Genomic DNA, 70,701 nt, shown 5'->3' with positions numbered 1-70,701 from the left:
TTCAGGCTGACTCATTTTCACCTGTCGGGAATCTTCCGCTGCAGGCTGCAGCTTTCTTTGTTCCCCTCAGCCATCAGGACCTAAAACATCTGAAAGCACAGTTTAAAACTCGCCCTGCTCACGATATTTACTCAGTCCTCAGCGACTCTTTGAACCGCCCGGACGGAAAAATGTTCCACAGCGATTATCCAGCAGTCAACTGGAAGAAATCACTGAGAACATTTCTGCTTCTTACATGTGACAGTTTATAAAATCTCAGAGTTTTGGACGGTGGACAAATCAAACCACCTGAGGACGTTTGTCTGGAAAATGGAAAGTTACTCATTAGAGGAGCGAAGCTTCCAGCAGACCGACTACGTTTTCATCCACATGGTTCAAAGAGTCCTTAAAGGATCATTCTGCCTTATTTCAGCCTACTGTGTTTCCCATTACTGTGTGTCTGTGGGTCTGCTAACCTCTGCTGTAGAGACTCGAGCAGCTTTCCCCGCACCCCCCAAAATGGAGTTTTACTTTAATTTTCTTTTCCTCATTTACCAGAACGCCTGCAGTGGAACTGAATGTTTGCCAGTACCTGCCTCCACTAACGAGGCTGATTTCCACTGCAGGAAACAGGTTATTTCAAGTCAGAGTGCACCTTTGTGACTGTTCCAACCACAGGAACTGCCCCCATAGGACCTCTTCCAGGGATGTTTTTACGGAGAAAAGAAAAATAGGGCCCGCTCTATTATCTCTTTTCCATCGACGTGGTGCCAGTGCACAGCCAGATCTGCCTTTTAAGAACCAGCCCACATTTCAGCAGGTTGGAGAACTGAACTTTACAAAGGAAAACCTGGGCCAGTTTCCACAAGGAAAACAGAAATTCCCAGAGCCCACAGAATCTGTGAGGGTCCTTCTACCAGCCTCTGGTGAACTTTTATTCTGGTAACTCCTCCAGAGCAGTGGGTCCAAATCTGGACCACCTTTTCTTTGGTGGAATTAATGAAACTGGTTCTAGACTGGGCACTGAGAAGAGGAACAAGGTGAATTTGAAAAGTAATTTACATCAAATATTTATTCATTCCTGATGGGCTCAGTGTCTATTGGGAAAAGCTCTACGTCCTAAAAACCGGAACCTTATAGAAGCAAGTCGGAGAAGATAAAATCCTCATACGAGTCCAAAGCAACAAGCTGTGCCCACACTCAGAGAACGATGGTTATGTAACATTAAAGTCAGGCGAAGGCTCCCAAACACTTCAAGTGTTCATCATCCAGCTCCAGGAGGATGACAGAAGAAGAGGAAAATGTAGAAACCTGATTAAAGTCCTCTTTCTGAAGTTTGAAGTCTGTGAACGTCGGCTGGAATAACACACACACACACACACACACATGTTTGTATGGAGAGAAAACTGACTCAAAATATCTGTCTGTAATGCTGGATTTGTCATTTTTTGTAATTTGTAAATAACATTTTGTGCGTAAGTTCAGGTGCTTGTAAATGTGTGCTTAAATACAAATATTAAGAAATTAAGAATACAAAATAAAAGTACACAAACAAATCTGCTAATTATGAATTCAAAAAGGTTCCTACGCATACAAACCGTTAAATACAAGTACACGAATCACCTGATACACGACAGTCACGCACAAATCAGGTTAGAGGGCACAAAGTTTTTTGAGACACATTTCAGCTTCCGGAGAGCTCCCAGATTCCTGCTACATGGTGTGTTTAAATGCTGGTGGAAAGCTGGGACATCTGAGTTTTGTTCAGAGTAGTGTTTTATTCCCACTGAACTTATTTCACTCAATACTGGTGCCGAAGTGGCAAAGACAATTTTCTGTGGACAATGGGATACCTCAGCACCCCTTAGTTATAACACGCATGGAGCCAATATCGGGGGTGGGGCTGAAAGATGCAATAAAATAAAGCTGAATAAATACGATTATTGGGAGAAATATGAGTGTGATTTCGCTAATGATTTTTATTTTCTGCTTATTATTACTGAAGATGTGAGGTGAAGGTCTGAAGATGTGAGGTGAAGGTCTTTTGGACTTTTTAGCTTCAGAAACAGGTATGTCAGAAAGAACCACGGCATCAGTGTGTCACACTCAGAAACACTCAGTGAAGGTGGTATGACGGTGCGTCCTGCTGGTCTGGACACTTTCCCACAACTGTCCTCTGAACAAATCTGCTGCAACACGGAGAGATTTGAATCTGCTTCTCCAGTTATGATGATTCACATCACCCTTGTTTGTGCTGAGAAACAGAGCCACAACTTTGGCAGCAGATAACACCATCTTATTTTGTAAGAAATATCTTCCTCAGGGTTCTGCTGTCGGTCCTCTGCCAGTCTGGTTTAACCCCCGCACAGTGCCGTAAACCACCAAAACAAAAACTCATAGGAGTCTGGCTAAATAACAGAGCTGTGTGAACATGTTGAAACAAACACTTCTCCGTTCGTTTTAACCTCCATCAGCCTGATAAGAGGTCCTCTGCTTCCATCAGCTCTCAGGTTTACTGTTTATCTGTAACATTTTATGCAGATGACATCATCTGTTCTATAAGAATGGGATTTTCTGGACACCATGTTTAAAAACTTTTTAGCTACACTTCGTGCTGTTGTTGTGCTCTCTGCTGCTAACATACACATTTAATAACTGTAAAGAGATTGGTTAATGGTGGGAAATAAAGTCTTTGCTTGTTTCAAAGTTTTCCTGCAGACTCCTCAGAGCTTCTTAGATCTGAAATATTCTCCTTCAGCTTTTAAACTTCACGTCTTCATTCAAACATGAAAAGCCTTCACAGATATGAAGAAACATCAGCTGAGCCTGCTGTTTTCCTTTCTCTGAGCGCGCCTCCACACACTGTGGAGCAGTACACGGATCTTATTCTGATGCAGGTCCTGCACAGAGCCACGAGGGCTGCTTTAGGTTTGAAGGTGGCTCACAAACACACAACAGTGATGCACTGACTCACATATGGAGTATTGTAGCTCCAGCTGGTGAAATATGAAACAAACTTCAGTGTAACAGATCTTCCATGTGAAGGTCCAGGTGAGCTTTTTGTGAATAAGCGGGTCACATGTTCTTTAAATTGAGACAGGTGTCCTCATTTCTCCTTTACCTGCTCACCTGAAGCCACAGAGCGTTTTACACTGGAAACAAAGTTTCCACTTTACTTTGTGACTTTAAAGGCAAACTGCTCGGTTTGTGCATCACCTGCAGGTTTTCTCTCCCTTTCACAACAAACTTCATGCCTCCCTTTGTGAGCAGACCTCAGTCATTCAGAGATTTCAGGGGGTTCTGCTCTGAAATAAGAAGAGGTCAAACTCAACATGTGGCTGCTGTTTTATTTTGAAAATCCTCTCTCACAGGTCTCTGAAAGCAGTGTTTGTGAGTGTGAGGGCTAAACCTCCAAAGGGCCAATCAACAGATTAACAAACCGGCACTTAACATGTAAATCCTCAGTCAGAAATTAAATCCAGCGCCTTTAAAGGGATTTATGGACGGAAGAAAGGCGCCGAGACAGCGAGGTGGAGGCAGGAGAAAGAGGTGGAGAGGGGGAGGTTTGGTGTGTGTGCACGGTTAAAATAAGAACAACAGAACAAAGACAAGAGGAGTGAAAAGACAGGCAGCAGATGGAGGACAATATGGAGACACACCCACAGTGAAAAGCTTCTGCTGCACCACAGGAAGCATCTCGGATTTAACCACTGCGGCTAATTTCTGTGTTTCTGTGAGACAAACTGGTGACTTCAACTTTCATCTGAACTTCTACAACCTGAGGCTGAGAGGCTGAAGCCAAGCTGGGTGATCCTTTAAAGGGTTAAACAGAGCAAAGTCCCCACAGGCTTCAAACAGCCTTCAGAGTCTCTCTCACACACACACACACACACACACACACACACACACACACACACACACACACACACACACACACACACACACACACAGCTATTGTTTTCTAACTGGTAATTTTCTGGTTTGGCAGGAAACAATGATCCTGCTCACAGCACACACACACAGACACACACAGACACACACAGCTGCTGATTAACCCGTCGTTAAAGAGTGACTGTGTGTATGAATCTGTTATTTATTTGTCCTAAACTCTTCCTGAGACTCTGTTTGTATAAACTTCAGGCGACTGCACACAGTTTTAAACTCATGAGGCTGCTGCAGGTCTAAGAACTGCACACAAACCCTGCAGTTCCTCTGACGTCCAGCAGGGGTACCAGCAGTGAGTCGAACCTCTACAGCAGAGCAAACAGGATCACAGCCTGAGACTCAAACTGTCAGTTTTATAGAAATCTTAATGTGGTATATAATTAATTTTGGTAAAGCATCTGAATACATTTAATACGTTTTAGGGTCCAAACCAAACTACTGCAGCATCTGTGTGCAGCAGAAACACAGACAGCGATTAAAGCAAGACGATTATCTGTGATATGAACTGATACAAAGCAGCAAGTTCAGCCTTAGAGCCCAACCTAATTCACAGCCGTGAAAACCGCTTCGCTTTTCTCCTGTAATACACATGTAATATGGTAGAAAACTGGATGTTGAGATGGCAGAGTCACGCCCTTCTGCCGCTTTCGTCACGCGTTCTTGGTTCGAGACCAGCTAGCTTGCGGGGCCGGAATTGAACCCATTTTTCTGCCGAGCACCGAGTGCTTCCGCGGTGGAAAACCCGCCTAACGGTTCAAATTACAGCATGGGCTCCGGAACCCTGTTGGTGGGAAAGAGGTCAGAGTGTGTGCTTACAGGCCGTGGAGTTCCTCAGGGCTCTGTTATCGATCCTCTACTTTTTATTCAGGTTTAAATTCTGTTCTTGTTTGTTAAAACCGTATGCGGGTGAATATTTTATAACTCACCTGATTAAATTGTATTAAGGCTTAAAGTTTGCATTATTAGGGGCGTGGCCTCTTTGACAGGTGGATGCTGACACAGGTGCCTTTAGCTGCTAGCTGTCTGCTAGGCTTCACTCAGCTAACTGGGCCTGTGGACGAGCCTTTGGGGGGTTAGTGAGGTGTAATGAGCAGGTATCTGTCTGTGTGATGCTGCAGGCTGATAACCCTGCTGTTTAACTGTTATCAGTTGTTTCAGCGCTCTCGGCTCCTGCATCTTTCCTTCCTGCCTTCGTCCTGTTGGAAGTCCCGTGACTCTTAGCTGCTCTTTGTGTTGACAGAGTGATAGATGAGGTATTGATTATCAGTCACATGCTGATCTGAAGCAGCTGCAGCATCTACTGGTTTCCTGCCTGCTGGTTATAAACTGGTTTCACTCAGCAGCCAGCTGAGCAAACGCCACAGATGACCAGCAAACAGCTGAACAGCATCCTCTCTGAGACGATCACATGACCGATTTAGCAAGAAGAACTGACCCTGTGTCACCTGTAGCCTGTTCCTAATAAACTGGCCACGCGGTTTAGCTTCTGCAGCGTGAGGTTTTACAGAAAGCAGATTTTTAATCTGAATATGCGCTGCAGACGACATGAAGCTTAAAACAAGTTTAAACATGGTGGAGACGCAGGGTTCCCCTGCACAGCAGCTAATCAATGACACATACATGCAGAGTTATTGATCACATATTGGAAGGTTTGGTTTTAGATCAGATCAGAGATGATTGTTTTTACTGCTGCACATACAGCACTGGGAACATGCCAGAGGATTCCCAATCAATAACCAATAAATCAATAAATCACCTGCAGGAAAAATATCCAAAGCAGAGAAGAAGAGATGAGCAGCTTTGACCTCTCATCCAGACTCTGCAGTCTGATGACCAGTCAGAGCTCCCAGTCTGTCTGCCTGCCTATCTCACACACACACACACACACACACACACACACACACACACACACACACACACACACACACACACACACACACACACACAGACATACACACACACAAAACACACACAAAACACAAACTAATGACAACATTTCAGAGCGTGCTCAGTCAGGGAAGCTAGTGTTACAAAGGACCTGCACGGGTTTCATCAACAAGAAGGTTCTGCAGGAAGCAAACAAACTCAAGTTAGCATTAACCCACGCAGAGACTTAGTCAGTGTTCACCCACGCAGAGACTCAGTCAGTGTTCACCCACGCACAGACTTAGTCAGTGTTCACCCACGCAGAGACTTAGTCAGTGTTCACCCACGCAGTGAGTCAGTCAGCGTTAACCCACGCACAGACTTAGTCAGCATTCACCCACGCAGATACTTAGTCAGTGTTCACCCACGCAGATACTTAGTCAGTGTTCACCCATGCAGAGACTCAGTCAGTGTTCACCCACGCACAGACTCAGTCAGTGTTCACCCACACAGAGACTTAGTCAGTGTTCACCCACGCAGAGACTTAGTCAGTGTTCACCCATGCAGAGACTCAGTCAGTGTTCACCCACGCAGTGAGTCAGTCAGCGTTAACCCACGCACAGACTTAGTCAGCATTCACCCACGCAGATACTTAGTCAGTGTTCACCCACGCAGATACTTAGTCAGTGTTCACCCACGCAGTGACTCAGTCAGCCTTCACCCACGCAGTGACTCAGTCAGCATTCACCCACGCAGATACTTAGTCAGTGTTCGCCCACGTAGTGACTCAGTCAGTGTTCACCCACGCAGTGACTCAGTCAGCATTCACCCACGCAGTGACTCAGTCAGCATTCACCCACGCAGAGACTTAGTCAGTGTTCTCCCACGTAGTGACTCAGTCAGTGTTCACCCACGTAGTGACTCAGTCAGCATTCACCCACGCAGTGATTCAGTCAGCATTCACTCACGCAGAGACTCAGTCAGCATTCACCCACGCAGAGACTCAGTCAGCATTCACCCACACAGAGACTTAGTCAGCATTCACCCACGCAGAGACTCAGTCAGCATTCACCCACACAGAGACTTAGTCAGCATTCACTCACGCAGAGACTTAGTCAGCATTCACCCACGCAGTGACTCAGTCAGCATTCACCCACGCAGAGACTTAGTCAGTGTTCGCCCACGTAGTGACTCAGTCAGCGTTCACCCACGTAGTGACTCAGTCAGTGTTCACCCACGTAGTGACTCAGTCAGTGTTCACCCACGTAGTGACTTAGTCAGTGTTCACTCACACAGAGACTCAGTCAGCATTCACCCACGCAGTGACTCAGTCAGTGTTCACCTGCACAGGTGCTGATGCTGATTAAACCAAACAGAAAACAATCAGACGAGGACTTGAAGTGACCTGAAACCATCATGAAGACTTTTCCACTTTTGTCAAAATTACTTTCTGTATTCTGTTGTTAATTTATTTTATTGTTATTTATCTTGGGATGGAAAATTTATTTATTTCATTTCGTTTTAATTAATTTATGTAAGTTACTTTTGTCCCTGGCTGTTTGGAAGGCTGTCTTTTCAGCAAAAAAAAATTTTTCATCTTTTAATAAAGCTGAGATGCTGTCAGTTATATTTATCTTTCACTCTAATGTAAAAAGTATCGAAGTGTTAAAAAGGTGGGTTTTTACTGTTTAATAAGCAAACAAACATGCTGCAGCTTCAAACGGCGACTTTAACCAAGGGCTAACTTTGGGTCCAACATTGGGGGGGGGGGGGGGTATTCCTAATGTGTCTGATACACAGCAGCATAGTTATTAAATCATCAGCTAACAATACATATACATTTACCTCATTTTGATTTTTACGCTTTTTACAAGGGGGGTGTTGTCAACCAACAATGAAAAATTGCTGGTTGTCCGCTTTTTGGCGCTCTTTTCATTTTTTCTAACTACCCCCCCCACCCCACCCCCCCACCCCCAGCAGGTGCTTTGATAATGATAATGAATAAAGAAAATTAACATGTTATTCATGTAAGATTTTTTTGTAAATCGAAATAATGTGATTTTATTGGGGGGGGGGGGGGGGGGGTTATAGAGATTGGATCAGATAATTGGGGGGTCATAACCCCCCACACACAAACACACACACAAATTATGCACTTGACTTTAACGTCATCTTTTACATTAAAAAACAACATAAAAAGTTTTTGTAGTTTCAGATTAAAACCTGAAACTTTTTTTCTGTAATGTTACAAAAAAAAGCAGAGACGGAATCAGGCAATTTTCAATGTTTCCCTGATCTTTGACCTGCCGTCAGCCTCACATACGTCTGATTTATGCAGGCACACACTCACAGTCCCACCTCATTAGTGTGGAAGCTCGTCAGGTGAGTAAAGCCCTCAGAGGCCCACAGAGATGGAAGCTTCACCCAGTATCAGCGCTCTGAAGAAGCAGACAGCTAAAGCAGCCTCGGTATGAGCAACGCACCAAAGCAGGCGGGGCTAAACTGACAGAGTGGATATCTGAGCGACCTGCTGGAAACCTGGTGGCGCAGAGGTAACCTGTGGCAGGTACAGGTGGGGGTGGTTCACACCTGTGGCTCAGCCCACAGGTGTGAACCTTCACACTGCAGTTTGGGCCAAACTGTAAAGCTTCACCAGAGTTTATCACGGACATCATATTTTAGAGGGCAGAGGTCAGGCAGACCGGAAGCAGGGGTGCCGCTCAGAGCCTCCGTCACAGCCCGGGCTGCTCATTCATGATTTTAATAAACAGGAAGCTGAAACAGCTCAGAGAAGAAAAAGATCCTCACACCAATACACTGACTTCAGCTAATATTACATCATCACTTATGGGTTGATCCAGACTTATTGATCAGAAGCTGAGACAACACACACACACACACACACACACACACACACACACACACACACACACACACACACACGGAGCTGTAAGTCCTTCAGGGGGAAGAGGGCTGATCAATAACTGAGGGATAATGGCGGGTAATGAGCGCTCTGATCGGCCTGTCTGATCGATCATGTGTATTGATCAGTACTCACCTTCGTCCGCCCTGCAGGAGCCCCACAGCAGCAGCGGGAGGAGGAGCAGCGGCAGCCCGCAGAAGGAGGAGGCCCGGATTGGGGCCCCGGGGCCCCGCTGACCCCACATAACTCCCCTGCCCGATCACACCTATCGATCACTGGTCACTGACGTCAGCTGGGCTCGATCTCCGCCGGCCGCGCGCGCCTCATTGGAGACCAAAAAGAAAGAAAAAAAAAAACAAAACTCCAGAAAGTTTCCAAGATGGAGGCAGAAAAGTGCTTTAAAGCAGGCTGGACTCCTTCAGCTGCTCCTGCTCCGGCCTCTGCTGCTCCTCCGTCCTCCCTCCGCCGCGGGACTCCACCTCATCCCTCCATCTCCTCCGCTCCCTCTCCCTCTGTCCTCCAGCACGGAGCGGCGGGGCGCGGCTGCTGCGAGGCCGTCAGAGGAGCTGCGAGAGGCGGCCTGGCGAGCGCAGAAGGGTCGGCGGTCACAGCTGGAAGGTGGAGGTCCCGAATGCATACACAATCACACACAGACAAACACACACAGAGCTGACGGCCACCACCGCTCCCAGTGCTCCCAGTTCTCCCAGCGATCCCAGCGAGCAGCTGCTTCCACGCAAACGTGCAGAAAAAGTTGGGAACAAAAGCTGCTGCAACTTTCTGCCTCCACCTCTGCGCGAGGACACGCCTACAAGTCTCGAGGGGCGGGGCTAATGGGTGAAAGGCTGTGAAGGAATGCGGGGGAAACATGTCTGCGCATGTCTGTTTCTGAAACCTGAAGAAAAACGTGATTTTTAAATAAACTCTGATACAAAAAGATTGATTAAAAGTCTTTAAAAACATATTTATTTATTTGGATTATTGTGTCCTGATCTTCATTGTTCCCTTCACTAACTGAGCCTGCATCATCATCATCATCATCATTAGGAACATCTGGGGAAACATCACCGTACTCCGGCTTCTCGCCTTATTCAATATTTAATGGTCCTTCTGGTCACACTGCCGATCAATGCTCCTGAACGATTTTAAGGGCTATTGATCAGAAAAAGGTGAGGAAAAGTCGTATTGTTTGGAATGATGAGGAGTTGTGAGCTCAGCCAGGTGGGTTCTGCAGGTGTGCAGGTGTTGTTGCTGCTGCTGACTGTCTTTATGTTAATGATGAAGAAGCAGAGACTCAGAGAGAAACTCCTTCAGGGTCTCTCTCTCTCTCTGTGGCTGTTTGGTATGTAAATGTCTCTCGACCCCTCTAAGTTCCTCAATCCACATGTGAAGACCAGGGGGAGGGGGAAGAGGAGGAGGAGGAAAGGAGGAGGAGGAAGATGAGGAGGAGGAAAGGAGGAGGAGGAGGAGGAGGAGGAAGATGAGGAGGAGGAAAGGAGGAGGAGGAGGAGGAGGAGGAAGATGAGGAGGAAGATGAGGAGGAGGAAAGGAGGAGGAGGAGGAAGATGAGGAGGAGGAAAGGAGGAGGAGGAGGAGGAGGAGGAGATGAGGAAGATGGGGAGGATGAGCATTCAATTCAATTTTATTTTATTTATATAGCGCCAAATCACAACAAACAGTCACCTCAAGGCGCTTTGTATTGTGGGTAAAGACCCTACAATAATACAGAGAAAACCCAACAGTCAAAACACTGTGGAAGAGAGCCAGAGATTAATAACAATTAATGATTAAACGCAGAGTGGAGTATAAACAAAGTAAATAAAGTGAATGAAAAGAAACAGCTGAGTATCATCTGCATAACAATGAAAATTGATGCAGTGCTTTCTAATAATACTGCCTAAGGGAAGCATGTATAATGTAAATAAAATTGGTCCTAGCACAGAACCCTGTGGAACTCCATAATTAACCTTAGTGTGTGAAGAAGACTCCCCATTTACATGAACAAATTGGAGTCTATGAGATAAATATGATTCAAACCACTGCAGTGCAGTACCTTTAATACCTATAGTATGCTCTAATCTCTGTAATAAAATGTTATGGTCAACAGTATCAAAGCTGCACTGAGGTCCAACAGGACAAGAACAGAGATGAGTCCACTGTCAGAGGCTCTAAGAAGATCATTTGTAACCTTCACTAATGCTGTTTCTGTACTGTGATGAATTCTGAAACCTGACTGAAACTCTTCAAATAAACCGTTCCTCTGCAGATGATCAGTTAGCTGTTTTACAACTACTCTTTCAAGAATCTTTGAGAGAAAAGGAAGGTTGGAGATTGGCCTATAATTAGCTAAGACAGCTGGGTCAGTGATGGCTTTTTAAGCAGAGGTTTAATTACAGCCACCTTGAAGGTCTGTGGTACATAGCCAACTAATAAAGACTGATTGATCATTTTTAAGATAGACTCATCAATAATTGGAAAGACTTCTTTGAACAGTCTAGTAGGAATGGGATCTAACAAACATGTTGCTGGTTTGGAGGAAGTAACTATTGAAGTTAACTCTGAAAGATCAACTGGAGCAAAAGAGTCTAAACAAATACCAGCAGTGCTGAAAGCAGCCGAACATGAAGAATAATCTTTGAGATGGTTATGAATAATTTTTTCTCTAATGTCTAAAATTTTATTTGTAAAGAAATTCATGAAGTCACTACTAGTTAACGTGAAAGGAATACTCGGCTCTACAGAGCTCTGACTCTTTGTCAGCCTGGCTACAGTGCTGAAAAGAAACCTGGGGTTGTTCTTATTTTCTTCAATTAATGATGAATAGTAAGAGGATGAAGATGAGGATGAGGTGGAAGATGAGGATGAGGAGTCTTGCAGAAACTAAAATGTTACAGTTTACTCTGATGATCAGCTGATTTATCAGCGCTTTATCACTCTGCAGTCTTTCTGAAGGAAGAGGATCATAAAGAATCAATAGATTTTAGACCCTGAAATATCGCCCTCAGATCCACACTTGTATTTTGAAACAGTCAAAGGAGGAAGCCCTGCTATTATTTTGAAGGTTGGATGTTTGGAGTTGAACTGGTCAGACTGGTGAGGATCCAGTTTAAACCTTTGAACGCTGGACTGGTTTAACGGTCACCTGTTCTCCTGATGAAGGACATAGAGGCGAGGGGGCGGGGCTAAAACAAGGCTTCAATTTCTCACCTGCTGCTCCATAAAGACAGGTGAGAACGGGCGAGAGACATTCAGCCCGTGCAGAAGCAGAGAGATGAAAGAGGCCGAGAGCTCCTCTTTGTCTCTGTGAGGACAAAGCAGCAGGGTCAGGTGGCCTGCTCCTCTTCCTCCTCCTCTTTGTCAGCAGAGGTGTGAACGAGCCGAGACCGAAACAAGAGGAGGAGGAGGAGAGGGGAACTGTGGGAAACCACACCTGACCGTCAACCACACACTGAAGGGCGGAGACGTTTGACAGGCAGGTGAGAGTCCCGCCCACTAACACTGACGTCACGGAGAACGAAGATGATTTTAACAACAATAAAGCACAACTGTGACTCCTCACCCTCATTAACAGTCACAGACACACCTGTGTGCTTCTACCTGCGCTCCCCTCATCTCTGCTACACCCACCACCCCATCCTTTCTTCCTGTCTGCCGACCCGACAATATCACATTACACACGTGTTCATAATAATAGAAATGAGTAAATCCAATAGAAACATTAAGAGGAGCTCACAGAGAGTTTGATCCTGATTCTGTCTGCAAACACTACACAGCACAGGCCTACAGTACAATTAAATATAATATTAAAGCTCAATGATGGAAAATAGAAGTTTGGAAAGGACAAAAACAAACAAACTGAACTCTAATAAAGGAGAAAACATTTACAGTAAATTAAAAATGACTAAATCTGATTAAGCAGATACAGAGGTGGGCAAAATAAGAATAAAGTATAGTAAAGCCATAAAATATATAGCTTATTTGAATAAAAACAATGATTGAAAATAGAAGTTTGGAAAGGAAAAATAAAATTTAAGAAAAAGAACAAACTTAAACATTAAAAAAATAAAACAAAGAAAAAGTAAAAAGCAAAAAAAAATCAAATAAAGAGAAAAATTAAAGAATCTAAACAAATTAACTACACAATAAAGAAAAAATTAATATAGAAAATATACTAAAAAAGGAAGCAAAACCTGAACTGGTAACAAATAAATCAAAGGTACATAAAACAAAGAAAAAATAATTAAAATTAATTTAAAAATAAGAAAGAATAAAGTAAAAAGTAAAAGCAAAAAAATCTACTACAATAAAAAAAGTAAAAAAATTATGAAGAGAAATAAAAACTTCTACTAGTCGATGAAAGTCGAGCTGAATACAAAGTGTAATGATGTCATCACCACGGGAGTCCATCAGGGTCATCGAGGGTCAGGGGTGGCTGAGGGTCTCTCTTCCTGTGACAGTGTGTAAACATCCTCCATCACTCAGCTCTTTATTGATCTGCTGAAACCTCAGACTGAGCTCAGCCTCATCAATCAGAAAGCCCGACAGCTTCAGCAGCAGCTGGAACCTTCAGCTTCTTTTTAGTTATTAAATACAGTTTGGAGTGTAAAAGTTCAGAGACCTGTAAGTGTAAGTTCCTGCTTCTGTGGTGCTACAGGACAGACAGGCAGAAGGATGGACGCCCATCTGTGGTCAGCAGAAAACCTTTACCAGGTAAAACCGTTGAGAACCGTTCTCATTTACAAACATGACCTGGCCAAGAGGCCCCGACAGAATGAGGAGCAGGACACGTAGAGACTCACCTCACCTCCATAAACGTGTGGCTGTAGCTCAGTAGGTAGAGCAGGTCACCTACTGATCGGAAGGTCAGGGGTTCGAATCCTGGCTACTCCAGGCTATGTGCCAATGTATCCTTGGGCAAGATACTTAACCCCAAGTTGCTCTCCGACCGTTCCGTCGAAGTGTGAATGTGTGTGGATGGTGTATAATTAAAAAGCACTTAGCTTAGTAAACATGGAAGTGCTTGTATGAATGGGTGTGCATGGGTAAATGTAAAAAACGTGTTGTATAAGCGCTTTGAGTGCTCTGACTGAGTAGAAAAGCGCTATATAAGAACTAGTCCATTTACCATTTGAGGGCCTGAACATTAAACCTGAGACCTCAGATCAGTGAGAATGACCCCAGGTCCACCACCACCGGAGTGCAGCCTCTGGCTCCATCTGCTGGACCGTGGGGGGACTGCACATTCACAAAGGGAGCTGACCATGCTGCTGTGATTGATCAGTGACTGATCCTGATTATCACATGTATTGATTATACCAAAATAACACGACAGGTGAAGAGACAAATTCAAAACTTTATTAATATAACAGACACGTGAGCAGAACAACTGAGCGTGCTCAGTGTGTGGAGAACTTGGGCAGCTGGTTTCCCAGGATGACGCGTCGCTCCACCCCCTCCTCTGAGATGCTGGCCAGTCTGACCACGCCCCCGCTGGAGCCGTCCCGCTCCATCGCCAGAGTCAGAGCTGGGGAGAGACAGGTGAGTCAGACAGGTGTAATGCGGCTCCCAGCATGCCTTGCAGCAGCAGCAGTGTGTTACCTGTGGCGGTGAGCTCCATGCACTGGTCTTTGTTCAGTCCTGGTTTGTAGTTGGAGTCCATGAAGCCGTAGATGTAGGTGCTGCCGCTGCCGCCCACCGACACCGGCTGCCTCACCAACATTCCACCAATAGGAACGCTGTACACCTGAGACAGGTAACACACAGTGTTTTAATCACGCAGGTGTGGAAATTGCATCACCTGGTGGCCAAACAAAGAACTGTGTGCATTCACAGGCTGAGTATGATCATGAGTGTGTACTGGTAGTATACCATTACACACACACACACACACACACACACACACACGTGCGCGCTTTTACCTGTCCGCCCTTCCTCCTGTCCCAGCCTGCCACCAGGATCCCAGCAGTCAGCTCCTCTCTGTAACGGTAGCAGCTCGCCCGGAACAGGTTGGCGGCCGTCTCCACCAATGGGGGCTCGTCCAGCTCGATGCTGAGGACGGGACCAAACACACAGGTGAGTATTAGCCTCACCTGGTTGGACAGGAAGGCTGTGTGTGTGTGTGTGTTACCTGTGGAAGCCCAGCTGGTAGGCGACGACCTCAGCGATGGCCTGAGTGTCAGCGGCTGATCCAGACCTGCAGCGAGAACACAAAATAACACATGAAAACGACTTCTGCTGAGGAACCGCTCCTAAGAAAGTTCCTGAGGTCCTGAGAAATATTTGGAAGTTCCTAAAGAAAGATCCAGCATTCCTCAGAAAAAAAAATACTTCAAGTTTAATAAGCTTGAGTTCCTTGAACAGGTTCAAGCTCCTAAATGAGTTCCTGGATTCCTTTAAATCAAGAGTTTCTTCAATAAGTTCCTAAAACACGCGCCTAAGTTTCGGGTTTCTTAGAAAATGTTGGAGCTCCATGAGAATGTTTGAGGCTCTTAAAAAGCCTCATGTTCAACTTAGAGGCCCTCAGCAAGAGTTCATTAAAGTTCCTTTAAAAGGTTTTTAAATGGCTCAAGAACATTTGGAGACACAAACAGTCTGAACTTCCTAAAAAGGCCTCGAGTTCCTAAAATAGGATATTCCCAGCTTCCTTTGGTTTCAAGACATGACAAAGCTCCAAGAGTTCTCAGAAAAGGTTCCCTGGTTTAGTTTCTCTAAAAAGCCTTCAGTGCGAGTTCCTGATTCAAAATAAAGGTTCCCCTTGGGTTTCCTGTTCTAAAGAAGTTCAAAGCTAAAGTCCTTGAGAAGGTGACGGGGGCCTTGAACGTTTTGAGCTTTCCTGTCAACACTGACTCACACAGTTTATTTTGAAAGGTTTAAAAGCTCAGCTCTGGAACACCTAGTCCAGGGGTCGGCAACCTGTAATCCGGAAAGAGCCATTTGAACCCGGTTTCCACGGAAAACAAACAGTGAGAGCTGCAAATACTAGCGGCTACCGCGAGTGACGCAGATATTGAGAAACTAAAATAAATAAATAAAATGATTTTATTTTAATATTTCAAGATCACAATAATGTTCCAATTTAAAACTACAACAAAAACTGAACTGACAAAAATAAAATGCACTTCAATTGGATACTTATAATTTACTTCTGCGAGCCGCAGATTAAGCCTGAATGAGCTGCGGGTTGCCGACCCCTGACCTAGTGGTTTGTTTTTGTCCCTGATACAAAGGTTCCCGCGGGTCTCAATAAGAACAGTCTACAAGGTTCTCAGGTTCCTGACTGAGTCTTTAATATTTATAGGATGCTGTGGTTCCTGTGTTCCCAAAGTTTTAATTACATACGTTTTCTCAGGCGTTCGCTACAAAAGGTTCTTCAGATGTTCAGCGTTAGAGGCGCTCGTGTTCCTACAGGGCTCCTGAAAAAGTCCTGAATGCAAACTGTGGTTTTCTGTGACGGCTCCTGATCCTCAACAAAGTTTATTTAAGGCTAAGCTTTGATAACAGAGAGAACCCGGTTCTCCTGAAACCGTTCCCGTGTTCTGGTTGAAGCTCCTGTGCTGGAAAGGTGGAGCTCATCGGTGAGGAGGACGACTGACCTGCAGCAGTAGATCCGGTCATGGATCCGAGTCAGTTTGTCTGTGACTCTGTTGGCGATGTAGGCTCTGAAAAACACACACACAGGTGTGATTACCTGAGAGTCTCCAGCATTCAGCTCCATCATGTGTTCAGTGTTTGATTTCTCACCCTGTGGTGGTGCGAGAGTCGGCGCCGATCACCACCCCGCCGTCATACTCCACCGCCATGATGGTCGTCTGACACACAACAACACACGATCAATGGAAAACAAAGAGCTTTCTACAACAGCCTCATTCACACACACAGACACACAGACACACACACACACCGAGGGCCTCTCAGGGCTGAGCATCTTGCTCAACAACACTTTGACATGCAGACTGGAGGAGCTGGGGATTGAACCACCAACCTGCTCATATGTAGTTGACCCGCTGTACCTCCTGAGCTACAGATAAACACCATCCATTCAAACTTCAGAGTTCTCCTGGAATTCAGGAAATGACCGACTGCCCACACACCTGTGCTCATCACACACACACACACACACACACACACGTGCTCATAACAGCTGCACAGCTGCTCGAACACACAGAAATTCCTGAAATCTGTGGCAGCATATTTGATGGTACGCTGTGTTAGCACAGGTAACACTACAGAGATCCAGGGACAAATGTAACACATCTGTAGGTATTTTCTACCATAAACAGTGAAATATGTGATTCTCTGTATTTTATAGCACTCTTTATTATTCGTCATTATAAGAAAAATAATGGGTGTTCCACCTGTAGTGCAGGGTTAGGGCTGCTTCCTTCAAAGCTGTATGCTGACTCAAACATGACCCACCACACAGTAACACCACCCACACGCTCAGTGACAGAACTCCTCACATCAGCTTCATGAAGCAGCTGCTCTGTGTGTCAGTTCATGAATATTTAGAGGTTTCATTTTTTATACACACGCCTTTTTGAAAAACTTGCATCTATAAAATATGTTTGTTTTTTTAAAGCCTGTCATGTCTGGCAGTTTTTGCAATCAGGACGATGATCTGAATGCACTGATGTACCAAACATATTTGCTTTTACCAGAACAGCTCTCTAAGTTTTCTACAGGCTGTTCTTGTTAATGTTTGTATTTTTATTTAGTTATTTATGCCAGGCCTGACAGCCAATAAGGAAAGGGATAGAAAAGAAGGATTAAAAAAAAAGGTTGGGGGGGGGGGGGGGGGGGGGGGGCAAAGGAAAGAAAAATATTTGAAGAAAATATACATACACAGATACATACATTCACATATACACACTATTTTGCTGTTTACAGTAACGTGTTTGTATGCGCCTCTGTCATGGAATGTACTCAATGAGGGTAAGAACTACAACCATGCCCCCCCCGTGATCCAGAGGCGAATAGGAAAGGACCCAGGGGACCCAGGCCATCCACAGCCCACTAGGAGCTCAGAAGACCTGAGGCCACACATCCCGATGGGAACCGTGTGCACACCCCAGAGGAAGAAGGAGGGAGACCCTAGACAGAGCCTAAAATGAAACATTGGGTTATAGGTTATAATCTTGGGCCCGAGGCCCCAAGCGCCCGAGAACAGCCCGCCACCCGGCAGAGCCCCCCCAACGCCAAGGAGCCCAAGCCACCCCCAGGTCACAGCCGCTAAGGGAGCGAGTCAGAAACCACGCCAAGACATCCGGCCACATACCCCGGGACACACCGGTGTTACGTCGAGCCGCGTTTCCCCATCAGATACGGTTTCCCCAGCGTCTCTGCGCCGCCCACCAGCGTCTCTGCGACGCCCACGCGGCAAAAAACGCGCGTGCTTGTTCAGCGCTCGTAACCAGCGCACCGTGCTTGCGCCGCAAGAAAACTACGGGCACCGTGAAAGCTCCGTAATTCTCTTGTGGCTCAAGCACGGCGGTGTGGTTACGAGCGCTGAACAAGCATGCGCGATTTTTGCCGCGTGGGCGGCGCAGAGACGCTGGGGAAACCGTATCTGATGGGGAAACGCGGCTCGACGTAACACCGGCACCCACACCCCAGGGGTGGCAGTGACGATCAGTAGGGAGCAGCGTGGAGCGGTAACTCCCGCCCCTCCACAACCGTGCCCCACAGGTGCCAAGGCTCAGCAAGCCACAGACCCAGTCCCAGCTGTCCACACATGCACGCACACGCACGCACACCATACATGGACCCCTAGTGTGAGAGCGGGTACCAGCACAGAGCCAGCGGCAACGCAGGGAAGCAACCAACCCAGCCCCGAACAACTAGCCAGTCCCCAGCCAGGGTGCATGAAACGGGTGTGAGAAGACCCCCTCCTCCCACCCATCTATAAAATATGTTTAACGACATTTAAACAATCTAAGCTTCATCCTCCTCCTCATCTGAGGCCCGTAAATGTCTCTTTTGCAAGTTGAGCCCATAATCGGACAGCCCTTACTCCACATTACAGACAAACAAACCCGTCCGATAATGGGCTCATGAGCATTAGCCTGCCTTCCCCGCTTCCCTGCAGTTATTTAACAGTCTCTCATTAACCGTCTAACCTCTGTGCCTGTCCCCGGACCCTATCCCGCCCACCTGGGCCCGGTTCGGGTCCCGGTGGCCCGAACCTGCTCTCATCCAGAGCTAACGTTAGCCGCAGTTAGCCGCCGCAGATCTGCTGTCTCATTCAGCCGCTGCCTGTGGTTTAAAACGTCCCCCGGGATCGAACGGAGCCCGTCTCGATCCGGACCCGGGTACCCCAGCCCCAGTACTCACCCCGGTGCTGACTTCCTGGCGGGTCCAGTCCGGGACCATGTCGCTTTTGGAAGAAACTTGCTGGCTGAAATACGGCATCATTACAGACGGCGCCGCCATCTTCTCTCTGTGAATAACTGACTGAGGAGGGTTGTCCGCGCATACCGCCCGGACTCGTTTCATTTACGCCGTTAGTGTATGGACGTGATTCAAACCAACGCACAGATACACATATACCATTAAATTACACGTTAGATTTTATAATAAAAATGTTTTTCTGTTGCAGAGATTCAACCTGAGCTGTATAAATTTCCACAAAACAATTTTGTTCGGGCACATGAGGGGACAGCTCTTCAGTTGGGGTCCTGCGGGAAGGAAGAGGAAGGTAAACACTGAAGCGGATTTAAAAATGTTAGATAAACCTGATCATAGCGATTCATTTTCACACATTTAATGTGTTTATCCGTCTTAAATGCAGACATTTATCACGCGAAAGAAAGCTGATTTATTTAAATTAAGTGTTTATTAGTTAAAAGTTAATTTAGTGACTGTTTTGTTACGCCTGGGCATCCCGGAGGACCAGACTCCATTTAAACAAATGTCCTGGTTTATCGCTTATATTTAAGCTTTAGAGCAAAAAAGAGTAGACACGGGATTGAAAACCGACTCAGCACGTTTCAGATTGTAGAAGAGTTCCGCTTTGATTCGGCATACCCTGAACCAGGGACAGGTTAGATATCGATTAATTGCTTTTCCATTGGCTCTTTCAGATGACGGTTCATAACTTGTACATTTTTGACCGCAATGGAAACTGTTTGTATTACAACGAGTGGAACCGCAAGAAGCAGGCGGGGATCTCCAAGGAGGAGGTGAGCCTCCACCCCAATCAATGATCAATACCTCAGACACAGACGGAGTGTGTGTGACGCCAGTGTGTGTTTCTCTCTCTGTGTGTGTGTGCAGGAGTTTAAGCTGATGTACGGGATGCTTTTCTCCATCCGCTCCTTTGTCAGCAAGATGTCTCCTCTGGACATGTATCCTTCACAGCACCTGTCTGTCTGTCCTCCAGTCTGTTTGTCTGTCTGTCTCTCTGTCTGTCCTCCTGTCTCTCTGTCTGTGGTCCTTATCGGTCCTCAGGAAGGAGGGTTTCCTGTCCTTTCAGACCAGTAAGTATCGCCTTCATTACTACGAGACTCCGAGCGGCCTGAAGTTCGTCATGAACACCGACCTGTCAGTGACCAACGCCAGAGACACACTGCAGCACATCTACAGCAACGTGAGTCACACACTCAAACACACACACACTCTTTGATGGCCTGTGTTAGAGACTATTATGACCTTTGAACCTGCAAAGCTTCTGCAGAGCTCATCCAGGTGTTTATGAGAGCTTTGATGACTGTGTGACCTGAGCTGCTCTGATATCGACCCTGAAACACCGACGAGTGTTCTGTCTAAAAACCTGCACCTTCATCCCTTACAGGAGCTTTTAGAGTATTTAAACTGTATTTTATCACCTTGAAACTGTATTGAAATGTTTCTTTGAACCTGTGTCATGTAAACTGTGTTCTCAGTTTTGGTGGAGGAAACTCTGAGCTCACAGATTCTTACGGGATCTTTATGATGTCACTTTGCGTCTTCAGTGCTGCTTTCTTCAGTCTGTGCTAAACAGGAAGTGCTGCGGGCTTTTATTGTGAAAGAGACTAAGTGTGTCTGTGCGTGTGTCTCAGCTGTACGTGGAGTTCATCGTGAAGAACCCGGTTTGTGCGTCCACGCAGACTTTGGAGAGCGAGCTGTTCAGCAGCCGACTGGACGCCTTCATCAGAGCGCTGCCGTACTACAGCCCACGAGCCGCCTGAACACACACACACACACACACACACACACACACACACACACACACACACACACACACACACACACACAGTGAGAGTTTTATTGTATTTATTTTGTTTTGTATCACCAGCAGGAAGCCTTTTTGTCTGAATCAAACTTATATGAAGTCACTCTGACCTTTGACCTCTAATAAAGTAGCTCTGTGGAAGCTCCTGAAGTCTGTTGTTATTGGTTGATTAATGACACATTAATGATGCAGCCAGAGTTTCTCATGATTGTCCAGAGCTCGGATCGCAGACGGCTCTAAACACTCAGGTCAGAAAGCCGTCTTAAAGGGGGAGGAGCTAACAGCTTGTTTGGGGTTGTTGGGACACTGTAGGACTGTCTCAGAGCACTGAAACACTTTAAGGTTAACACGTGTTTATTATATCTCGGATACAAACCTCTGAATTTCCCATCGTGAGACTAATAAAGACATTTCTTACCTTTCTTAAAAAGTAAACGAGCTTTCTGAGCAAAAAGCAAAAATAAGATCCAAAAGCAGCAGAACTGAAGAATGTCGGCTGCTCTGTGGTTACACGTGAGTCCGAGCGGCTCTCGGGCTGAGTTTCATTCACAGAGCTGAAGCTCAGACTCAGTCTAAACTGTGATGACAGGGTTCTGCCACAGGGGGGCGCTGCTGAGAGCCTTTAACTCAGAGGAGAGTCCTGCTGTGAGTCCACGTGCCCCCTGAGGGAATTACCCACAGTTCACAGCGCAGTTAAACAGGAGAAGATTTCAGGGAACCCTGAGAGGAACGTTCCTGTGTGGACAATCCTGAAGTGGTCTGCAGGGGCTCTGGAGGCCACGCCCAGCATTTCCATGGTGATCAGCACACTGCAGCAGCTTCTCTAAGGTCCAGCTCTTACTGATAGCTGTGAACAAAATGCCACCATCATCATCATCATCAGGTGATGATGTGTGCAGCAGGTTTTCGTGGAATGGCCCACAGAGGCCTGCTGAAGCACAGATGGAGACGTGGAGCTGATGGATGCTTCCCCAATGACACTGAAACAATGGAAGCAGCTGAAGTAACACTGTGGGTTTAACATCTGACAGGTAGAACAGCTGGTTTAACCTCACAGGTATATTTGTACCTGAGGGAGCCAGGAGCACCTGCTGTTTGGATCCTCCACTCTGCAGAGCTGCAGCCCCACCTCACCGAGTGCAGCTCACAGTCAGTGCTACATGCACACACACACACACACACACACATCTATGCCAACTGTGTAGCTGTCTGATGTCATGGCCTCGTGTGGTAATCTCCAGCTGATCTGGGATCAGTAATCATTTCGTCCATTTTCTGTACATCGGTGTGTTCATGACCCCGCCCCCTCCTGCCTTACAGGTGGCAGGGTCAGCGTTCCCTGAGAGCAGGACAGGTGTCCGTGCGGCTCGCTCGGCCTTCTGCGCACAGAGCACAGGAAGCAGCACATGCTCAGTGCGCCCCCAGCTTCACCTGTGGGTCCAAAGGAGCGACGCGCTGACTAAAGACAGGGTGGACCTTCAGCCTGTGCATCAGTCGTATCACAGCTGAACTCAGTCAGTGAAAGCAGCCTGGCACACAGCACCAGTGGTGGTGACACCGATGCTACAGGCAAACATGCTCATCCACACACAGCTCCACCCCTCTGTTCCTCTGTTCTGATCATTGGAGGTCAAAGCCGCTGACCTACAGGCTCTGTGCCAGGCTGAAGGTGAAGCTCCAGAGGAAGGCAGACGTGCCCTCGGCTCCGTTAGTGTGCTTATTCTTAAAGAGCTCAGCAATCATCATCTATGCTGCACCGCTCTGAATCCTCCAGAGTGCATCCAAACAGTTCTTTGCTCTGCAGCTACGGCTTCATCTCAGAGCTCATCTTCATCAGCTTCCTTTTAATATCTCTGCAGCTCTCAGCTGCTGATGAAGGTGCCTTTGTGCTATGGCAGGCCGTTTTAACATAAAATCCGATTCACCACACTTACATTCCAGATATCTGAAATTGATTTATGACTAGACGTATTAGTAAATTGAGATATCTCTAATTATGTTTTGACTCGTCAAAATGTAATTGAAGATATCTTGAATTATTATTCTTACTAGTCAGAATGTAATTGCGGATATCTTAAATTACCATTCTGGATAGTCAAAATGTAGTTTTAGATATCTGAAATGTAATTACGGATAGTCAGACAAATGGATTTTATCTTTAAACGGCCTGCCATATTTGTGCTGCCTTCAGACGTCTCCTCTTGGTGCACTCTGACAACAGCTGCTCTCCATGGAAACCATCAGCACTGATCAGAGAGGAAGCAGCAGCTGCTCTGACACACACACCACCTCACAGGGCTGGGATGAAATGGTGGAGTAGGCCTGTGTGCACGTTCATCTGTGAAATTCCTGCTGGGGTCTGATCATAAAAGCCCGAAGTTTGGTACCCTATCAGCTGATCACAGGAAATGGAGCACTCCCTCTCTGCTGCTCTCTCACCGCTCAGACCCTCTGACCTCCTCACTTTCACCGCTCAGACCCTCTGACCTCCTCACCTTCACCGCTCAGACCCTCTGACCTCCTCACCTTCATGCTGATGTATGGTTTGAATAATGGCTGCTGCGTTATACTCCTCAGTCCGCTACAGCCTACAGAGATTCAGATTAAACCACCTTCCTTTTAAACACTGATTGGCTGCTCCTCACAAACTGAGGTTGAACACTGAGTGGGTGGAGCTTATAAAACAAAAATATACAAAATGAACACAGTAGTTTGACCCTCTGAGCAGGAATCAGAGCTCTAGAAGGACGACTGCAGCACCATCTGAGCTCTTATTTATACACACTGTGTGATGTAACAGACCTGAGGTCAGCTGACTGATTAACAGCTGGATTTACCCTAAACACCCCCCCCCCCCCCCCCCAACATGCTGTCTTTCATCTGCTGGAAACAGCTGTGATAGCCATGAATGCTCAGGCTGAACTGATGAAGATCTCAGAGGAAAGAATAAAACACATGCAATCCAATATCAATCAATCAATTAATCAATCAATCAAAAACAGTACCTGACAAAGCTCTTCATCAGCTGCCTCTGGGATCAGATCAGAAGATCAGAATCTTTATTGTCATTGTACACAGAAGTTGCACAACGAAATTTAAAATGCATTCCTTTCTAGGTGCCTCAGACAATAAATAATAAAATAATAAAAATATGAGTGATAAAAATGATTACTAAAATACAGTGCACAATAGTAAATTAAGACGAATCTAGCCCCAATACACACATCTGGATCTTTCAGGTGCATTGTGGGTAACGGAGGCAGAGTTAATTGGAGCAGCAGACTGGAGAGAGTCCAGAACATGAATCAGTCTGATGAAGTCATCATGATCAGACATGTGTGCACGTTCTGTGTGTGTGTGTGTGTGTGTGTGTGTGTGTGTGTGTGTGTGTGTGTGTGTGTGTGTGTGTGTGTGTAATCACTGCAGCAACATAATCTGTAATCCCACTGAAAAGCATACTGCCAACCAACAGCTGGAAACACACACATATATGTTTGTCTTTGCAGACATGTGGGGACCATCTCACCCACAATCCTCAGCACAGAGGGAAACACAGCCAGCTGCAGACAGATGTGTGCACTGGAAAACATGACCAGCAACAACAACAGCTGCTTTATTTGTCTACATTTGGATGGAAGTGAAATAAATAAATAAATCAACTGTGAGGCAGAAATAATGAGGATGAGGGTGAGGACACGTCCTCACAGGGAAGGACGGTAAACTGACTCCTGTTCTTGTAGAGCTTTCATACCCACCAGAATGTTCTCACAAGGCAGAACTGAAGCTTCAAAAAGAAACAGTCCCCAGTTCATGGGAATGTCTCCACAATGTCCCCAGTTTGTTCAGATGTTTCAAAGATCAGCGTTTAACTGCTGTCATTACAGCTGGATCTGTGCCTGTGGTTGCAGAGCTGAGACAGATGTTAAAGTGTTCAGCTGCACGGTGCAAAGGCTGGTCAGGATGCATTAATGAGCCACCTCCATTCAGTCACAGTCATCTGGAATACCTCTGTGTCAGCTGATGGAGGAATCCAAAAAGCAGCAGCAATGAGTAAGACACATTCCTCTGAAGTGACATGTCTGGGTCTTACTTTTCATAACTAAAGACAACATCCTCTGAAAAGTCCTGAGACCTCTGAGGACCTTCACCATGACTGTAACACAACGAAAATCCACTGATGGACCTGCAAAACAAAAAGCAACAAAAACAGCAACTTCACAGACACACATGCTTTTTAAAATTGTGTGTGCGTGTGTTTCCTCCACACCTATCGGATGTACCTGAGTATTTGCGCCGGCTGCCCAGTGCTCCGGTCCCCAACAAACGCCAGAGGAGACGCGGAAAGCGTGGAGGTATCGCGGTGCGGGTCAAAACTTACGTGAGACTCCTAGGTTTGTCTGTTCATTACCCCCTGGATGGTGGTCTTTGCCGCCTCAAGGCTGTTGGGCTGCCTGTGGATTTCGGGCGTCGCTGGATCAGGCCGATTGTCCCACCTGTCATCCTGGAGACTCGGCGTCCCTCGTCCTGGCGCAGGATGCGGGATCGTGGAGGCGGCGTAAACCATGCTAACCTTCGCCTGTTGAAGCGGGCCCCGGCCTCAGCTAACAAGGATCTGGACATCCGAATGGCCCTACTAAATGCTAGATTGTCTCAATGACTTTTTCATCGCACAGCAGTTGGATTTTATGTTTGTGACTGAGACGTGGCTTCATGCTGGTGAGTCTGCACCTTTTTCCGAACTTTTACCTCCCGGCTGTTCTTTCTTCAGCTCCCCGCGGATCTCTGGAAAAGGTGGAGGACTTGCTTCAATATTTAAATGCAGTTTTCGCTGTCGTCAGGTCTCGGCAGACCTGTACGCCAGCTTTGAACTGCAGCTGTTGGAGATAAACTCTTCCCCCTCGGTGCTCTGCGCGGTGATTTACCGACCACCGAAGTGCACGAAGGACTTCATCGGTGACTTTGCTGACTTGCTGACGGGTCTCATACTAAAATATGACCGTATTTTAATTGTTGGCGACTTTAATATTCATGTGTGTTGTGAGAGTGGTCCGCTGGTTAAAGAATTTGCCTCGCTTATTGACTCTTTTAACTTAACACAACTCGTGTGTGGTCCCACTCATGAAAAAGGTCACACACTGGATCTGGTGTTGTCTTATGGACTTAGAGTCTGCATCACAGGGATACGTGACTGTGGTATATCGGACCATTTTCCTGTTTTATTTACAGCAGCGCTCCCCAGCTCTGGGATAAATAGAGTATCCTCTACACGTCGTGTGCGCTTGGTTAACTCTTCATGCGCTGCTGATTTTGCAGCTGCTTTTAAAAACTCTGACTTAAGCAATTTGGATTTTTGCTTGAGCCTGAATACCGAGGACTTCACTAACTCTTTTATATCTGCTTGCACTGCTGTACTGGACTGTATTGCCCCTTTTACAACCAAACGCACCAAACCTTCCTCCCAGCCCTGGCTGGATGAGACAACCCGCGCTCTCAGACGTGAGTGCAGACGCGCTGAGAGAAGGTGGAAGAAGGATAAGCTCCATGTCTCCTTAGAGATCCTGCGTAACTGTTTATTGAAATACCAGAAAGCAGTAAAATATGCAAAGTCTGCTTATTTCTCTAACATTGTTTCAAGTAACAGTCACAGGCCTCCTTTTCTTTTTAGTGTTTTTAATTCACTCACTGATTCTCGCTGTAATGTGAACCAAGCGAAGGTCTGTCCTGCACTGTGCGAAAACTTTAAGAAATTTTTTGTGGAAAAAATTTCTGGCCTCAGGCCTTCATCACCTCAGGCTGAAACAGACTCATCTGCACCTCCTCCTAGCAGAGCTGTCTTTGAGCAGTTTGAGCCTGTCACACTCTCCACACTAAAGGAGGTGATTCAAAATATGAGACCTGTAAACTCTCCCACAGACTGTGTTCCGTCTCGCCTTTTTAAAGAGGCTTTTGATTCAGTGGGACCAACTATCCTCGCTCTGATTAACAGTGCGCTTGCATCTGGTTGTGTTCCAGCTGCCTTTAAACATGCAGTTGTACAGCCTCTAATCAAGAAGAAGAACCTTGACCCTGATGTTCTTTCAAATTACAGACCAATTTCTAAATTACCATTTTTATCCAAGGTTCTTGAAAAAGTTGTTTTTAAGCAACTTCAAGCATTTTTAAGTAAACATGGAATGTGGGAAAAGTTTCAGTCAGGTTTTAGAATGCGTCACAGCACAGAGACGGCTCTTTTAAGAGTTTTTAACGATCTGCTTTTAACTGTGGACTCTGGTAGTCCTGCAGTTTTAGTACTTCTAGACCTGTCAGCTGCCTTTGACACTGTGGACCACGAGATCCTTCTATCCCGCCTAGAACATGAAATTGGCATTAAAGGCACGGTTCTGACTTGGTTCAGATCTTATCTTACTGATAGAAGTTTCTCTGTCCATCTAGGAAACTGTTTTTCTACCACAGCAAAGCTTTCTTGTGGAGTGCCTCAGGGGTCCATTCTGGGCCCAATTCTTTTCTCATTGTATATGTTGCCTCTAGGGTCGATTTTTAGGAAACATAATATTTGTTTCCACTGTTTTGCTGACGACATCCAGGTGTATATGCCCATCAAACTGAACAGCAGAGATCCATGGGAACCCCTGCTGAACTGTCTAAGTGACATCAAGTCCTGGATGAGAAACAATTTCCTAAATCTTAATGAAAGCAAAACCGAGGTCATATGCTTTGGTAAATTTGACCCCTCAAGCTACTCCTCTGGCACTCCGAGTCATTTGGCTCCTCACTGTCGTGATGCTGTGAAAAATCTGGGTGTCATTTTAGATAGTAGTTTTAAAATGGAGAAGCAAGTAAGTGCTGTTACCAAAATCAGTTTTTACCAACTCAGAGTCATTGCCAAGGTAAAACCTTATCTCCCGCAGCAGGACCTGGAAAAAGTTATTCATGCTTTTATTACTTCCCGCCTGGACTACTGTAATTCTCTGTACTTTGGCATAGATCAATCATCTGTGCGCCGCCTGCAGGTAGTCCAGAATGCGGCAGCTCGTCTTTTAACCGGTTTAAAAAAGCATGAACACATTACCCCAGTCCTGTCATCCCTTCACTGGCTCCCTGTCCGTTTTAGAATCGACTTTAAGATTTTATTGCTTACTTTTAAAGCCTTAAACGGACTGGCACCTTTGTATCTGTCTGAGCTGCTTCACTGTCACACCCCTGTAAGAGCTCTGAGGTCATCGAACCAGCTGCTCTTACAGAGGCCTAAAACTAGACTAAAACAGAGAGGTGATCGAGCTTTTGCAGCAGCAGCACCAAAGCTATGGAACGATCTACCTCTCCATATCCGCACAGCTCAGACGATACACACATTTAAATCTCTATTAAAAACACATTTCTTTTCCTTGGCATTTGGCTGCAGTGCTACCTCCTTTTAGATGATTGTTTTATGGTATTTTATGGTACTTGTTTTAAAAGTTTTAATTTTTAATTTTCTTATGTTATTTATTGTTCTTAATGTTTTTATTTATTTATTTTTATTTTATTATTTTATTTATTTATTTATATATTTTTATTTTTATTTAGTATAGTCCTTGGGGTTACAGATCTTGTACAGCACTTTGGTCAACGTCGTTGTTTTAAATGTGCTTTATAAATAAACTTGACTTGACTTGACTTGTGTGTGTGTGTGTGTGTGTGTGTGTGTGTGTGTGTGTGTGTGTGTGTGTGTGTGTGTGTGTGTGTGTGTGTGTGTGTGTGTGTGTGTGTGTGCTGGTTGGACAGATGATGTGATGATTACACACAGATGAAGATAAAAGCACAACAGATGCACATCACAGATGTTTCCTCCATTGTGTTTACTGTCATATCAAACACTCTTTATTTTACTCTGAGCGGCTGTAGCTGCTCCTGTGCAGAGGTGGGAAGTAACGGGGTGGCTGTAGCTCAGTAGGTAGAGCAGGTCACCTACTGATCGGAAGGTCAGCGGTTCGAATCCTGGCTACTCCGGGCTACATGCCAATGTATCCTTGGGCAAGATACTTAACCCCAAGTTGCTCTCCGACCGTTCTGTCGGAGTATGAATGTGTGTGAATGTTAGTTAATTAAAAAAAAAAAGCACTTAGCTTAGTAGAAACATAGAAGTGCTTGTATGAATGGGAGTGCATGGGTGAATTTAAACAGGTTGTATAAGTGCTTTGAGTGCTCTGACTGAGTAGAAAAGCGCTATATAAGAACTAGTCCATTTAACGAAGTACAAATACTTTTCAGGTATCTGTATTTTACTTGAGTATATATTTTTCAGATTCCTCTGTACTTTTAACTCCCTACATTTTACACACATATCTGTACTTTCTACTCGTTACATTTTCAAACAGACTCGTTACCTTAGGTTTAACATCTGAGAAAAGAGTTTATCTCTGGTCCAAGTGTCGGTTCTTGGTCTGTAAGTAGTGGTCGCGGTACTTTGGTACCTTAGCTAGTTCTCGTGTAATAATATTATTTTATTTCTACAGTAATATGGCACCAGGTTCAGTTAGCTTTACACAGTATAGCTGGTACAAAGAGCTACTTTTACTTTTCTTACTCTGAGTAGTCTCTGGAGCTTGAAAAAGGCGACTGGACTTCTTTTTGTTTCTTGAAGACGTTTCACCTCTCATCCGAAAGGCTTCTTCAGTTCTCAACCAAATGGTGGAGAGACCCAGGTATTTAAACCCCTGTGGGCGTAGTCCCCTGGAGGTGGTTATGACCCTCTATTGATCATGTGCGTGAACACATGTGCCCAGGTGTGATGGGGGCGTGGGTCATATTTAATCAGTGGTTTCAGTTGAAACCAACTTAGGACTCCGCTCCATTGTTTCCTGTGGCCTATTGAGGTCACTGGAACAAAGGTGTGAATGGGGGTTGAGACGTCTGGGAAGGGAGCTCAGGACAGCACTGTAAGCGGGGGAAAGTTGGTGACGTAATCCACCTCCTCTGTTCAATGATGGTTGTTCACAGTGGACATAGATGGCTTCTTTCACTCCTCTTTCAAACCATCTGTTTTCCCTGTCCAAAATGTGAACATTGGCATCCTCAAAAGAGTGCCCTTTTTCCTTCAGATGCAGATGTACTGCTGAATCTTGTCCTGTCGAGGTGGCTCTTCTATGTTGTGCCATTCGTTTGTGAAGAGGCTGTTTGGTTTCACCAATGTAGAGGTCCGAGCACTCTTCACTGCACTGAACAGCATACACTACATCGCTGATCTTGTGTTTGGCGGGTTTGTCCTTGGGATGAACCAGTTTTTGTCTTAGGGTGTGACTTGGTTTGAAGTATACTGAGATGTCATGCTTGGAGAAAATTCTTCTGAGTTTCTCTGACAAGCCTGACACATATGGGATGACAATGTTGTTCCTCTTGTCCTTCCTATTCTCTGTAGTTTGTGTTTGGCCGGCCTTCATTCTTGTGCATCTTAGCTGATTTGATGAAGGCCCAGTCGGGGTAACCACATGTTTTGAGGGCTTTCTCAATGTGTGTGTGTTCCTTATGCTTCCCTTCTGCCTTAGAGGGAACACTTTCCGCACGGTGTTGTAGGGTCCTGATCACCCCAAGTTTGTGTTCCAGAGGGTGGTGGGAGTCAAAGAGGAGATACTGGTCTGTGTGTGTGGGCTTCCGGTAAACTTCAATGTTGAGGCTTCCATCTTCCTCGATAAGCACCGCACAGTCCAGGAATGGTAACTTGTTATCTCTGGTGTCCTCCCTGGTAAAACGTATGTATTTATCCACTGAGTTAATGTGACGAGTGAAGGCTTCTACTTCTTGGGTTTTGATTTTGACCCAGGTGTCATCTACATATCTGTACCAGTGGCTAGGTGCCTTCCCTTTGAAAGAACCAAGAGCTTTACTTTCCACTTCCTCCATGTAAAGGTTGGCTACAATGGGAGACACTGGGGAGCCCATGGCACATCCATGCTTCTGTCTGTAGAATCCATCATTGTATTTAAAATATGTTGTGGTAAGGCAGAGATCTAAAAGTGCACAAATCTGATCTGGGGTGAAGCTGGTTCTGTTCAGTAAGGAATCGTCTTCCTGTAGTCGTCTTCTGACGGTCTCCACTGCCTCAGTTGTGGGTATGCAAGTGAAAAGTGAAACCACATCAAAGGACACCATGGTTTCATCTGGATCCAGTACAAGATTCTGGACCTTGTTAGTAAAATCTGTAGAGTTTTCAATGTGGTGGGGTGTGATGCCAACAAGCGGTGATAAGATGGTGGCGAGGTGTTTGGAAATGTTGTAGGTGACCGAGTTTATACTGCTGATAATGGGTCGAAGTGGGACTCCTTCTTTGTGGATCTTTGGGAGTCCATAAATGCATGGAGTGGCTTCTCCAGGGTACAGGCGGTAGTAAGTGGGGCGGTCAATGGCTTTTTCCTTTTCAAGTTGTTGCAGGTGTAACACCTTAGTCGTTACAGGGTTTGGACCAGATGACAGGTTCGGCTATGGAGAGTAGAGTTAGTGTCACCACAATTAAGGACCACAGACCAAGAGAATAAATTTAAATTAGTCGGCAAGATTTATTTACACACAACAAAAACCATAAAAGACTTTGACAACAGAAAACACAACAGCATACACCTTCCTGGTGTATAATCCCTCTTTTTGTTATCTTAACCAAAAGAAATAACTTCAACTTAGGGTTATTTGTTCAGTTCCCTTTGGTTTGTCTGTTTGAGTTAACTCAGTAGTCACTAAACCTAGTTTAGTTCTCTAGCTTCAAAATCTATTTATCTATTTTATTTTTTTTTTTTTTTAAAGTTAATACAAAAATTAGGCTCTGTATTCAGATTCGGCAGACTCAATGTTATGTTAGGTTTAACCAACAAAATAGTTTGCAATCTCAATAATATCACAGCAGTACCACACAGGGTCATTCAATATTAAAATAAAAATATTGAACCAAAAGACACAACTCAAAATAATCCAGCAAAAGGCTGAACAAGGTGCGATGCACATGAGAGTCTCTTTTCTTTTGTCCTGCTGTTGATCCCTCTATTGTCTGTGTTCTGCGCTTGTCTTGAATCCACTGCTGTTAGCAGTCAAGGATAAATCCTACCAGTTCGGATGAAAACGGTCAACACTCCGCAGACAGCATGTTGCTCCACATGCACAGATCAGCAATTTCACGGCTCATCAGGTCCGGTGGCTCGCCATCTCGTTTCACCGCGTATGAAGTCCCACTTCAGTACTAGCTCAACTTTTCTCCACTCCAACTTAAATGGCCTAATGTAAGCAACATAAAATATCAATAAATAAACAAAATAAAGCGTTGGCTGCTTAAGACATTAGCCAAGAGTCAGCGTTTTGCTTAATAGATGCTGATTAAGCTGCACACCTGCCAAAATGGCGGAGCGGAGATAAGTGAAAACACAACACTTGCACTTCAATTTCACACATGGGCATCATAATATCAAGTTTTAAAACACAAACAACATAAATCTGACATCTTAGCTTATACTGTTTCCCAAATAATACATTCAACGTAACAAAATTCTCAAAAGAAATAAAATACATTTTTACAAACTCACCAAGTCCCATTCAGCAATGTACACACGTCTGAAGGGCAGGATAAAGTGGAAAAACAAAACAATTTCTCAAAAAATTAAAGATATTCTTTTAGATAAGTTTCCTTTGTTTAATAACGGCAGCTCGACGTCTGTGTGTCTGCAGCGATCTTGGTCAGAACCGAAAAGAATCCGGTTGGCTACTACCAGTCACATGGGCCACGCTGGGACACTTTCAAAATAAAAGCTTGCCTATTTAAAATTTCAACCATACATATTTTTAACCAACCAATAATCATCCATGGATGGAATGCTTGGTTTTAATATTTTTAAACCAGTTTTTTCCCAGATGAAATAATAAACAAAAATAAATTTTAATCAGGTTTTTACCTCATGCACACTGTCACCTGGGTTACACCCTCCCCTCTAAAATCTATGCAAGTCCCTTTGCATAGTGCATATGTTCAGACTATTTAAGGTGCTTCAATGGAATTAGTTATCGCTTCACTTAAGCTTTGAAATAAAGACTCAACTATGCTAATAAGAGGGTTTCCCAACTCAGGGTAAGTTAAGAGTTTTGGCTTTGTTCTTTCTCGAGAAGACCTTCTGACAGTTGGTTGTGTATCAGGGTCATGCTCTTCTGTGTTATTATCCACGGGTTCGTTCTCCTTCATTTGGTTCTGAGTTGCTTCCTCTGCTTCAGGTGCAGTTTCCACTTCACCAGTGTCTGTTTCCATTTCTTTTTCCATTCCAGGTACAGGTAAGTTTTTGAGATTCAGTGGCATATCCGGTTCGGAATCAGATCCAATAATCTGCTCATTACATCCATCTGGAGCAATTTCAGGAACTGTCACAGGTTCTGAGACTGTTGCATTATCAAAGGTTGGTTGCTCAACAGTAGAATCTGAATGATTACTGGGAGAAAGGACTACTTCGTATTCCTTTATGGACTTTGAAACTTCCAGAGGAGCAACTGGAGGATAATACAATAGATAGTTATCCTCGTCGTCCAGGTTGTAATCCAGGTCTTGTTCGTCAGGATCAGTTATAGGGTGCTGACGTGTACTTGGCCGGCTTGGCTTTTCTTGCTCTGAGGAGACATTCACAGGAACGGTGGGTAAAAACCCACATGGCAACAAAAGGTCTCTGTGAAGAGTTCTTGTGGGACCAGCCTGATGCTCAGGCTTGACAGTGTATACAGGTAAGTTGCCCTTTTGACTCAAGACAACATGTACCACAGGTTCCCACTTATCAGCCAACTTGTGTTTGCCTCTAAGCCGGACATTCCTCACAAGTACACGATCACCAATATCAAGGACAGATTCAGTGACATATTTGTCATAACGGGCCTTGTTCCTTTCAGCAACTTTCGCAGCATTTTTGGTAGCTATTTGGTAGCTCTCCTGAAGATGGGATCTGAGTGCTTTGACATACTGCGAGTGGGATTGTTGCTGACGACGATTTAAAGGAACATTGAAGACAAGGTCAATTGGCAGCCTAGGTTGTCTTCCAAACATTAACTCATAGGGTGTAAACCCAGTGCTTTCATGTTTGGTGCAGTTATAGGCGTGCACAAGTGGCTTAACAAAGTCACGCCAGTGTCTCTTGTCTTCGTCTTTGAGTGTTCCAAGCATGTTGAGTAATGTTCTATTAAACCGTTCAACCGGGTTTCCTCTAGGATGATAAGGTGTCGTTCTGACCTTTTGGATACCAGCAAGGTCACAGAGGTCTTGAATAAGCTTTGACTGAAAGTCTGCTCCTTGATCACTGTGCAACTTTTCGGGAAATCCATAGTGAACAATGAAGTTTTCCCACAAAGCTTTGGCTACAGTTTTAGCCTTCTGGTTGGGAGTAGGAGTTGCTACAGCGTATTTAGTGAAGAAATCAGTAATGACGAGAACATCTTTGGTGTTGCTCCGGTCTGGTTCAATAGTCAGAAAGTCAATACAGACTAGTTCAAGAGGTCTGGTGACTTGGATGTTTACCAGAGGCGCTGCCTTCTCTGGCAGTGCCTTTCTGAAAACACATCGACTACAGGTTTTGATCTTTTGCTCAACATCTGCGGCCATTCTTGGCCAGAAAAATCTGGATCGCACTAGGTCGAGAGTGCGGTCTATACCAAGATGACCCATGTCATCATGGAGACTTTTTAAAACCATGAGTCTGAGGCTCTCAGGTAAGACCAGTTGACACTGAGACTCTTCACCAACTTGCCTCTTTCTGTAGAGAATCCCATTCTGCAACTTAAGCTTTTTTAGCTCTCGCAGAAGGATGGAAAGTTGTGGGATCTCCTTTCGCACAGCAGGGGGTGATGTTTCACCTGTTTCAAGCTGGCGAATGATTTCATTGATCGCAGGGTCATCCATTTGATGTTTTTTTAACTCTTCTACTGAAATGCATGGAATGACTGGATTACTGTCACACTGATCAAAACCATCAGGAATGGCATTAGCTGACATGGACAGGGAAGTTACAAGTGGACACGTAAATGCATGGTCATTTGTGTCCAAGGAATGGAGAATTAGGTGTTTTTCACAAATTGCATTGACAGCATTTTGAGAAACATGAGTGAACAGATCAGTACCAGGTAAGTGGTGCTGAAGGAACTGACTGATTCGCTCTTGTTCTTTCTGGGAAACAATGTCATTTACTGGTTCTGGGTGGGGACGGCGGGATAGCCCGTCCGCATCTATGTTTTGTTTCCCTGCTCTGTACTTGAGCTGGAAATCAAAAGAGGACAGAGCAGACAACCAACGATAACTGGTTGCATCCAGCTTAGCTGTGGTCAAGATATAAGTTAAAGGGTTGCTGTCAGTAACCACAGTGAAAGCATTTCCATACAGGTAGTCACAAAACTTTTCAGTTACAGCCCACTTTAGGGCTAAAAACTCGAGCTTGTGAGCTGGATAATGGCTTTTACTCTTTGACAGTCCCCGGCTTGCATATGCGATTACACGCACCTCTCCTCCCTGCTCTTGATAAAGAGCAGCCCCTAACCCTGTTGTGCTTGCATCTGTGTGTAGCAGATAAGGCAACTTGGGGTTGGCAAACCCTAACACAGGAGCTGTAGTGAGTTTGTCAATTATGGTCTCAAATGCCTGTTGGCAACTTTCTGTCCATCTTTCTCCAAAAGGGGCCTTTGGCTGAAAGTACTGGACATCTGGTGTTTTAGGACTATTACCCTTCCTCAGTGGTGGGTATCCGGCAGTGAGATTGGTCAGGGGTTTCACAATTTTGGAATAGTCTTTGATAAATCGTCTGTAATACCCAGCGAAACCTAAGAAGGAACGGAGCTCTTTGAGGTTTCTGGGACTTGGCCATGTTTTCAGGGCTGCGACTTTTTCAGGGTCTGTTTCAACACCCTGTTGGGAGACAATGTGTCCCAAGTACCGTACTGATGTCTGGAAGAACTTGCACTTTTCCAGAGACAGTTTCAGCCCATATTCTTTAAGGCGATTGAGGACATGAAGAAGGCGTGTTTCATGCTCCTCAAGGGTTTCGGAGAAAACTATAAGGTCGTCCAGAAATACTAGGACTTCCTTAAGGTTTATGTCCCCCATACATTTCTCCATCAGCCTTTGAAAAGTGCTGGGAGCGTTCGTTATGCCTTGGGGCATCCTATTGAACTCCCAAAACCCCATGGGGCATACAAAGGCTGTCTTGTGCTTGTCTGCCTCGTCCACCTCAATTTGGTAGTACCCACTTTTGAGGTCAAGGACCGAGAACCACTTCGATCCAGTGAGGGCTGAGAATGCCTCTTCCAAGTTGGGAATGGCATAGGCATCTTTGATGGTGTGCAGATTTAGCTTTCGATAATCGACGCAGAGTCTTACATCTCCATTCTTCTTCCTCACCACCACTATTGGCGAAGAAAATGGTGAATCAGACTCGCGGATTATTCCTGCCTCACTCAGTTCTTGCAAATGTTTTCGAACAGCATCAAGGTCCTGAGGCCGTACTGGACGGGGCCTGTGTTTGAAAGGCGTTTCATCACTCAGTTTTATTTGATGTTTTACCTTGTTTGTACAACCAAAGTCTGTATCATGTTGTGCAAAAACTTCAGGCATAGTACTGAGTTTTTGTACAATCCACTCTTTCCATTCAGCTGGAACTGGAGAATCAGCGAAGTTGAGATTTAGCACTGTGGATTCTTTTGATTTGGGTGGCTGCGTGGATTTTAGTATTTGGCTGGTTGTCACTATCTCCTGCATAGCATGGATTTCAGCGATGACACTCTTTGCAGGAATAATAATGTCATGTTTGCTCTCATTTCGCACAACAACTGGAAGCTTTTGTGAGGGCCTTTCAGGAAAGGTGAGTAAACAATTGGTGACTAGAATGCCACCAGGCAAAGAGGATGTGGAGGGTGGCTCAACAACAACCCACTTGTCTGGGGTTTTGGTGTTAACATGGACTGACCCCTCCAACACTCGGCTCTGGCCTGCAGGTATAACTTCTGGCTCTTTTCCAGATAGTCTAACAAGTCCGAGACTACTGTTTTCCTTCTGCTTGTGTCTCTGTTGCAACACGCTTAACACCACTCTGTAGCCGTAAGGTAGTGCATGGAGATCTGCACCGGTCAAGAAGAAACGCTCATAGAGAAGGTCAAGAGTGTTGGTACCAATCAAAAAAGAGGACTGGGCATTAGAACGTGTGTCTGGGACAACTAATGCAAAGGTGGACACGGTCATCTCAGAACCAAAACAGCTCTGTGGGAAGGTAATCTCGACCTCAATGAAACCTGAGTAAGGAACATTTTGACCGTTTGCAGCTTCAACTTCCAGCAGCTCATTTATTGGATGAATTTCCAGGTGAGAGAGATTGTTTTCATAGAATGAGTGTGACACGGTAGTCACCTGAGATCCTGTATCAAGAAGACAACTGCTAACCTGACCATCAATTTGGACTTGAGCAGTATACTTAGCTCCAACTAAGCCTTTAGGTAGTTTAACAGTGGTTGATTTGTTGTGCAGTCTCTTTTTTCTGAATGACTGTTTCAGAGAGGGACTGGTCTCATTAACAGCACCCATCTGTCCCGCAATGAGGGCTGTTTTTAGTTTAAAGAATGGGATGAGTTTTGATTGTTCTGTTTATCCCAAAGTAACTGTTTGTCTTTTAATTGTTTCCTTTTATCAGCAACCAAGGATGGGTTTGGGTCATTTGAGCATGCAGAGGCAATATGCCCATCTTCACCACAGTGGAAACAATACCACGGCTTTGGTCTGTTCCTTGTGGCTTGAAGTGTAGTGGAGATTTGCTCAGGCATTTTGGGTCTAGGCTTTGTCTTAGCATTAGCTTGTGGTGTGCTAGGCTTCTTTTTGGGAGAACCTGGTGGCTTAAGTCTAGCAAGATGGCTCTGAAGCTCAGTGATCTGTGCCTTCAAATCTGCGACCACATTGCTTGGAGGAGCTGTGGGTTGGTCCGCTTTCTGTGCTCTTAATCTTGTCAATTGAGTTTGCAGCTCAGTTATTTGTGTTCGCATTTCAGTGATTTGATGTTGCAAAATGGGCTCCGATGTATCAGTGGCTGCTGCAAGGGCGTGGGAAGACACTTTTGGTCTTGTAGCAGCAAAGTGTTTTTTCATTCGGCTTTCTTTTGCAACATGTTTATCTTCCTCCACTCTCAACTGTAGCAACAACTCTGCAAATGGAGGAGGGTTATCTTTTTGTCGCTCGAGCTGAAGGTCTGCTAACAATGCGTTATCCCAACACCCACGACAAAACTGCCGTAGTAGGTGTCGGTCTGCCTCGCTAGCTGAAACACCACCTCTGTTCAAAGCTTTGGAGAGAGCTGTATGTAATCGGTGGAGGTAATGTGATGGCTTTTCACCTGCATCCTGCAGTGTGTTAAGAAATTTAGCAAAAAGCTCATCGCCATCTTCCACTGTACCAAATGCTGAATTGAGCAGCTCAAGGTAAGCTGAAGGCAAAGCTTGAGGGCCTAAATGTTTAACTATATTTGCTGCAGGAGGTACAAGACTGTCTGAAATTTTCCGTGAGCACTGCAAGTCAGACAGATCAGGATCTTGCTGCATAAGCTCAACACTGTGGCGCCATGTGTCAAAGTCAACCTCGTGACTAGGGCAAGGTAACCTGCCTGAAAAGGGTCTCAGGCGAAAGGATGCACTCGCCTGCGAGACTGGAGATTCACTCCGAACTATGTGCTCCACAATAACCTTTTGAACCTCTGGGTGGGTTATAAGGGTTTTTGGAACATTGCATGGCAGATCAGGTTGTGTTGGCTTGCCTGAATCAGATTCAGTTACATTTAAGTTGGTTTCATTCACCTTAACTGGGTCACTTGGAAGAGCTTGTGATTGTTGGGTGACTGTGGCTGTAGGTCTACTTTGTGTTTCTTGCATAGGAAATGCAGTTTCAGCTGGTTCTGGATCACCAGCAACTGACTGACTGCATTCAGACAGATGCTCATGCAAAACATCCTCAAAAGGCTTGCCACTTAATTTGGCGATTTTCTGTAGTTCACTAATCAAGCTGTGGGTGGCGCTGGTTGTAACAGCTGACACATATTCCGTTGACAGTGCTCTGATGTAAGGGACTCCAGTAGGTCTCTCAAATTTGTAGGGCAGCAAGGGTTCAAGCGCTATCAAGGCAGTTCCACTCTCATACTCCACAATGGCATTTTTGGGGTAGGGAGAGTGGAGATCATCAACTTTAATGGTTCTCGAGATGCGCCCATACTTGTTCAGGAAGTCAGATAACTCTTCATCAAAGTCTGCATCAGTGAAGCCCCCAATGATAACTGAGTTTGGGATTTTAATGTTTTCTTTATCAACAATGTCCATTTTTGCCGGTCTTGGCCTATTTTGAGGTCTGGGTCAAAAATAAGGTTTTATGGTTCTATTTACAGTGTGGTTAAGGTTTTATTACTACTCTCCTGGCTGGCTCGCCACTTTTGTACTGTAACACCTTAGTCGTTACAGGGTTTGGACCAGATGACAGGTTCGGCTATGGAGAGTAGAGTTAGTGTCACCACAATTAAGGACCACAGACCAAGAGAATAAATTTAAATTAGCCGGCAAGATTTATTTACACACAACAAAAACCATAAAAGACTTTGACAACAGAAAACACAACAGCATACACCTTCCTGGTGTATAATCCCTCTTTTTGTTATCTTAACCAAAAGAAATAACTTCAACTTAGGGTTATTTGTTCAGTTCCCTTTGGTTTGTCTGTTTGAGTTAACTCAGTAGTCACTAAACCTAGTTTAGTTCTCTAGCTTCAAAATCTATTTATCTATTTTATTATTTTTTTTTTTTAAAGTTAATACAAAAATTAGGCTCTGTATTCAGATTCGGCAGACTCAATGTTATGTTAGGTTTAACCAACAAAATAGTTTGCAATCTCAATAATATCACAGCAGTACCACACAGGGTCATTCAATATTAAAATAAAAATATTGAACCAAAAGACACAACTCAAAATAATCCAGCAAAAGGCTGAACAAGGTGCGATGCACATGAGAGTCTCTTTTCTTTTGTCCTGCTGTTGATCCCTCTATTGTCTGTGTTCTGCGCTAGTCTTGAATCCACTGCTGTTAGCAGTCAAGGATAAATCCTACCAGTTCGGATGAAAACGGTCAACACTCCGCAGACAGCATGTTGCTCCACATGCACAGATCAGCAATTTCACAGCTCATCAGGTCCGGTGGCTCGCCATCTCGTTTCACCGCGTATGAAGTCCCACTTCAGTACTAGCTCAACTTTTCTCCACTCCAACTTAAATGGCCTAATGTAAGCAACATAAAATATCAATAAATAAACAAAATAAAGCGTTGGCTGCTTAAGACATTAGCCAAGAGTCAGCGTTTTGCTTAATAGATGCTGATTAAGCTGCACACCTGCCAAATGGCGGAGCGGAGATAAGTGAAAACACAACACTTGCACTTCAATTTCACACATGGGCATCATAATATCAACTTTTAAAACACAAACAACATAAATCTGACATCTTAGCTTATACTGTTTCCCAAATAATACATTCAACGTAACAAAATTCTCAAAAGAAATAAAATACATTTTTACAAACTCACCAAGTCCCATTCAGCAATGTACACACGTCTGAAGGGCAGGATAAAGTGGAAAAACAAAACAATTTCTCAAAAAATTAAAGATATTCTTTTAGATAAGTTTCCTTTGTTTAATAACGGCAGCTCGACGTCTGTGTGTCTGCAGTGATCTTGGTCAGAACCGAAAAGAATCCGGTTGGCTACTACCAGTCACATGGGCCACGCTGGGACACTTTCAAAATAAAAGCTTGCCTATTTAAAATTTCAACCATACATATTTTTAACCAACCAATAATCATCCATGGATGGAATGCTTGGTTTTAATATTTTTAAACCAGTTTTTTCCCAGATGAAATAATAAACAAAAATAAATTTTAATCAGGTTTTTACCTCATGCACACTGTCACCTGGGTTACACAGGCAGCAAACAACTTTTTTCTTGTAGTTGCTTGTGGGATCACGTCTCAAGACCTCATAAGTATTGTTGTCACTGAGGAGTGTAGTAATTTTGTTGTGGTAATCCGATGAATTCAGCACAACCGTGCACCTCCCCTTGTCGGCTGGCAGTATGGTGATGTTTTGATCCTTGCTTAGGGCTGTGATGGCCTTCTTCTCCTGAATGGTGAGGTTGGATGGAGGAAGTCTTGCACTGGAGAGAGTGGCTGAAACTTTCATCCTGATCTGTTCTGCTTCAGGATGAGAAAGTTTGTTATTTCTTATAGCGGTTTCTGTTGCTGTGATGAGGTCTATTATAGGAAGCTGTTGTGGGGCTATGGCAAAGTTGAATCCTTTGGCTAGCACATTTTCTTCTGGTTTGGTGAGGACCCTGTCTGATAGGTTCTTCACCCACTTTCCTTGGTTTCCATTGCTTATCGTGTCGTCCTGTTTGTTAACAGATGAATGGTATGCCTTGGTTTGCAGAGTTTGAAATTTACGTAGTTGTCTTTCCTTGCCTTTGATGTGTTTCAACTGAAACCACTGATTAAATATGACCCACGCCCCCTTCACACCTGGGCACATGTGTTCACGCACATGATCAATAGAGGGTCATAACCACCTCCAGGGGACTACGCCCACAGGGGTTTAAATACCTGGGTCTCTCCACCATTTGGTTGAGAACTGAAGAAGCCTTTCGGATGAGAGGTGAAACGTCTTCAAGAAACAAAAAGAAGTCCAGTCGCCTTTTTCAAGCTCCAGAGATTAATACTGATAATAAAGGTTTAAGTGCTGACCAGGATGAAGAGAGTCGTATTCATGAGTTTCATCCTGGTTGACTCCATGATTTGTGGTGGACGCCAAACTGTGACTCTCAGACTGGATCGACCTGAAACATGAAAGAAACACAATGAATTCAAAGTAACTGATGCAGGTTTAACCCCATCCAGACCTGGAAGGGGGCCTTTTGAGGCCTGCACCAAATTCTGTATACAACTCCTGAATTTCTTGTTTATTGTGCTTTTTTATTACATTAAACATCATGTAATTTTATGCAACATTTTTAATTAAAGTAAATAATTACAGTTACTGATTAAAATAATTTATACTAATTTGGTGATTACTGTATTTTGCGGACCATAAGGCGCACCGCATTATAAGGCGCACTATCAATGAACGGGTCTATTTTCATACATAAGAAGCACTGGGTTATAAGGCGCATGATAAAACATATGTAGAGCAAAACAAAAGCATCAGGTAAGTTGAACTTTATTCAACTCATTCACAGTAACTCAGAATATTGTTCAGTTGTAACAAATACAGAAAAATACCCTCACATGTTAAATCATTCATCTTCCACAAATCCATCAAATTCCTCATCTTCAGTGTCTGAGTTGAACAGTTGGGCGATTTCAGCATCAAGCATGCCGGGTTCCCTCTCGTCATTATCTGAGTAAGTCGCAGGAAACAATGGAGCGGAGTCCTAAGTTGGTTTCAACTGAAACCACTGATTAAATATGACCCACGCCCCCTTCACACCTGGGCACATGTGTTCACGCACATGATCAATAGAGGGTCATAACCACCTCCAGGGGACTACGCCCACAGGGGTTTAAATACCTGGGTCTCTCCACCATTTGGTTGAGAACTGAAGAAGCCTTTCGGATGAGAGGTGAAACGTCTTCAAGAAACAAAAAGAAGTCCAGTCGCCTTTTTCAAGCTCCAGAGACTACTATGACCTGGATAACTGAGAATCTACACAGACACCTTACTCTGAGTACACTTCAGAGCCTGTACTTTTACACTTTTTCTTGAGTTAATAAGTTGTGTCAGTATTTTACCAGAGTATTTTTTAACACAAGTGTTTGTACTTCTAATTAAGTACAGAATGTGCATACTTTTGTCACCTCTGCTCTTGTGAGGGAACCTCTGCTGTGAGGGAACCTCGGCTGGATGAACTGTACCTTTGGACAAACTCTCACCTGCAGTTCTGATGATGCTGGAACACAAACAGGTTTAATCTGCTGCTGTGTGGTGTGTTCAGAGTCCTCCGTGAACCAGGACAGGTTCAGGTCTACCTCGCTCTACCACTGTCCTCTCTCTCTTTAAAAAGATATGAGAGTGTGTGACATGTGTGTGTGTGTGTGAGATTAGAGCTGGCTAAATGAGGTTTGTGGGCAGGACGCCATGTTTAACATCTGTACTCAGAGTTTGGTATTTAGCTTTTTTGATTCAGACAGGCATGATATCTGCTCTCTGATTGGTCGGATCAGGCCAACGGGATTAATATGAGAGTTGCAGCAGAGACGCAGACGGACAGATGAAGGTGGACAGACACTGGGGGCAGCAGGATTCAGACAAACAGGTACGACATGCGCATACAGTAAAACTGTTTTTTATCATTAAAGGTGGAGTTTGATTGCAGAGTGTGGAGCAGGATTAAACCCTGACTCTTCCAGCCTGTTAAAGGCAGATGGCTATCAACAGAAGAGTTATAAAAAAACAGAAGATGAAGTCTAACTGTCAGGATCAGGTTGGCTGCAGTTTGAGTAAGACATCAGAATTAAAAGAAGTGGCGTTAAAATGATCTATTTTAGCTCTGTAGGGATGTTGCATGAACATATGCACTACAGTCAATGTGTAATCTATCAGAGATTAATATAATTCCAGCAGCTGAAGTGATGTGTAATCCAGAGGCAGTTTCTGCTGTATTATGTCCACAGCTCTGATCATTGATTCTGTGTTTGCTGATGAATGACAAACATGGAGAAATGAAACTGTAGAGGACCAAGAATGGAGCCCTGTGGGACTCCAGACCAGAAACTGAATACATGAAGTTAACTTCATCGTTGGGAAGTCAGTTGTTAGTTTGTGGATTATCTTTAGTAGTAACCTCTGCTTTAGAAGTTTTTGTTTCTTGAACTCTCAGGAGAAAAAAAGGGCCTGTTGCTCTTAAGTCAAAAGGTAGCAGCAAGTGGCTACATTTGAGCTCAGCTCAGTCTTTACCTTACAGTATAAAGACTCTTGAGGTGATTGTTGTTGCACTGCTTTGGTCTCGTTTTGGCTGGTCGTGCACTTTTCAGTTGTTATAACTTTGCTTTGCTGCCCTGCCGCTGCAATCAGGGTGAAGACATGAATGTACGAGCATGTCGATCATGTCAGTTTTTACCAAAATGTGCCTGCAGTCTGGGATCCTGTGAGGCTCCAAATCACAGCAAACAGTCACCTCAAGGTGTGTGATCCTGGTTCAGGGTCACCTGATCGAGCCCTAACTATAAGCTTTATCATAAAGGAAAGTTTTAAGCCTAATCTTAAAAATAGAGAGGGTGTCTGTCTCCTGAATCCAAGCTGGAAGCTGGTTCCACAGAAGAGGCGCCTGAAAGCTGAAGGCTCTGCCTCCCATTCTACTCTTAAGTCAGAGGTGGCAAAAGTACTGACATTCTGTACTTAAGTAGAAGTACAAGTACTTATGTTAAAAAATACTTTAGTAAAAGTCGAAGTACTGGTTCAACTTCTCTACTTAAGTAAAAGTAAAAAAGTACAGGCTCTGAAATGTACTCAAAGTAAGAAAGTAAAAGTAGCTCTTTGGAGGACGTTTCTACCTGCTATTTTTGTGTAAAACTAACCGAACCTCATTATATATTATTGTAATAATATAAAATAATATTACATGAGAATACAAATGTTATTCCAATCTAAATTTTAATCCTAATGAATGCACTCAGCTTGAAACTGTTATGTAGGACACAAACTGTGAAAGGGAATTTAAACACAGCTCTGTTCTCTGTGTCCTCCATAGTAGAGGGTGACTGTGCCTCCACCTAAACACCAACATGAGGATACTCAGGGGTTACAGTGGGATTCAGAAGCTGGAGGAACCCTAGGATCAGCTGTAGTGGCTCTGCATGGGGAGAAGAATCACAACTTTCTATTGTAGCTGCAGTAAATGATGTTGGTGTGCAGGCTGTGATCAGCTGACCTGCTGCTGCTGCTCTGAGGTTTACTGCTCTGTGTGGATGAACTGAACTCACAAAGATGTAACCCAGTATTTCACAGCTATCTGAGCTGATCTCCATCCCCTACACTGACAGCATACAGGCTGTAGAAATGTTGGATTCAGTGAATGAATCTCAGCATCAGCAGCTTTGATTCAAACTCATCTCTGCTGCACTGATGTAACCTGTAACTCTGACCATCAACACAAACACTGTGCTCCAGTCCAACACAGAGCTTTACTGTAAATACAGTACAACAAGCTAACCTAAACTGCAGTATTTTCATAGAATCTTTGAATTACACAACGTCGGGATACTTCGGTTTATTTTCCAGTCCTTACCTTTAATTGTAACCTCTCTTCTTCCTCTCCTGTCCTCTTTCTCCATCTCTGAGTGAACTTCTCTCTCTTTGCTCTCCCTGAAATACAGCAGCTCTTCTTTTAGCTAGCAGACACACTGTGTGACAAACTGCACACACTTTGTGTGTTTGCTGATATTTGTTGAGCATTTAGAAACGTTGCATTTACCTGCCACACGTTCCTTCATGCTCGCTCCTCTTCAGTAGCGCTAGCTAAGCTGTTTATGTGCCGCAGCGCAACTTACGGACTCGGTCCGGCCCGATTATAGCGCTATAAATGATACATTAATTATATGGGTTTGCGTATTTAATCCCTTTGTACGAGATAAGCCCCGATGATGGAGGATACGCCAGTACGATTGTCTCTAATGTGTTATTATTCCTCCGTTTAGGCTCAGATCGTTTGATGTTTGAGGCGCACTGACCGGAAATGCAAACTTCTCTCTGACGTGTTAAAAAGTAACGAGTCTGTTTGAAAATGTAAGAAGTAGAAAGTACAGATACATGTGTAAAAATGTAGGGAGTAAAAGTAAAAAGTAGTCAGAAAAATAGATACTTAAGTAAAGTACAGATACCTGAAAAATCTACTTAAGTACAGTAACGAAGTATTTGTACTTCGTTACTTCCCACCTCTGTCTTAAGTATCCGAGGAACCACAAGTAAGCCAGCAGTCTGAGAGAGAAGTGCTCTGTTGGGGTGATATGGTACTATGAGGTCTTTGAGATAAGATGGGGCCTGATTATTCAAGACCTTGTATGTGAGGAGAAGGATTTTAAATTCTATGCTAGATTTAACAGGGAGCCAATGAAGAGAAGCCAATATGGGAGAAATCTGCTCTCTCTTTCTAGTCCCTGTCAGTACTCTAGCTGCAGCATTTTGGATCAGCTGAAGGCTTTTCAGAAAGCTTTTAGGACAGCCTGATAATAATGAATTACAATAGTCCAGCCTAGAAGTAATAAATGCATGAATTAGCTTTTCAGCATCACTCTGAGAAAGGATGTTTCTAATTTTAGAAATATTGTGCAAATGCAAAAAAGCGGTCCTACATATTTGTTTAATATGTGCATTGAAGGACATATCCTGGTCAAAAATGACTCCAAGATTTCTCACAGTGTTACTGGAGGCCAAAGTAATGCCATCCAGAGTAAGTATCTGGTTAGACACCATGTTTCTAAGATTTGTGGGGCCGAGAACAAGAATTTCAGTTTGATCTGAATTTAGAAGCAGGAAATTAGAGGTCATCCAGGCCTTAATATCTTTAAGACATTCCTGCAGTTTAACTAATTGATGTGTGTCATCTGGCTTCATTGATAGGTAAAGCTGAGTATCATCTGCATAACAATGAAAATTGATGCAATGCTTTCTAATAATACTGCCTAAGGGAAGCATGTATAATGTAAATAAAATTGGTCCTAGCACAGAACCCTGTGGAACTCCATAATTAACCTTAGTGTGTGAAGAAGACTCCCCATTTACATGAACAAATTGGAGTCTATGAGATAAATATGATTCAAACCACTGCAGTGCAGTACCTTTAATACCTATAGTATGCTCTAATCTCTGTAATAAAATGTTATGGTCAACAGTATCAAAGCTGCACTGAGGTCCAACAGGACAAGAACAGAGATGAGTCCACTGTCAGAGGCTGTAAGAAGATCATTTGTAACCTTCACTAATGCTGTTTCTGTACTGTGATGAATTCTGAAACCTGACTGAAACTCTTCAAATAAATCGTTCCTCTGCAGATGATCAGTTATCTAATGTCTAAAATTTTATTTGTAAAGAAATCCATGAAGTCACTACTAGTTAAAGTGAAAGGAATACTCGGCTCTACAGAGCTCTGACTCTTTGTCAGCCTGGCTACAGTGCTGAAAACAAAACAAACCTCAGGTTGTTCATATTCTCTTTAATGATGGTAAATTGACTAGTTCTTATATAGCACTTTTCTACTCTTTCTGAGCACTCACACAACATGTTTACATTTACCCCATTCACACAAACACTTCTATGATTATCTAAGCGCGTTTTATTTCCTAACATTCACACCCCAACAGTTGTATCAGAAAGCAATTTGGGGTTAAGTATCCTGCCCAAGGATACATTGGCATACAGCCTGGAATAGCCAGGATTCGAACCACTGACCTTTCAATAAGTAGGTGACTTGGTCTACCTCCTGAGCTACAGCCACCTGATGAGTAGTAAGATGTCCTAGCTTTATGGAGGGCTTTTTTTTACAGAGCAACAAGCTCTTTTTCCAGGCTAAATGAGCATCTTCTAAGTTAGTGAGACGCCATTCCCTCTCCAGCTTACGGGTTATCTGCTTTAAGCTGCGCTTTCAGGGAATACTGTTAAGTCTTCAGTTTCTATGCCATATTTCAGGACAAGATCCAGAGTATGATTAAAATGGTGGGTGGGCTCCTTTACATTTTGAGAGAAGCCAATTGAATCTAACAATAGATTAAATGCAGTGTTGAGGCTGTCATTCTCAGCATCTACATGGATGTTAAAATCACCCACTATAATATTTTATCTGAACTGAGCACTAAATCAGATAAAAAGTCTGAGAAATCAGACAGAAACTCTGAGTAAGGACCAGGTGGACGATAGATAATAACAAATAAAACAGGTTTTTGATTTTCCCAATTAGGATGGACAAGACTAAGAGTCAGGCTTTCAAAAGAATGAAAACTTTGTCTGGGTCTTTGATTAATTAATAAGCTGGAATTGAAGATTGCAGCTACTCCTCCTCCTCGACCTGTGCTTCGAGCATTCTGACAGTTACTGTGACTCGGGGGTGTTGATTCATTTAAACTAACATATTCATCCTGCTGTAACCAGGTTTCTGTAAGGCAGAATAAATCAATACGTTGATCAATTATTAAATCATTTACTAATAGGGACTTGGAAGAGAGAGACCTAATGTTTAATAATCTGTCATAATAATCTGTTGGGATGGATGCATGCAGAGAAATGGTCCCTGTGAGCAGCAAAGCAGGGCCACTTTTGCTGAAATCCAGTCTGGAAACCATCTTTGTTTATTAGTATTTTAGAGGCTGACAGGTTCCCAGGTTACTTGCTACCTGATGTTGCTAACTCTGGGTTATCTCCACAGTGTCAGCCATGTTTGCGGGCCGGGCGTCAGCAGCAGGAGCTGCTGGACCCTCGGTGGCGGTGGCAGGAAAAGCTGGAAAGTTCTCTGTGGAGGAGCTGTATGGTTTCAGCAAGAAGCCAAAAGTGAACAGAGGGACTTCTGGAAAGCCGGAGAAGACTGAAGGGAAGAAGGACATGAAGGAGAAGGAAGAGACTGCGCTGGCCTCTCAGATCCTGGAGGCGGCCCGGAGGCTTATGGAGAGAAGACGGCTGGAGATCTACCTGAAGGAGTGTGACATCACCATGGAGCAGAAGGACATGCCATACAGGTGAAATAAAAAAAAAAAAAAAGAAAAATAGAAAGAAAAGATTGAGCAGGTGCAGTAACACAGAGTGACCACCAGAGGGCGCACTGATACTGACACATATAATTTGAGCCACTGTCTGCAGTTTGAACTGGTTTTAATGGCCCACAGTGATGAGCTGTTTTTAATGTGTGTGTTAGCTCAACTTTTTATACTGGAGAGCAGCTGTTACTGGTCAGACTGGAGTAAGGCTTCCTCCTCGGCTGATTCTGATTGGCTCCTGGAGCTGCTGATTCATGTTTTACATGTTACTAAAGACTTTCTGCTCCAGTCTGTCATCAGCTTGCTGTGTGTGTGTGTGTGTGTGTGTGTGTGTGTGTGTGTGTGTGTGTGTGTGTGTGTGTGTGTGTGTGTGTGTGTGTGTGTGTGTGTGTTGAGGATTTTTCCACAGCAGAGTGAAGGCTGCATCATCCCTGACTTCAGCTGATATAAACATATTAAAATACTTTAAACGCAGCATAAATGACCTGAAACAGTGTAAAGCAGCAGCATGTGAGGCCTGATCAACATGTCAGTGTGCTGATGGATGCAGGTGTGCCTGTAAATGAAAGACAGGTAAAATCTGAGCTTTTCTATGGAAGTTCTGGTTTTAAGCTTCATGAAGAGTAACCGTCAGCTTCATTCATGTAAAATCCACTCAACAAACAAGCAGATCCGACTCCACCGGACCGCTGAGGAAACTACGAGCCACTGAATGAAGTCAACAATGAGCACACAAACGTGTTTGCAGCACAAGGAAACAAAGACAGCTGGAATCAGACCATTCAGAGCCAAATCCAGAAAATCACTCCACAACATGGCACACATTTCTCTGACTGAAGTTCTGAATGGCTTTTTATTTTCCTACTAATTCATTTTTATTAATAAATGAAACACCTGAGCGCTGGCCCCTTACATTAGCACACATAGCTTTAAATAATTTGAGTTCCAACAGGAGCTCTAAATGGAGAAAACCAGAGTTCATATGTCAGTGGAAGTTCTGCAGTGGAGTGATGATAGCAGGAGAACCCATTAAACTGTCTATGTATCTGTCTGTCCATCCATCCATCCAAACACTGTAAACTGAGGAGCATTACGTGTGTTTCAGGGAGTCTCTGCCTGGAAGCAGACTCATGTCCTTGGGGAGCATTTATGCGCTGCTCTACAGAGAAGATGAACACCAACAAAGATGAAGGTTTGACGATGATGCTTCCCGATCGCTCGGAGCTCCGTGTTTGTGATGGAGCAGGAAGAGATGGAGGCAGCGCCTCCGTGTGCAGCTACTCTTGTAATCCACATTAATGACACCAAACCTTTGGCCTCGGGCTTCCTGCTCACATCTAATGCACTACCGCGGCCCATTTACTGAGCGAGTGCGTGGCGGGCAGAGGAAGAGGAGTGGGCGAAGGTCTTCATCATTACATCCTGAGACATCCACAGAATGTGGAGTAATATACAAACAGCAGCTTCCTGTCAGAAACGTCCGTTTCTTCTTCTCCTCTCAGTTTGACTTCAGTCCTTTCAGCTTCAGGACGAGCTTTGTCCTGCAGTTCCTCGTGTGGCCACAGGTGCTGCTGTTTTTCAGTGATAGTCTGACACGCAGCCATGTTTGTAGTCTTTTTCTGGACTTTCGTTTGATAGAAAATCTGAAGCAGTTTGTTTGTTTCAGGTTTCTTTTCTCCAGTTTTTCTTTTTGTTGTCAAATTTTTCTGCATTTGTGTTGTTTTTCCTTTCTTTGTTGTTTTGTTTTGTTTTCTCTGATGTTTTTTGTGTCTTTGTGGGGATGGCTGTAGCTCAGGAGGTAGAGCAGGTCACCCACTGGTCAGAAGGTTAGCGGTTCGATTCCTGGCTACTCCAGGCTGCATGCCAATGTATCCTTGGGCAAGATGCTTAACCCCAAGCTGCTCTCTGACACAACAGTTGGAGTGTGAATGTGTGTGAATGTTAGATAATAAAAGCACTTAGCTTACCTAGTCATGGAAGTGCTTGTATGAATGGGTGTGCACAGGTAAACGTGTTGTGTAAGTGCTTTGAGTGCTCAGACTGAGTAGAAAAGCGCTACATAAGAGCTATTCCATTTACCATTAGTTTGTCCCCATTGTGGTTGTTTGTGTTATTATTTTGCTTTTTAGCCCATTTATAGATTTATTTATTTATTTTGCCTCTTGTGATGTTTTTGTTTGGATTTGTTGTTGTTTGTCTTCTTTAAGGATGTTTTCGGTTCAGTTTTTTGGTCATGTTCTGCTTTGTTTTTCAGTTTTTGTGCTGTTTGTGTATTTATAATTCTTTGTTGTGTTTTCCTTGTGTCTTGTTTGGTCATGTTTTGGACTGTTGATCATTTTTGTTGACTTTTGCTCCTTTTGTTGTTCTTTGTCTGGTTTTTGGTGCATTTTGTTGTTTTCATGGTTGTTTGTGAGTTCTTGTTCTTGTGTGGGATTTTTGTGCCTGCTGGCTCAGTGTGTGGTATCTGCGGTGTGAGGGTAGAGTGTTCTGGGAGGTCCTCCTGCAGACCTCCTGCAGACCTCCTGCAGTGTGCGGTGCAGGTGAGGAGGCTCAGGTGTGCTGGCAGGCCGTGGGTGCGATCCCTCAGGTTTACAGCTCGCTAACATTAACAGCATGTTTCCCATAATGCTGTGTGGCAGTAACAATTATCCCAGTGCTCTCTGCACAGTGACAGCCCTCGCTCTCTCTCTCTCTGTCTCTTTGTTGAATGCTCACTCGCCCAGTGTGCAGCCAACCAGCTCTGCATAATGGCAGGCGGGGGAGGGGCTCCCTCTCTCCCCCCTCTCCTGCTCAGCAGTACAGTCCAGAGGACGGACGGACGCTCACTTCTTCTTCCTTCATTCCTGACTGCGTCGCGTTCCCTCCACCTCAGCTTCTTCTTTTCTTCATCACCTCCTCCTCCTCCTCCTCCTCAGAGCTCCAGCTGTGGGACACCGGAGTCCCACAGACGGATAGACTGACAGGAAGTTGTTTGCATCACTCTGATTGGCTGATTGACTCAAACGCAGCGGGCGGACTCAAACTTGACATCCCACTCATGAATTCTTTCCTTCGTAACCATGGCGACGGGCATCCTTGGCGGCAGCGGCGCTCTCCTCGTCGTGCTTTGAGACTTTAGGACTCTTTGTATACTTGCACATACAAGGCTCGTTACCGCGGCGGTCAGGATGCAGGTGTCCATAGCATGTAACATGGGAGGGGGCGGGGGTGGCGGTGGGGCCAGCGAGCACCAGCTGAAGGAGCGGAGGGCAGCGGCGAACACCAGCAGCGCCCCCATCTGCCAGGCAAAGGTCAGGGCCGAGCCACTGGAGCGCAGCACCCTGCTTGGCCACGCCCACATGAAGGAGGCCCTCGGGCGTTATAGCAACATGAAGTACAGGTGAGAGAGTGAGAGTGGCACAAAGAGAGGGGGTCACGTGACCCTGTGACAGGTGCAGAGCGGGACTCAGGGTCATGTTTCATCAGCGTGTGTGTTGGTGTGTGTGTTGGTACCTGGGCTCCTGAGGTGAGCACCAACAGCAACATACGAGCTACTAACCCAACTCGATTAGAGATATTGATCAGCCCCTGGGTATCGATTCCATATTGCTGATTGATGCATTTGTTAGAGCGATCAGGTGACACGGATGCAGTCTGAATATTGATGAGTGGGTTAAATATTAATGGTCTGAAGTCAGATATTGATACGAGGTGTGCGACTGTAAGCGACTGGTCTCTCAGATATTGATGACTGAGCTTCAGAGCATGGCTCAGAATTGATTGAATATTTATGAATTCATCTTGGACTCAGGTGTTCACATCAGTGACCATAAACATCAGGTACACGCAGTCAGCTGAGACCAACCTGGGCCCAGACTCGTGACTGTGTATGACTCACACTGGCACTGGTGGACTTTGGGATTAATATCAATGACTCAGACTCACATATGAAGATCTGCACTCAGGCAGGAATCTCAGAAAAGTGGACTTGGACAGAAATACTTAAGGACTTGATCATTAAGATACTAATGACCCGTCTAATGATTTGATCTGGACTTCTGGATCGGGATCCGAGTGTTTCTGACTTGAACTTGGATTCTCACATTAATGATGACCTGGACTCTACATTTCTTTCTGTCTGCTGACTTCCATCCTGACTTGATTCATACCTCAGTGACTTGATTTTGACTCAAACACAAGGATCTGTGATCCGGACTCGCACATGGATGTCTACGATGCAGACCGGAACATGAATCGTATCTATGACTCACACATGAAGATCTGGGATTGAACTCGGGCAGGAATAGCAGTCCAGCTGAACTTGGACTCAGTACGTTTACGTGGACGTGATTATTTAGGATCCAAACTTTAACTTGAAGATCAATAAATCCAAGTTTGATTTGGGCCTCATTATCCAAACTCTAACCTAAATACTTTCTCAGGTAATCTGATAGTAATTTTCTAACATCAGCACCAGTGATTTAGACGTTACCATCAAAACTGAAAAGCTCCAACTCCACTTTGAAAACCAGGACTGGGACTCTGATAGGAATATTCTCCCGAACTTAGATGCGACTTGGACTTGATCATTTATTTTAAGTCTAAGAAAAAATGATCCTGTCCAGTGACTCAGTTCTTGACTAGGATGTGAATACTGATGACTCAAACATGAACACCTACCATCCACTGACTTGTTTGAAGACTTAGAAAGAGTTTTAATTTCTTTAATTTCCCTGATGGAACTTTCCTAAAGGGATTAATAAAGTTTTATCTAATCTAATCTAATCTAATCTAATCTAATCTAATCTAATCTAATCTAATCTAATCTAATCTAATCTAATCTAATCTAATCTAATACTGTGGCCATAACTTGGACTGTCATATGTGTATCTACTGTTATCTATCAGACCCCACTTTGACTTGCACTTCATTTATCATTTATTAACATCATTTATTTGAACTTGCACAGTGTGAACGGGTCCTGTCAGACTTGGTCTTCATCATCCTTCGTTTTAAGCCGGACTTCTGTAAAACACTGAAATTCTTGAACTAAACTGTGACTTCAGCTTGGACCTGCATAGCAGTGACTTTAAGGTGGACTCAGCTCAGACTTGACCTGGACTTCATCTAGTCAGCATGACTCAAACACGCCCAGCTTGGGTCTCAGCTGATTTTAACTTGATGTTTTCAGCTTACACTCAACTCGAACTTGTTCCCAGACTTGGCTTCAATCTTTAAACTGTGACGTGGGCACTGATATATATGTTAGAATAATGTTCACACGAACACGTCCTGTACAATGACCTGGTGTAAACCAGTAACTTGTATATGAGGACTGATGTCTCAGACTAAGAGGTCAGATTTGGACTTATGTGACCCTTCCCTAACACCGGCAGGTTGGTCTCGAACATAAAGGACGTGGATCTGAATGAGCGCTGCAGACTCGGATGAGTCGAGTCAGTTTATGTGTCAGACGTTAATTGAGTCTCTTTCTCTGGGCTCACTGAAGCGCTTCGCTGTTTTCAGACTGTTTCCTTTGAAGGTCATTCCACCAGAGCACGACTCCAGGTGGAGGTGGAGGAGAAAAAGGTGGAGGTGTTTCTAAGAGCTGATGTTTGAATGTCTGACTGTGTGTGATGTGTGTAAACTGTAAACGTCAGTAAGGACACAGCTGATTGGTCAGCTGCTGCTGCTGGGGGTATTTTTAGCTGAAGCTGCTGTTTGTGGTATATCTGTATCCTGACATGAAACGTGCGCTCCCTCCCTCATGAATGTTCTCTATATACCATCTGCACAGCGTTCATCAGCCTCAACCGTGTGACCTTTGACCTCTCGCTTATCCTGATGAATGCTCAGTGTGTTTGTTTGAATTAAAGGCACTGCTGTAATCACACTACGTGATAGGTTGATTAGCTTTAAAACACCCTGACTGATGACCACAGCTCCCATCATGCACTGCTGCTGACTCCAACAGTGACTTTAAATCTTCCTGGTCTCTAACTGCAGCAGCAGCAGTCCTCCCCTCCGCAGACCTCAGTCTGGACCTCACTGTGCTTTATTGCACTCCCAGCACATTAAGAAGGCAATGACCAATGAAATCCACACGCAGTGAAGGCGTGTTTTATATTTGCAGCAAAATGACTCAAACATTCACTGTATCACAGCAGCAGCAGCAGCAGCAATAAGAATAAATCCATTAGGCATTAAACATCAGGCTAACAGAGATGTTCAGCAGTGCTGGGCCTCATGTTGAACAACCAAACAGCAACATGATGCACAAAATGCTAAAATACATCCAGGAATTCTGACAGACGGCATAGATTTATTTTATTTGATCTCATACATGCTCTTATTTTGAAAGTTCAGTCGCTGCTAACAAGCAAGCACCAGCTGTGGTTCCCTGCCAGCAGGTCCATCAGGTCGCTGCAGTGGCGATCCCCAGAGACTCTCACCCAGATGCTAGCTCCTCTGTCCTGCAGCTGGTGATGGTAGTCTCTGCTCCCACAGGAGGTGGAGCGGGTTCAGGTGTCACAGTGCTGAACTCACGGAGGCTGGAGAGCAGAACGAAGACCACTGGCACAAACTGCAGCCCAGAGTCTGGGCACAAAACATTATCATCAATCATCAATCAGGCTAAAATATTAGCAGGCTGAGACACTAACAGGCTCAGGGGAACATGGACATTGATCAGTGCAGTCAAAATAAAAAGCAAGTCTAAGGTTTTACACAGCAGAACATGATAAAAATATCCTGGTCTTCAAGCTGACTGAAATATGGTCTCAGATAATGACATATTAGACTGTTTGTTTAACACAAACTGGGCCATAATATAATATAAAGCTGACTGTATACTTAAAGCTTCCTGGAGAGCCAAGCTAAAGGAGCATAAATGTTTGAAAACATTACAGATCAGTTTATTTCGTTTATCTGCAGTAAAAACAAATAAAACAGTGTTTATTAAAGTGAATTAAAATCTGTGAAATCACATTTTTTAATTTGGCTTTTAAATGATGCATAAATAACTCAGATGATGAACCTGACCTCCTGCTGATTCATTGATCCATTATCTGATGTGCTGATTTGACTGTTTTTGCAGGAATCTGGGGAAATCTGGGCTGAGAGTGTCCTGCTTAGGACTGGGTGAGAGCTGCAGCAAACACACACTGAAGCACATTTCCATATATCCAGCACGCACAGTCAGTGTCGGGTTTTTTCTGTCTTCACAGGAACATGGGTGACATTTGGCTCACAGATCTCTGATGAGGTACTAAGTGTGTGTTTGTATACCTCTCCAAATGTGGACCTGGCTGCTGTTACTTACCAACAGAGGACCTGCGAGCTCCCTGGGGTCATTTTACAAGGCCACTGTTAAAAATCAAGCTATGATCATGCATCCATCTTTAATGAATTTATTTTAATTGAGTTGATGCACTCAAAGCGGCTCTTCTCGGTTTTACTTTGTTTCCTGTCATTTAGGCTTTACACCCTGTACTCTTCATGCATCTAATGCAAAGCCTGTTTAGAGGTGTATTAAATGTGCAACACAAATTTATTCACAGTTGAACGGGCTGTGATTATTTTGGGAACTTTTCGGTCACTGGAAAACGTTTAAATGTTAAAAATAATGTAGTTAAAGTACCTGTACTTTTATAAGCCATCAAGAACATCATTATATCTTTTCATGTCCATTTTTGGCTCCACTGAAGGCGACTGAGGTCCCCAGTGACAGGAAATCAAAGTTTGGAGAGTTTTAAAGAGAAATTCAGAAGCAGTTTGTCCTGTTTCATTTCACATTTGAAAATGTTCTCAGTTTTACTTTCCAAAGAAATGAGGTCCTCACTCAGTCAGTGCAGACAGACAGTCCACTGCTGGTAACGTAGGAGTGTGTGTGTGTGTGTGTGTGTGTGTGTGTGTGTGTGTGTGCTAAATCCATGAACACATTACATAACCACTTCTGGATGTTTGTGCTTGCATTAATGTAGGTTTCTGTCTGTCTCTCTCTCTCTCTCTGCGTGTGTGTGTGTGTGTGCGTGTGTGTGTGTGTAGATGGCGGAAAGTGTGATGACGGTGGCGTACGACAGCGGAGTGAATTTGTTCGACACAGCGGAGGTCTACGCCTCGGGGAGGTACAGTACCAGCTGTCTGTCTGCTCATCTGATCTCTCAAGAAGCTGGTTTCCATCCACCTGACTGCACCCACAGCTGCAATTAGTCCATAAGAATGGATGTATAGACCACATCCATTTTTATGGACTATAGAGGGGCAATGATCTGCAGCATACATTGACATAGAGGAGGAAAAAAGTTGCTGGGGGGCACCACAGAGTGCACGCCAAATTCAATGCTGTCTCTGAACTCATGAAATATACTTGTACTGTTTAAACATCGTCTCCACTATGTGGATACAACCATCTCTGTGTCTAGTAAGAATAAATACTCACTCTTTCTTTATTGCAGTAATCCAGCCGCACTGGTTCTTCATATTCCCATATTTTAATTTTTGGTATTTAGGTCATTTGGGGGGGATTTCTCTGATACTTTGAAGCATTTGGGGAATTTTATGAGGTTTTCTTTGAAGGAGAGGTTAACACACTGGACTTCCACACAAAACATCTCAATGAAATTTAGAGTTTAAAAATATTCAAAAATATAAAATATCCATCCATTCATTCTCTTCTGCTTATCCTGGTCAGGGTCAGGGTTGGGGGGGGGGGGGGGGGGGGGGGGTCATGGGGGGCTGGAGCCTATCCCAGCTATCATAGGGCAAGAGGCAGGGTACACCCTGTACAGGTCACCAGCTTGTCGCAGGGCTATCACAGAGAGACAGACAACCATACACACTCGCATTCACACCTATGGGCAATTTAGAGTGACCAATTAACCTAACCCCAGTACGTGCATGTCTTTGGACTGTGGGAGGAGACCAGAGTACCCGGAGGAAACCCACGCAGACACGGGGAGAACATGCAAACTCCACACAGAGAGGCCCTGACCAACACAGGCCTTCTAGATGTTATTCCAGCTGTGAGGCTGCAGTGCTAACCACTGCTCCACCGTGCTGCCCGTATATAAAATCTCATTCATATTAAATCTGGATGTAAATCTTGACTGTATGTGTTTCAGCGCGGAGATGACACTGGGAAACATCCTGAAGAAGAAAGGATGGAGGTAACCAGCTGTTTTCTGTCAGTCTGTGTGTGTCAGTGTGAGTTGGTGTGAGTCAGTCTGTGAGTCAGTGTGAGAGTCAGTGTGAGTCTATGAGTCAGTGTGAGAGTCAGTCTGTGAGTCAGTGTGAGAGTCAGTCTGTGAGTCAGTGTGAGTGAGTGTGAGAGTAAGTGTGAGAGTCAGTGTGAGAGTTAGTGTGAGTCAGTCTGTGAGTCAGTGTGAGAGTCAGTGTGAGAGTCAGTCTGTGAGTCAGTGTGAGAGTCAGTGTGAGAGTCAGTCTGTGTGAGTCAGTGTGAGAGTCAATGTGAGTCTGTGAGTCAGTGTGAGAGTCAGTGTGAATCTGTGAGTCAGTCTGTGAGTCAGTGTGAGTCAGTGTGAGAGTCAGTCTGTGAGTCAGTGTGAGAGTCAGTCTGTGAGTCAGTGTGAGAGTTAGTGTGAGTCAGTCTGTGAGTCAGTGTGAGAGTCAGTGTGAATCTGTGAGTCAGTCTGTGAGTCAGTGTGAGAATTAGTGTGAGTCAGTCTGTGAGTCAGTGTGAGAGTCAGTGTGAGAGTTAGTGTGAGAGTTAGTGTGAGTCAGTCTGTGAGTCAGTGTGAGAGTCAGTCTGTGAGTCAGTGTGAGAGTGAGTGTGAGTCAGTCTGTGAGTCAGTGTGAGAGTCAGTGTGAATCTGTGAGTCAGTCTGTGAGTCAGTGTGAGAGTTAGTGTGAGTCAGTCTGTGAGTCAGTGTGAGAGTCAGTGTGAGAGTTAGTGTGAGAGTTAGTGTGAGTCAGTCTGTGAGTCAGTGTGAGAGTCAGTCTGTGAGTCAGTGTGAGAGTCAGTGTGAGTCAGTCTGTGAGTCAGTGTGAGAGTCAGTGTGAGAGTCAGTGTGAGAGTCAGTGTGAGAGTCAGTGTGAGAGTTAGTGTGAGTCAGTCTGTGAGTCAGTGTGAGAGTCAGTGTGAGTCTGTGAGTCAGTGTGAGAGTCAGTGTGAGAGTCAGTCTGTGAGTCAGTGTGAGAGTCAGTCTGTGAGTCAGTGTGAGTCTGTGAGTCAGTGTGAGAGTCAGTGTGAGAGTCAGTCTGTGAGTCAGTGTGAGAGTCAGTGTGAGTTATACTGTGAGCGTCAGTTCCTCTTTCTCACTTAGAGAGCCTAAAATCGGGAAATGAATAGGAGTAACAGCCAATTACGCAGATGATTTCTGTCATATTTAAATCAATAAGGATTTGATTTGAGAGATTTGGGGTTTAAGTCTGGTTCTGAAATATTTTAACTAAAGAAAATCTTTTGTAGAATATGAGACTTTCCAATGTTTCCGAGATGTAGCGAGTTCTGTTTTGTTTATTTTCATTTTTAATCCCTAAGTAAAAATTTTAATTTATTCATGTTATAGTTTTATTGTGTATTCAGTTTTAGGTTTGTTTGATGTTTTTTTTTTTTTTTTTACAGATTTTTGTTGCAGTATTTTCCTGTAATTTTACATTTTTTGGGTTTGGCAAAATATAAACACCATGGGAATAATTTTAAGCGGAACTCTTTACTCATTTTTTAGTTGATTTGCTTTTTGCTAGTTCATTTTTTTTGAGTCTTTATTCAAAATAACTGAATAATTTTGGATTTTTATTGCACCACTAAAATAAATTTAATACTATTTTACCCCCCATAAAGCTGTGATATCATGTTTAATATGGCGAGCATTTATTTTAAAGATGTTTTAAACCACTCTGAGAAGGCTTGTAGGGAGTGTATAATGTAGACATGAATAATATTTTGTAGTTGTCTTATTTAAATGTTTCTTTTTGCAGCAGTAAAGCACAGCAGGTACAACAGCGTTATTATGCAGTTTGTTACAGTGAGTCCACTTCAGTGTATCAAAACACAAAATCCAGCATGACTCCCATTGAAGGCAGACTCACACTCGCTGCTGTAGTGTAAACAGGACAGCCGTGTCCTCAAAGTGAAGCGTGTGTTTGTTGTGTTGGACCAAAGTCCCAGAATAATAATGTGTGTTTTGTCTTTAAGATGTGTTGATGTGTGACTCAGCAGATTTTCCCTCCATCCGTCTCCTTCATCTCATTTTAATCTCCATCGCTTCATTCCTCCCTCCAACCGAGCTCCATCTCTCACAGTGACTGATGGCGGTGCAACAGCGATAACACTGAAATAACTCTGTGTGTGTGTGTGTGTGTGTGTGTGTGTGTGTGTCTACAGGAGGTCCAGTTATGTGGTGACCACTAAGATCTACTGGGGCGGACAGTGAGTGATGCTTTCATATCATTTTAATTATGTGGTGTAGCGTCCACCTACAGCACTGTTCCCAGATCAGCTTTTCCTGCTGTGGTAGAGCAGCTGAATGTTAGTGTTTCAGAGCCACACTCAGACTCATCAGGTCACAGATGTTTTCAATGAGATGAGCAGAGTGAGTAAAGTCTGATTATTATTGTGTGCAGTGATGACTGTGACACAAAGGCTGTTTCTGATAACAACAAAGACACAAAAACAGCAACAATGACACAAATACAGCAAAGATGCACAGAACGATCAGCTGCTTTCAGCTTGTTGGGCCCTGACCACATGACTATGGAGTTACATGTTACTATATAATGGGTTTAGTGGTTATAGTACTTAATTACCTAAAATACAGGATTTAGAGGGACAGCTCAGAGTCAGAGAGGCTGAGATGGTTTGGACATGTGCAGAGGAGGGAGGGTGGATGGAGCTGCAGGCAGGAGGAGAGGAAGACCTCAGAGGAGATTCATGGATGAAGGAGGACATGCAGAGGGTTGGTGTGACAGGAGGAGGATGCTGATAGGGTGAGGTGGAGGCAGATGATTTGCTGTGGTGCTCCCTAAAAGCTGAAAGAAGATGAAAATTAGTTCTATTAATACTATTTCCAAATACAGGTGCTGTCATAAAATTCATGAAAAAGTTGATTTCAGTAAATCCATTCAAAAAGTGAAACTTGTGTATTATATTCATTCATTACACACAGACTGATATATTTTAAATGTTTATTTCTTTAATTTTGATGATTATAACTGACAACTAATGAAAACCCCAAATTCAGTATCTCAGAAAATTAGAATATTACTTCAGACCAATACAAAAAAAGGATTTTTAGAAATGTTGGCCAACTGAAAAGTATGAGCATGAAAAGTATGAGCATGAAAAGTATGAACATGAAAAGTATGAGCATGAAAAGTATGAACATGAAAAGTATGAGCATGAAAAGTATGAGCATGAAAAGTATGAACATGAAAAGTATGAGCATGTACTGCACTCAGTACTTAGTTGGGGCTCCTTTTGCCTGGATTACTGCAGTAATGCGGCGTGGCATGGAGTTGATCAGTCTGTGGCACTGCTCAGGTGTTATGAGGTTGCTCTGATAATGACCTTCAGCTCTTCTGAATTGGTGGGTCTGATGTATCACATCTTCCTCTTTACAATAGCCCATAGATTTTCTATGGGGTTAAAGGTCAGGTGAGTTTGCTGGCCAATGAAGATTAGGGATACCATGGTCCTTAAAGCAGGTACTTGTAGCTTTGGCACTGTGTGCAGGTGCCAAGTCCTGTTGGAAAATGAAATCTGCATCTCCATAAAGTTGGTCAGCAGCAGGAAGCATGAAGTGCTCTAAAACTTCCTGGTAGACGGCCGCGTTGACCTTTGACCTCAGAAAACACAGTGGACCAACACCAGCAGAGGACACAGCACCCCAAACCATCACTGACTGTGGAAACTTCACACTGGACCTCAGCCAGCGTGGATTCTGTGCCTCTCCTCTCTTCCTCCAGACTCTGGGACCTTGATTTCCAAAGGAAATGCAAAATTGACTTTGATCAGAGGACATAACTGTGGAGCACTCAGCAGCAGTCCAGTCCTTTTTGTCTTCAGTCCAGGCGAGACGCTGCTGACGCCGTCTCTGTTCAAGAGTGGCTCGACACGAGGACTGTGACAGCTGAAACCATGTCTGCATACGTCTGTGCTGGTGGTTCTTGAAGCACTGACTCCAGCTGCAGTCCACTCTTTGTGAATCTCCCCACATTTTTGAATGGCTTTGTTCCACAATCCTCTCCAGGGTGCAGTTATCCCTGTTGTTGGACACTTTTTTCTACCACATCTTTCCTTCCCTTCGCCTCTCTATTAATGTGCTTGGACACAGAGCTCTGTGAACAGCAGCCTCTTTAGCAATGACCTTTGGTGTCTCGCCCTCCTTGTGCGAGGTGTCAAAGGTCGTCTTAAGGGAAAACTGTCAAGTCAGCAGTCTTACCCATGATTGTGTAGCCTACAGAACTAGACTGAGAGACCATTTAAAGGCCTTTGAATAGAATAGAATAGAATAGAATGCCTTTATTGTCATTATACAGGATGTACAATGAGATTGGAGGGCCACTCCTGTTCAGTGCCATCCAACAGAAAATCAAACTCCCTAAAATAAAAATAAAAATATTTGCAGGTGTTTGAGTTAATTAGCTGATTAGAGTGTGGCACCAGTTGTCTTCAATATTGAACCTTTTCACAATATTCTAATTTTCTGAGGTACTGAATTTGGGGTTTTCATTAGTTGTCAGTTATAATCATCAAAATTAAAAGAAACAAACATTGAAATATATCAGTCTGTGTGTAATGAATGAATATAATATACAAGTTTGACTTTTTGAATGGAATTACTGAAATAAATCAACTTTTTATGATATTCTAATTTTATGACAAGCACCTGTATATAGAATAGAGTAATACTGTAGTAATTCTATATCCACTACAGCACTATTAGTATAATGTAATAGTCATGAGTACTGAGTGATTTTGGAAAGAACCTCATATCTGAGGTCATAAATGTGCGCATGCGTAGCATTATTATTATTATTATTATTATTATTATGTGCTTCATGAATCAATCAAAACTTGAACTTTGTGCTAATGTTTTGAACAGGAAGAAGCCTGGACTCCACTTCCTGTGACAGGAAGTGTTGCTCGTGTCTTTGGTTGAACTCCTGAAACGAGCTCAGTGCTTCACACGAGCTTCAGACTTGTTCTCGTCCTTTACACTCAGCGACTCCTGAACGTTAGCGCCATCACGCCTCCCAGACAGGAAGGTCACGGAACATTAAAGTCATGTGACCCTTAATGTGTCAGAAATCATAAATGTTGATCTGTGAAGATCTCGTGAGCACCAAGGGTCATAAACACGTGTTTCCGATGGCGATGTTGGCGAACCTAAAGTTTAACCAATAGCTGAACTGAGGTCAGCACTGTGACATCACTGTGTGTGTTTGTCTGCTTACAGGGCAGAGACGGAGCGAGGGTTGTCACGGAAACACATCATCGAAGGTAGATCACGCTCTGTCTCCACACTACATTACCCAGAGGCCTTTGCAGACAGCTGCAGACAGCCCTGCTCTGTGATGAGTGGAGGAGCTGTCAGATAAACGCAGCCCCGCTGAAAAAGGATGAAGTGGCTTAAAAGCAGGAGTACTCGGATACTTCCTGTGTGAGGAGACTGATGTGGACCGACTGGTGAAAAGTCAGAAACTAATTACTGTGGGGCGGTCAGTCGGTGTCCTCTGTGGGCCGCCGGAGGTCGTCGAGGCTTTAAGAGGCTCAATCACACTGAGACAGGATTAGGAGATCCACACAGACGCACACACTGTGACACACACAGAGCAGCATCAATCATCCGTCCTGCTGAAAGCTGAAACAGCTCAGTTCACTTAAATCACTCTCTGAAATGCTAAATGCTAAATTTAACCCTCACAGAGTGTCAGGAAGTGGCTGTGATGCTTTGATTAAAGCTTTCTGCAGCAGCTGCTTCATGTCCCCTCACAAAACTGCGACTTCCTGATTGATCTGCTGAGAAAGTGGGACAGTGAACGCAGCACTCAGGCTGATCTAAAGCTTTAACGTCACCGTGCTGTAAAAACAAAGATGAAGCCTGTTTTCATGTTTTTGTAGCTGACAGCACAAACAGGGACAAACGCCCTTCACTGAACATTTGGTGCATTTGTGGGCGGAGCCACACTGGCAGCACAAAGGGGGCGGAGCCTTCTCAGGGGGCCCTTCTGTTAAATGTAACAGCTGTAAAACAGCTGATACACACTGTGCAGGGGTGAAGGAAGTACGACATAAACATGTTACATTAAAAGTCTTTGTATTAAGGTATTTAGGAAAGTATTCAAAGTTAAGGAAAATCAGAAGGTACCTGTCTCTGAGCTAACGTGATTAAACATCAGGATAACATCATAAACATGTGGTAAATTAAACGTTAGCTACCTGAATTTTATTCACAACAAAAAGGAAGTAATTAAAGGATGATAAAATAGAGCTTACTGATTGGTTACAGTAAAGCTGAGTATTTAACTGCTGCTGAGAGCATCTGCAGAGATCACTGATGTATACTTGGAGCTGATGCTAGTTTTACCCATTTTTTATTTAGCAGGAGCCCTGGCCAACACAGCAGCAGCACAATGAATAGAACTTTAAGCAGAAACAGGATCAGATTAAACAGGTCACCTACCAAGCGAAAGATCCCTGGTTTGATCCCAGCAGGAGGCACAGACCCACTGTGGTGGTGTCAGGAAGGCCGTGTGCTCGTCAATAAGGGAGCAGCTGAAAGTAGCTTCTCCTGCATTTTTCTTTAATGGCACAGATGCTGCATGGATGGAGCTCACAGTGTTAAAGTCTTCAGGTAACGACCCCAACCACTAATGTGGGGACCCCGCGGAGGGGCCCGCCCCTCAGGCTGGGCTGCATCTTTGTGTCTGGATGTTTTCACAGATGTTCCAGCAGGAAAAACTGTGCTGAATAAAGTCAGAGTGATTAAGCTGCACATTCTGCAGCACATTCAGCCTTCACTGAGTCTGCTGCTGAGCTTCACTCAAACCCTTTGAGTCCGCCTAATCTTTCCCAGGCAAACACCCGTTCGTCCTTCACGAGCTCGACAGAACGTCTGAGATAATTCCTGCTGACAGAACAGCAGTGTCAGCTCCAAAAGCCGCCATCGCACAACAAAACAACAAAGAGCAGACTCACAGTTTCCTGTGAAGCTGTCAGAGATACACCTGCTCACAGCATCCTGTCATTCTCTGACAGCACACAGTCTCACTGTCAGCACACAGTCTCACCCTCAGCACACAGTCTCACTCTCAGCACACAGTCTCACCCTCAGCACACAGTCTCACTCTCAGCGCACAGTCTCACCCTCAGCACACAGTCTCACTGTCAGCACACAGTCTCACCCTCAGCACACAGTCTCACTCTCAGCACACAGTCTCACCCTCAGCACACAGTCTCACTCTCGGCACACAGTCTTACTCTCAGCACACAGTCTCACTCTCTGACAGCACACACTCTCACTCTCAGCACACACTCTCACTCTCAGCACACAGTCTCACTGTCTGTGATGCTTCTGATCTTATTTGTTAGTGATTTTTGCACCTTCACTCTTTGCCATCAGTAAAGTGAAATAAAAAGGATCTGAAATAGTGTCTGCAATGTGGAGTGGAAATCATTGGTGTAAACTCCACCTCTGTGCTCTCCACATTGTAGCGTATGGAGGCCTGCGAGGTCCAAACTCAGAGATGCTAACTCACAGGGCTAACTGACAGCTGCAGTTTGTGTCCTTGAGGCTGAAAATAAAACTGCTTTTCTAGTCTGATTGAATTATGTTGGTATGCTGGGAATGGCCATGTGTATGTCTGTGTGTGTGTGTGTTGCAGGTCTGCGTGGCTCGCTCTCCAGGTTACAGTTGGACTATGTGGACATTGTTTTCGCCAACAGGACCGACATCAACGCGCCGATGGAGGGTCAGGACACTCAAACACACACTATGGACACGTGCTGTACCAACACAACTTCCAAAAGAGATAAAATCAGAAACACACAAATAAATGATGTGTTTCTGAGATGTTTCTGTTGTGTTTTCAGAGATCGTCCGTGCGATGACCTTCGTCATTGAGCAGGGTATGGCCATGTACTGGGGGACCTCCCGCTGGAACGTCGTGGAGATCATGGTAACACAACTCACTGCTCATCATGAGGTCCTGCAGGTTCACTGCACCTGCAGACTGGTTTTAAAATCTGAGCAGATATTTTTATTCATTGGTTTTCCTGATACTTGGATACAGATTAGCATTTCTTTCATTTTGCTCTCCTTCTTTGTTACTGATAAATATCAGAATCTCAGAAACGTGTTTGTCTGTCCTGATCGGATCTTCTAAACCTTCGGTGTCTCATTGGGTTTTGTGATGAACGTGTCTGTTTATGTTTCAGTCATAAAATATAAGGATAGAGTTCACCTGCTCTCTTCAGATGATGCTTCATGTTTGTTTGCTCCTGTTTGAATCTAAAGTTTTGTTTTCATTTTGTCTTTAAAACAAAAAAGCAAATTAAGCAGAATTTGAATTAAAGACTTATTAATGGAACACCTGTGTTTCTCACCTGTGTGTATGTGTCTCACCTGTGTGTCCACCAGGAGGCGTACTCCATCGCGCGGCAGTTTAACCTGATTCCTCCAGTGTGTGAGCAGGCTGAGTATCATTACTTCCAGAGAGACAAAGTAGAGCTTCACCTGCCTGAACTCTACCACAAGATTGGTACACACACACACACACACACACACACACACACACACACACACACACACACCCTACACACACACACACACACACACACACACACACACACACACACACACACACACACACACACACGTGTTTGCTTGGATGTTTTCAGCTCACTGTTGCTGGTTTTCAGGTTTTATGGAGTCATTGGGTTTCTGGGCTCCACGTTTAGTTTATTAAACACGGCCTGGCCAAAAAAAAGTTGCCACCTGGATTTAACTAAGCAAATGGGTACGAGCCTCCTGCTGGTTAATTACTGCATCGGCGATTTGTCTTTGAGCTCACAAGTTATTTAACCCCAACTGGTGCACTGAGTTGCTTCTCATTTCTTAAAGAACCATGTCAAAGACACATCGCGTGGTCGTGGAAAAGATGTCAGTCTGTTTGAGAAGGGTCAAATCATTGGCTGTATCAAGCAGAGAAAACATCTGAGGAGATGCAGAAACTACTAAAATTGAGCAGAACTGTCCAACGCATTATTAAAAACTGGAAGGATAGCGGGGGCCCATCGTCTTCGAGGAAGAAATGTGGCCGGAAAAAAATTCTGAATGATCGTGATTGGAGATCACTTAAACGTTTGGTGAAATCAAATCGAAGAAAAACAGCAGCAGCACTCAGGGCTGTGTTTAATAGTGAAAGTAAGAGCATTTCCACACACAATGTGAGGGGAACTCAAGGGATTGGGACTGAACAGCTGTGTAGCCTTAAGAAAACCACTCATCAGTGAGGCTGACCGGGAAAAAAAGGCTTCAATTTGCATAAAGAGGGAGCATAAAGACTGGACTCTGGAGCAATGGAAAAAGGTCATGTGGTCTGATGAGTCCAGATTTACCTGTTCTAGAGTGACGGGCGCTTCAGGGTAAGAAGAGAGGCAGGTGAAGTGATGCTCCCATCATGCCGAGTGCCTCCTGTACAAGCCTGTGGGGGCAGTGCTGTGATCTGGGGTTGCTGCAGGTGGTCAGGTCTAGGTTCAGCAACATTATGTGCTCAAAGAATGAGGTCAGCTGACCACCTGAATATACTGAATGACCAGGTTATTCCAGCAATGGATTTTTTCTGCCCTGATGGCACGCAGCATATTCCAAGATGACAATTCCAGGATTCATCGGGCTGGAATTGTGACAGAGTGGTTCTGGGAGCATGAGACGTTTTCACACATGGATTGACCTCCACAGAGTCCAGACCTCAACCCCACTGAGAATCTTTGGCATGTGTTGGAGAAGGCTTTGAATCAGCCATCATCACTGCAAGATCTTGGTGGAAAATGAACGCAACACTGGATGGAAATAAATCCTGTGACACTGCAGAAGCTTATGGAAACAATGCCACAGCGAATGCATGCTGTAATCAAAGCTAAAGGCGGTCCAACAAAATATTAGTGTGTGACCTTTTCTTTGGTGGTGACTTTTTTGGGGGGCAGGCAGTGTGTTTTTGGTAGTTTGTTGTCTTGCATTAAGAAGCTGTTGGAAAGTTTTTATTATTTAATGTTATAAAAGCTGCAGCCTCAGTGAGTCTTGCTGCAGAAGATCACTGTGACAAGCTTTCAGAAGTTGATAAATCCTGAGTGCTTTTATTTTGAAAGAACCTGACCTCACCAACAGCTTTAATATCACCACTTCAGAGGTTCTGCTCTTGATTTGATGTTTTCTGTGTTACTGTTTTGTTATTGACTTGGTTTATGTTTGATCAGAGTAGATTTGTTTTGTTTGCATGCTTTAATTTCTTTTCATGATGACTGTGTTCTTTATTCTGTCATCTCAGAGGACTGAGTCAGTGCAAACCTATTAACAACAACACCATGAAGCTGCCTTAATCTCATAGATTAGATGGGACTGTTTTAAACCGCGCAGTGGGAGCTCTGGGAGCTCTGGGAGCTGCTCTGGGCGCTGCTCTGGGCTGTGGTTTTGGTGGCTCACAGGTCGTATAGAGGGACTCTGATGGAGTCAGAGAGCTGGGTGAACACTAGCTGTGTCATTTGTGTCAGTGAAACATCACTGATGAGTTCTCAGGAGGTTGTTTTCAGGCTGTTAGGATGGATGAAATGCTGCACTGCGTCTCACGGAGACCCAGCCGAGGTCTGCGGGGACGGCAGCTGTTCAGGTCCGGCTCTAAATTTAGACCAGTTTAACAAAAGTGCTCCAACATGAGGTGCGTGTGTCTGACAGGTGTCGGAGCCATGACCTGGTCCCCGTTAGCCTGCGGCCTGCTGACGGGCAAATACAACGAGGGCGTCCCCGAGAGCTCCAGAGCTGCCATGAAGGTACAGACGATCATCATCCATCTTCAGCACAGCAGGCAGAACGAGGCCATCTGTTACCCTGCTGATCAATACGTGTGTGTGTGTGTGTGTGTGTGTGTGTGTGTGTGTGTGTGTGTGTGTGTGTGTGTGCGTGCATGTAGGGCTACACGTGGCTGAAGGAGCGTCTCTGCAGCGACGAGAGGAAGAAGCAGCTCAGTAAAATCAAAGAGCTCCACCTGCTGGCTGACAGGCTGAACTGCACGGCTGCACAGCTGGCCATCGGTAATCTAGACTACTGCAGCGTGTGTGTGTGTGTGTGTGTGTGTGTGTGTGTGTGTGAGCAGATGTTAACCCTTCATGTCCCTCTGTGTGTGTTTGGCAGCCTGGTGTCTCCGCAGCGAAGGCGTCAGCTCGGTCCTGCTCGGGGTCTCCAACACAGAACAGCTGCTGGAGAACCTCGGTTCTGTCAGGGTAACCGTACACTGAAACTTAACCTCACACACTGCTGCGTGAGAGGATGATGAAGCTCTGGGTCTGCTGTGGACAAACAGTCTCAGAGCCTCCATCAGCTTCTCCGTCCTCTCCTGCAGCCGAAGGTTTTCCAGGAGAGTTGGTTTGTTTGTAGGAGCAGTGAGGAAACAGCTGAGGGCGCTAAAGGAGACTCACTTCCACACACCAGAGCATGAAACCATGAATATCAACTGTAAAACAGAAAAGAAAAAATCAATAACAGGAAGGGGAAGATTGTTACAGTCTGAGTGACCAATCACATCTGAGTGTCCAGTTTGAGGCCTGTGATTGGTCCACTTTAAGGAAACGATAACGACTTCCTGTTCTGCCCCTCAGGTGCTGTCTCAGCTGACTCCGCCCCTCATTGCAGAGATGGATGCGTTGCTGGGCAACAAGCCAAGAAATGTCAAGAAGGAGGCGAGAAGATGAGGAACAGTCCGAGGGAAAACTTTATTTCCAACAGGATTTCCTGTTCAGACTGTAGATAATCAGAAATATTTATTCTTGTATTAACCTTCATATCTACCTTCATGTCTCCATGAATACAGTCAGAATAACTAAACTCAGATCAATAAACTGTGACATCAAACTAATAATGAGGACGTTTGCAGCTGGAAGCAAAGGAAACATTTATTTTGATGCTGAAACGATTCAAATTTAAAGAGTTTTGTTTCTGTGGTAATTGTGTCTAGATTTATGGAAGCTCATTAATGACAACAAAATTTGTGAGAAATTACAGAAATAAAAATACAAGATACATTTTTTGAAACTGTTGATATGACAAATTAATTATATATAAATAAATAAAACTATATTGGGACAAACATAAGCACAAACTTTTTCTCTAGTTAGAAAATAATTCCGTTTTATTTTATAAACATTTAGAAAACCATCACATGATTATAGACTTTTATTTTTATATATTATTGTAACTTATTTACAACACATTAACACTGTTTTCGCTGCGAGTTAAGTCCTTGTGTTTTATGATATTGAGACATTCAGTGAAATGAAGGCACAATTTAACTTCAAATATCTGAAGACTTTTTAAATTAACATTAGAATAAATATAGCAGCAATCATGCTTCAAGCATAAATACCTACAATAAAGCCATTTTCATTCATTTCATTCCAGTTTTCCTTTTTAGCTTTGCTTTTTGGCATAGACAGGCTTCCATATGTTCAAACAGCACTGTTTGTATTTCAAAATAAAAGCCTGCTCCTGAATCCTCTGTACTGAAATTATATTCACGAGTTTATTTCCTGTGAAATCTGTGTTTTGTGAATGGAGCTGCTGCTCCCTCTGGTGTGTCTCAGTGGTGGTCAACCTGAGGGATCGGGACCTCTGAGGGGTCACCGGCTCCTCACAGGGACCACGACTCGGATTTATCTGGAACATTATGAAGGATGCACATTTACACTGAAGCTTCACAAACTGAACACAGTAAGATTAATGTGACTCAGTGTGGGTCACACAAACTCCGACACAGTTTGGGTCAACGCCGCATCAACACAGCAGGTGAACTTTA

At 44.2% G+C, this 70,701-nt stretch overlaps 4 protein-coding genes across 6 annotated transcripts in view; 2 read left to right on the top strand and 2 right to left on the bottom strand.

Annotated features, from left to right (window-relative positions):
• ephb4b (eph receptor B4b) overlaps window positions 1-9,491 on the bottom strand; it is a 38,414-nt gene extending 28,923 nt beyond the window's left edge. The window contains exon 1 of the mRNA XM_030724846.1: window positions 8,849-9,491. Coding sequence (XP_030580706.1) covers window positions 8,849-8,957 — 109 coding nt within the window. The 5' untranslated portion in view covers window positions 8,958-9,491. The remainder of the gene's footprint in view (window positions 1-8,848) is intronic.
• Window positions 9,492-14,046: 4,555 nt separating this feature from the next.
• Window positions 14,047-19,193, bottom strand: psmb6 (proteasome 20S subunit beta 6). The gene is made up of 7 exons (XM_030724849.1): window positions 19,043-19,193; window positions 16,454-16,521; window positions 16,306-16,371; window positions 14,841-14,906; window positions 14,632-14,761; window positions 14,312-14,456; window positions 14,047-14,237 (listed from the first exon to the last, which is right to left on the bottom strand). Exons 1-7 carry the CDS (start codon window positions 19,139-19,141, stop codon window positions 14,110-14,112), a joined length of 702 nt encoding a protein of 233 aa, XP_030580709.1. The 5' UTR covers window positions 19,142-19,193; the 3' UTR covers window positions 14,047-14,109.
• Window positions 19,194-19,345: 152 nt separating this feature from the next.
• trappc1 (trafficking protein particle complex subunit 1) lies at window positions 19,346-21,071 on the top strand. 2 transcript variants are annotated; one of them, XM_030724852.1, is made up of 5 exons: window positions 19,346-19,406; window positions 19,792-19,890; window positions 19,985-20,055; window positions 20,159-20,297; window positions 20,749-21,071. In XM_030724852.1, the coding sequence occupies exons 1-5, from the start codon at window positions 19,359-19,361 to the stop codon at window positions 20,875-20,877; spliced, it is 486 nt and encodes a 161-aa protein (XP_030580712.1). In that variant the 5' UTR covers window positions 19,346-19,358; the 3' UTR covers window positions 20,878-21,071. The 2 variants fall into 2 exon arrangements, with proteins under 2 accessions (XP_030580712.1, XP_030580713.1); XM_030724853.1 differs by having other exon boundaries at window positions 19,403-19,432.
• A 22,072-nt stretch (window positions 21,072-43,143) lies between these two features.
• LOC115777033 (voltage-gated potassium channel subunit beta-3-like) lies at window positions 43,144-70,399 on the top strand. 2 transcript variants are annotated; one of them, XM_030724847.1, is made up of 15 exons: window positions 43,144-43,268; window positions 48,369-48,675; window positions 55,769-55,812; window positions 55,899-55,936; window positions 56,719-56,798; window positions 57,795-57,839; window positions 60,020-60,064; window positions 63,093-63,136; window positions 65,521-65,607; window positions 65,729-65,814; window positions 66,276-66,396; window positions 68,589-68,683; window positions 68,824-68,944; window positions 69,045-69,133; window positions 69,509-70,399. In XM_030724847.1, the coding sequence occupies exons 2-15, from the start codon at window positions 48,377-48,379 to the stop codon at window positions 69,599-69,601; spliced, it is 1,287 nt and encodes a 428-aa protein (XP_030580707.1). In that variant the 5' UTR covers window positions 43,144-43,268; window positions 48,369-48,376; the 3' UTR covers window positions 69,602-70,399. The 2 variants fall into 2 exon arrangements, with proteins under 2 accessions (XP_030580707.1, XP_030580708.1); XM_030724848.1 differs by lacking the exons at window positions 43,144-43,268; window positions 48,369-48,675 and adding an exon at window positions 51,861-52,072.
• Window positions 70,400-70,701: the final 302 nt, after the last annotated feature.

This window comes from Archocentrus centrarchus, unplaced genomic scaffold, assembly GCF_007364275.1.
Source record: "Archocentrus centrarchus isolate MPI-CPG fArcCen1 unplaced genomic scaffold, fArcCen1 scaffold_42_ctg1, whole genome shotgun sequence".
NCBI classification, from domain to species: Eukaryota; Metazoa; Chordata; class Actinopteri; order Cichliformes; family Cichlidae; genus Archocentrus; species Archocentrus centrarchus.
This window is presented reverse-complemented; position numbering and strand designations above follow the sequence as displayed.

Excerpts from the sequence above, each read along its gene's own strand:
- psmb6 (XM_030724849.1), bottom strand. The coding sequence starts at position 19,141 with ATGGCGGCGCCGTCTGTAATGATGCCGTATTTCAGCCAGCAAGTTTCT. Across the intron at positions 14,762-14,840 it reads TACCAGCTGGGCTTCCACAG|CATCGAGCTGGACGAGCCCC; the intron begins GTAACACACACA and ends TCCCGTCCTCAG. Across the intron at positions 14,238-14,311 it reads CATGGAGCTCACCGCCACAG|CTCTGACTCTGGCGATGGAG; the intron begins GTAACACACTGC and ends GTCTCTCCCCAG.
- trappc1 (XM_030724852.1), top strand. The coding sequence starts at position 19,359 with ATGAGGGGACAGCTCTTCAGTTGGGGTCCTGCGGGAAGGAAGAGGAAG. Across the intron at positions 20,056-20,158 it reads AAGATGTCTCCTCTGGACAT|GAAGGAGGGTTTCCTGTCCT; the intron begins GTATCCTTCACA and ends ATCGGTCCTCAG. Across the intron at positions 20,298-20,748 it reads TGCAGCACATCTACAGCAAC|CTGTACGTGGAGTTCATCGT; the intron begins GTGAGTCACACA and ends CGTGTGTCTCAG.
- LOC115777033 (XM_030724847.1), top strand. The coding sequence starts at position 48,377 with ATGTTTGCGGGCCGGGCGTCAGCAGCAGGAGCTGCTGGACCCTCGGTG. Across the intron at positions 66,397-68,588 it reads TGAACTCTACCACAAGATTG|GTGTCGGAGCCATGACCTGG; the intron begins GTACACACACAC and ends TGTGTCTGACAG. Across the intron at positions 68,945-69,044 it reads GGCTGCACAGCTGGCCATCG|CCTGGTGTCTCCGCAGCGAA; the intron begins GTAATCTAGACT and ends TGTGTTTGGCAG.